The sequence below is a fragment of the Phyllobates terribilis genome, unplaced genomic scaffold (genome assembly GCF_046119375.1).
Source record: "Phyllobates terribilis strain yellow unplaced genomic scaffold, ASM4611937v1 Scaffold_29__1_contigs__length_15306474, whole genome shotgun sequence".
Taxonomy (NCBI): Eukaryota; Metazoa; Chordata; class Amphibia; order Anura; family Dendrobatidae; genus Phyllobates; species Phyllobates terribilis.
Genome location: NW_027362789.1, coordinates 13,857,419 through 13,929,507, shown reverse-complemented (window position 1 = coordinate 13,929,507; position 72,089 = coordinate 13,857,419).

The following is a 72,089-nucleotide window of genomic DNA, read 5'->3' as shown; positions in this document are numbered from 1 at the left end:
ACACAGGGAAGAAGCCTTTTTCATGTTCAGAATGTGGGAAATGTTTTAACCAGAAAGCATATCTCAATAACCACCAGAGAACCCACACAGGGGAGAAGCCCTTTTCCTGTTTAGAATGTGGGAATTTTTTAACCAGAAATCAACTTTGGTTAAGCACCACAGAACCCACATAGGGGAAAAGCCATTTTCATGTTCAGAATGTGGGAAATGTTTTAACCGGAAAGCGCATCTTGATAGCCACCAGAGAACCCACACAGGGGAGAAGCCCTTTTCTTGTTCAGAATGTGGGAAATGTTTTAATCGTAAAATGATTCTTGATAGTCACAAGAGAATTCACACAGGGGAGAAGCCTTTTTCTTGTTCAGAATGTGGGAAATGTTTTAATCGTAAAAAGAATCTTGATAGTCGCAAGAGAATTCACACAGGGGAGAAGCCTTTTTCTTGTTCAGAATGTGGGAAATGTTTTAATCGTAAAATGATTCTTGATAGTCACAAGAGAACCCACACAGGGGAGAAACCCTTTTCCTGTTCAGAATGTGGGAAATGTTTTAACCAGAAATCAGGCTTGATTAAGCACCAGAGAACCCACACAGGGGAGAAACCCTTTTCCTGTTCAGAATGTGGGAAATGTTTTAATCGTAAAATGATTCTTGATAGTCACAAGAGAACTCACACAGGGGAGAAGCCTTTTCCTGTTCAGAATGTGGGAAATGTTTTAACAAAAAATCAGCTTTGATTAAGCACCAGAGAACCCACACAGAGGAGAAGCCCTTTTCCTATTCTATTTTTTTTAATCCAATAAATTTTTATTGAGATTTTTTTCATTTTTTTTTTTTTTACAAAACAAGAAACCAGTACATACAATAATAAAATAACATACCATAGGATGACATACATGCATCTCTCCTATATATCCTTTCAGCTTGCCCATTACCGTCTGCTAACTTGCAGTTACTATATCTTACAATTAACATTCCACATTCTTGAAATCTCTTATATAACCATAATATTGTAATAAACATTATAATCCTATACACATATAGGTGTGCTATATTACCCATACCACATGTTAAGGAATTCTAATACACATTATAATGAAACATTAAACCTCACCAATACCCCCCTCCCCCATAAGTCATTGTCTCTCCAATAACCCCCTTGATGGCATTCCAGGTTTATCCAACCATAAGCCCCATATTTTCTCAAATTTATTCATTGAGTTTTGTTTTTTATATACCCCTTTTTCTAATCTGATAATATTATTTATCCTATTTTTGAGTTCACTAATTTCTGGAGGTGAGGGGTTAATCCATTTGGATGCAATATGTTTCCTAGCTTGAAATAAAATATGTGAAATCCCTATGAAAATTGGATCAAATTCCATATAATTTTCCAATATACTTAATAGGCATTTTTTGGATCTGGTTGAATATCTATTTTATATACCCTCTTTATAATAGATAAAACTCCTTTCCAGTATTTACCGTATTTTTCGGACTATAAGACGCACCTTTTTCCTCCAGAAGTTTGGAGGAAAATGGGGGGTGCGTCTTATAGTCCGAATGTTGCTGGGGGGGGTGTATATATATATATATATATATATATATATATATATATATAATACTGTGCTGGGGGGAGCAGTCGTGGCGGAGGAGTGGGGCACAGGAGGCAGCAGCCGCCTGCTGCAGCCTGCACTGTCCCCGCTGCTGAAGAAAATGAAAATTCACTGCTCCCCACGCCCATAGGCGTGGGGAGCACTGAATATTCATGCTCCTTAATAGCGGCACACAGTATATCAACAACTCAGTGTCTATTCCCCTTTTTTCTCCCTTTCCAAAGTTTTTTTCTATTTTAAGGGTCCAAATCTTATTATATGACAGCACGAGTGGGTTATAAACTTTTCCCCTGTTTTTTCTTTTTGCATTTTTTTCTCTTTTGATATAATGATTCTCAGGCTCCCTATGGAGTATTTCCGGGTAAACCATATTTACTTACACCTTTGCTTTTGATGAGGCTTGATCATCACGCTGCATTGTACTATATCATTGAATATTGTATTACATTGTGTTTATAGTAGAGATTATCCTCCACATGCTCTAATGAAATGATTTATTGTCTGTCTTTCCTGTATGATGTTTTTGAATTCTACCCTTTCCCTTATTTTTTATCCACATAATATTTCTGTACATATATTTTTTTTTTTTGTATGCATTAGAGTCTGATGAAGGTCGTGGCTGAACGACCGAAACGTCACATGTTGTGGATTGCATTTTTCATGAATCTCTAAAGGAACTTTAATTATTTGATTAATAATTATATTTCATACTACTGAATGAGTGCCGGATTCTATATTCACAGTGTATCAGCAGCGCGACTGCTGCTGCTGCTGAGCGATCGCGTGTGCCCGCTATTAAAGGGCATGAATATTCACCCCCTCTCCACGCCCATGATGGAAGGAGGTTTGCACTCAAAATCTCACGATACATGGTCCCATTCATTCTTTCATGTACACGGATCAGTCGTCCTTGTCCCTTGGCAGAGAAACAGCTCCAAAGCATGATGTTGCCACCCCCCATGCTTCACAGTAGGTATGGTGTTCTTTGGATGCAACTCAGCATTCTTTCTCCTCCAAATACGACGAGTTGTGTTTCTACCAAACAGTTCTACTTTGGTTGCATCTGACCATATGACATTCTCCCAATACTCTTCTGAATCATCCAAATGCTCTCTAGCAAAAGTCAGAGGGGCCCGGACATGTAATGGCTTAAACAGGTGGACATGTCTGGCACTGCAGGATCTGAGTCCCTGGCAGCGTAGTGTGTTACTGATGGTAGCCTGAGTAACATTGGTCCCCACTCTCTCATTCACTAGGTCCCCGCGTGTGGTTCTGGGATTTTAGCTCACCGTTCTTGAGATCATTTTGACCCCACGGGGTGAGATCTTGTGTGGAGCCCCAGATCAAGGGAGATTATCAGTGGTCTTGTATGTCTTCCATTTTCTAATTATTGCTCCCACAGTTGATTTCTTCACACCAAGCTGCTTGCCTATTGCAGATTCAGTCTTCCCAGCCTGGTGTGGGGCTACAATTTTGTTTCTGGTGTCCTTCAACAGCTCTTTGGTCTTCACCATAGTGGAGTTTGGAATGTGGCTGTTTGAGGTTGTGGACAGGTGTCTTTTATACAGATAACAAGTTCAAACAGGTGCCAGTACTACAGGTAATGAGTGGAGGACAGAGGAGATTCTTAAAGAAGAAGTTACAGGTCTGTGAGAGCCAGAAATCTTGCTTGTTTGTAATTGACCAAATACTTATTTTACACCAAAATTTGAAAAAATTTCTTTCCAAATCAGACAATGTGATTTTCAGGATTTCTTTTCTCATTTTGTCTCTCATAGTTGAGGTCTACCGATGATGTACATTACAGGCCTCTCTCATCTTTTTAAGTGGGAGAACTTGCACAATTGATGGCTGACTAAATACTTTTTTTTCCCCACTGTATATTAGTGCATTAGGAATCGCCAAAACACCAGATTCCTTGTCACTTTGTAGATATTCACATTTTATCCTAGCCGATTTCTTTTTCCATATAAGAGATCGAAACTTGCTAGGAATTTTCTGAAAATGGGAATTATGGATTCAAATAGGGGCATTATGCATAATGTATAATAGTTGGGGCATCAATATCATTTTTAATAAGTTCCCTCTTCCTACAGCTGATAATGGTAATCTGCACCAAGCATCGATTTTCTTTTTATACTTTTCCAGAAGAAGATATAGATTCAGTGCAATGTAATCCGGAGTTATTTTTGTTATATTTATACTCGGTATTAGAATTTCTCAACCGTTTGTATTTGTGTATGTTCTAATATGCTGGAATTAGGGATATCCTCAAATGGTAGAATAACCAACTTATCCCGATTAATGGGCAGTCCTGACCATTCACCAAACTCTCCAATAATGTTCAGGATAGGATCAATAGACTTCTGGATATCACCTACTGTACATATATAACGGTTTGTGTATTATACAATCACTGTATTTTATGTAGTGTGGTCTCCCGCTTCTGCAGTGCCACCATGTAAACAATTGCTTGTGAAATAAAGGTTTTTGACCAAACTCATGTTTGGTGTTTCTGATTATTCCCAAATGGTCTGCCATTCATATCCTAGTATAGCTATGTCACCATCTTATTGATACTAGACAATTGTCTGATACTTTTGATACTTTCCTTTGGTTTAATTTTTGTTTTTGTTGTGTTAACCCCTTTACCCCCAAACGTTGTTTGCACGTTAATGACCAGGCCAATTTTTGCAATTTTACAATTCTGACCACTGTCACTTTATGATGTAATAACTTTGGAACGCTTCAACGGATCCCACTGATTCTGAGATTGTTTTTTCGTGACATATTGTACTTCATGATAGTGGTAAAATTTCTTCAATGTGACTTGTGTTACTTTGTGAAAAAATCTGAAATTTGGCGAAATTTGAATTTTCATTCGGTTAAATCAGAGCGATATGTCACTCAAAATAGTTAATAAATAACATTTCTCACATATCTACTTTACATAGTTCCTAAATAACAATTCCCACATGTCTACTTTACATCAGCACAATTTTTGAACCAAATTTTTTTTTTGTTAAGAAGTTATAAGGGTTAAAAGTTGACCAGCGATTTTTCATTTTTCCAACATAATTTAAAAAATTTTTTTTAAGGGACCACATCACATTTGAAGTGACTTTAAGGAGCCTTTATGACAGAAAATACCCAGAAGTGACACCTTTCAGGTGCTTCACAGGAAGTTTTGGAATGTGGAAGAAAACAATGAACATTTAACTTTTTTTCACAAAAATGTTACTTTAGAAATTATTTTTTTTTATTTTTGCAAGAGTAACAGGAAAAAATGGACCACAAAATTTGTTGTGCAATTTTTCCTGAGCACACCGATACCCCATATGTGGGGGAAAACCACTGTTTGAGCACATGGCAGGGTCCGGAAGGGAAGGAGCACCATTTGACTTTTTGAATGTAAAATTTGCTTGAATAATTAGCGGACGGCATGTCACGTTCTGGGAGCCCCTGATGTGTCTAAACAGTGAAAAAAACCCATAAGTGACATCATTTTGGAAAAAGAACCCCTCAGGAAACTTATCTAGATGTGTGGTGAACACCTTGAACCTCCAGGTGCTTCACAGAAGTTTATAACATTGAGCCATAAAAATAACTTTCACATTTTTCCCACAAAAATGTTTTTTATCCCCCAATTTTACATTTTCATAAAGGTAACAGGAGAAATTGCACAATACCATTTGTTGTGCAATTTCTCCTGAGTAAGCTGATGCCCCATATGTGGGGAAAAACCATGGATTGAGCGCATGGCTGGGTTCGGATGGGAAGAAGCACCATTTGACTTTCTGAATGTAAAATTTGCTTGAATAATTAGCTGATGCAATGTCGTGTTTGGGGAGCCCCTGATATGCCTAAACAGTGGAAACCGCCCCATTTTGGAAACTAGACTCCTCAAGGAACTTATCTAGATGTGTGGTGAGAACCCTAAACCTCCAGGTGCTTCACAGAAGTTTATAACGTAGAGCCATGAAAATAAACAAAACTTTTTCCACAAAGATGATCTTTTAGCCCCAAATTTTTTATTTTCACAAAGGTAAAAGGAGAAAATGGACCGCGAAAACTGTTGTGCAATTTCTTCTGAGTACACCGATACCCCAAATGTGGGGCAAAAACACCGTTTGGACGCACGGCAGGTTCAGAAAGTAAGGAGCACTGTGTGACTTTATGAACGCAAAATTGTCTGGAATCGAGAGCGGATGCCATGTCGCGTTTGGAGCACTCCTGATGTACCTAAACAGCGAAAAAAAAACACAAGTGACCCCATTTTGGAAACTAGACCCCTCAAGGATTTTATCAAGGGGTATAGTGAGGTCCTCATATTGAATAAGTTGTCATTAGTCTTGACCGCAAGTGCTTGCTACTTGAATTTACATCGGGTACTCGGGTATGCACCAAGCATCCTGGGTGCCCGAGTGACACGCCCAAGTCCCTGCCCCGCATGTTTCACGGTTGTTAGACACCCAAAAAAAAAAACATGTGGGGATTGCTCATATATGGCAGGCAATCCCCACGTGTTTTTTTTGCTGTATATCAGTATGTCACCCGAGCACCTGTGATACTCGTAGCATACCCAAGCACCTGATGCAAACTCAAGTAGCGAGCACTTGCGCTTAACACTAGTCGCCATATCGTCATTTTTTTTCTTTACTTTTGAAAAAATCACAACCCTAACCTCAACACAACCCTAATCCTAACCGTAATCCTAACCCCAACCCTAACACAACCCTAACTCTACCCCGAGGGATCCATTGAGGCAGCAGATTTACTCTGGACTTTGTCTGGCCTCTGTTTAGCAGTGTCCTTTTTTTCAGAGGTTCACAAAACTGTGGCTAACTGCACTTTTATGCACATCTAATTAAAAGACAGACACCGTGGGATCACAGGCCAGACTGCGTCCACGGTGCCTCCATCTGCCTCATTACAGGGAGTCTTCCGCCGGGGGTTCTGCCTGAATCACGTATTTCAGAGATTTACACAGAAACCTTGGTGCAAGCCCTCAGCGCAAAACGCAAGATAAATGTGAGCCAAGCCTTACTTCGATCTTTGGGAGGCAGAATGAACAAATCACCAGCAGGTGAAGAATTGATTTTATTTTTTATGCCGTTCCTCATGTGGTATAAGTGATTAGACTACTTTATTCTTTGGGTCGGTGCGATTACAGTGATACCAGATTTATATTGGGTTTTTATGTTTGGCTGCTGTCACACACTAAAATACACTTATTTTTGCCAAGACTAGTTTTTGCATCGCCATATTTTGATAGCTATAATTTTTCCATATTTTGACCGACAAAGTCATGAAAGGATTTTTTTTTTGCAGGACAAGTTGACATTTTTATTGGTGCCATTTTCGGGCACGTAATATTGTTTGATCGCTTTCTATTCCAACTTTTAGGGAGGCAGAATAAACAAAAACCAACAGTTCAGGAATTGTTTTTTTTATGCTGTTCCACATGTAGGGTGACCACTAAATTTAAGTTCTTGGTGATATTGGACTTTTTTTGATATATGAATTATTTCTGTCGTTACAGAGTGTCCAAGTAAAAAATTGTTTGATTAAATGCAAAATGGATCTTAAAGCTACAGATCTGGTCTGGCAATCTAAGGCTATAGAAATTTTTTAAAAAGGTAGTACATGTGGTTTTAGTGACACCTCCACCTCAAATAAAGAAACCATACGTCAATACAAAAATCTATTATTCAAGAAAACCAAACTTTGGTGGACCAAAACTGCACTTGAGAATTATCTAGATCAAAAAATAATTCCTAGGAGTCTGAGAATCCAGCTTTTTCCCACTTTTGAACTTGAAGATGAAACCCTTGTTAGTAAATGGATCACAGTAGCAACTATATGCTCCATGATGTTCGTTAAGATCAAAGTGGACAAAAATACCTCCTTATTGGTGGAAATAGATAATGAGATTGAAAAAATAGAAAAAGTCATGCATAAAGATATGTCAACTGAGAATCTTAAAAAATGCCATAAAGATATTGAGAAGGACTTGAGAAGAAAAAATGGGTACATAATATAAGTCAAGGCAAACTGAATAAATTCACCAGACATCAGGCAGATTATGAATCCAATAAAGTATACAGATGGCAATTCAAGAAATTGAATAGAAAATCATCCTTGACGCGAAGTATATCCTCAAATTCGCATCAGAAGCAGAAAGCACATCATCCATTAGGGACCAGGATGGACCGGATGGTGCCAGTTATAGTGGTCAGAAAATGAGATATTTTGATAAGAAAAAGACATTTGTAGCCCCTACTCATGGAGGAGGTAGAAACCAAAGGAATGATAAACTTAAGGTGATTAATCTCTTGACCAATATTCTCATTGAGGCACAAATAAATGTGTTAGAAAAATGATTAACCTTTTCTCCGTCTCAACCCTTAGACCCATTTCTAGCAATCAAAGATGTTCATTTGTTCGCCAGAAAACTTATATTGACAAAACTTCATCATAAAACCAACAATGAAGAAATTTTTACCACTAAAGAAGAAACTGAGGCTTTACAGATCTTGGAATCACTAGCAGAAGAAAACACGACTATTGCAGCAGAGGTAAGTACTTTCCCCATACAACTTTTCAATAAATCCAAAATATTTTCAGCTCTAAATTTATGTCCAGCAGTAGACATTTTCATCAAACTTGTATCAGCAGAAATTAGGCAACTTAACACTAAAAAAACTTACTCAGATTTGAGCAATGCAGACAGAACAGCATTAAAAGAAATGCAAGATTGGAAAGATGTTGTATTTAAGGGGGCAGATAAAGGTGGTAACTAAGTTATCTGGCCTAATACTGTGCATGAAGAACAGGCATATAAATTGTTGCATGATACCAACTGTTATAGGAAATTACCAGCTAAACCTATGTCGGCCTTTCAGATGGAATTGATCAACGTTCTTGAGAGAGCTCACCAAGAAGAAATTATCCCTAAAAAAATGGTCGATGTGATCAAAAGAACTAAATCCCAGATTGCCAACTCTATATCTAATTCCGAAAATTCATAAGGATCCAATGGATCCCCCTGGAAGACCCATTGTAGCGGGCAATGGAGGCCTTTGTGAGGTAATTGGGCAAACCATTGATTATTTTTTAAAACCTTTGGTAACCATTTTACGCTTTACGGAGATTAGACAACATGCATCTGACTGAGAACATGATTATGGTAACAGCAGATATTGAATCTCTGTATACCTCCATTAGGCATACCGATGGGCTAACTGCAGTTGCGTGGTTTCTGAGAGGGAGTAACATTGAATCTGACATGGTGGATCTAATCTTGATTCTCCTTGATTTCATTTTAACCCATAACTGTTTCATTTTTAATAATAAAGTGTATTTACAACTACAAGGAACAGCTACGGGGGTCACATGTGCCCCTTCATACGTGAACTTATTTTTAGTGGCATGGGAGCAAGAGATTTTTTCGGACGACTTGATACCGGACATAGAAAATATACATCACTGAATGCGTTTTATTGACGATGTGTGATTTATTTGGGAAGGGTCATTGTCCTCCCTGAATGATGTAATGTCCAGACTCAACAAAAACAAATTACATTTAAAACTTTACTTTTAAAACAGGTCGAGATGTGGAGTTTCTGGACATCAAAATCCACACTGAATCAGATGGAAATTTGTCAACGGATGATTACAGAAAGAGTACTGCTACAAATTCATAACTTCATGCCAGTTCATCTCATCCTAGTTCTACCATTAGGGGAATCCCAGTAGGCCAGTTTTTACGGATTAAAAGAATTTGTTCTGAAGAGAAAGCCTTTGAGGAAAAATCAAGAGATCTACGATGTAGATTCCAGGCGAGAGGTTATAGTCGGAAAAAAATTAACCAAGGCTATTTAAGAGCTCAGAAAATCTCTAGAAACTAACTATTGTACCAAAATCAGAAAGTTAAGGATAGTGACATGGACAAAAACCAGGTACGATTGATTGCTAAATATCGTAACCAATGGTTTAAATTTGTAGTAATTATTAAAAAACATTAGCGAGTACTACAAGTTGATCTCGTTCTGAAGAATTACTTACCTGCAAATCCTACAATAACAGCACGACGTTCCAAGAACTTGAGAGACCTACTAGTACACAGCCATGATGAGGGGGATCAGAGGAATAAGAGTGAGACATGGTTGGCAACCAAAGGCTTTTTTCCTTGTGGCAGATGCAAAGCCTGTCGAATATGGTTAAAACTAAACAATTCTAAAATGCAGATGGCACTAGGGTATATGATATTCGGCACCATCTCACATGTAGTTCTAAAGGGGTAATCTTCCATGCAAAAATTTTTTTATAGGCCTCACTACGAGAGAACTTCGAACATGTATCAAAGAACATATAAGAGATATAGAAAAATCAAATATGGAAGAAGACCTTGAGAATTTAAAGACATTACCCAAACACTTCCGCATGTGTCATAACAGGGACGCCAGTTTACTACAAGTTATATGCATTGATCAGGTACATCTGGGTTCGAGAGAGGGCAATATTAAGAGGATACCGGCCAAGTAGAAAGTAAGTGGATTTTTTGATTAGGGACCTTGGCACCATCTGGGTTAAACGAAAGATTTGGTTACGGTTCATTTTTGTAAGGGTGGAGGCACTGTAACTTAATGATGTTGTTTTTAAGGTTTTTAACATGTTTTTTAATTATGATTTTAATTACATCTTTTTTCTATACAATAGGATGATAATAATTCTTACCTGTCTCCCTGTGCCTTGTCCCTTCTATTCACATCTGGTTTCTTCTTATGTATAATTAGTTAAGAGGTATAAATTTAGAGGGCCTCGTCTCTGACCATGCATGGTCTCTGAGCAGTTATCCTAAGTAGCAGTTTCCAAAGTAGTTGACGGAAATATGCCGGAAATGGGGCCAGAAGTGACCAGAAGGTACCAGTAACTATTTATTAAATGTGCTTAGTTTCTCCTTTTCATTCACACTTAAACCTTCATTATGCTTACATATGCCCTTACTGTCTTTGCACCACTAATTATTACTCTCCTTCGCAATCCCCAAACCCCAGCACCCTCTAACCAAATAATCATCTCTCCTTCCCTCTTACCTCCCCACATGACCTAATCTGCAGTCCTGCTCCTTAACTTCAGATCTATTCTACCAAAACACAAAACAACCGGACATTCTCCTTCTCCCACCTGCACTCCCTCTCTGCTTCTCCTCACTGCTCGTGACATTTCTCCCAATTCTGGACCCGCACAACTTACACCTCCCACAAATTCTCCCTTGTATCGCTTCCAACCAACTGCAAACTACCGCAACCTCTCCTACGTAAAACCCGTGCCCCTGACGCCCACCCCCATGCTCCCTCTCTCTGGAGCACTCTAAACGCCCACTATGTCTGCAACAAGCTCCATTTTGTCCACGACCTCTTTACCTCTCGTCATCTCTCCTTCCTGGATATCACAGAGACATGGTTGACACCCTCCAACACTGCCTCCCCTGCTGCGCTGTGTTACGGTGGCCTCCATTTCACCTACACTCCTCGCCCTGGTAACAGACATGGCAGAGGAGTGGGTCTTCTTCTTTCTACCAACTGCACCTTTAATCCCATCCCACCACTACCCTCCCTTATTCTCCCTTCTTTTGAAGTCCACTCTGTCCGCATCTACTCTCCCTCCAACCTCCAAGTGGCTGTCATATACCGACCTCCGGGCCCGGTCACTGCCTATATTGACCAATTCTCCACCTGACTTCTTTACTTTCTCTCTGCTGACATTCCCACAATCATCATGGGCGATTTCAACATCCCCACTGACACTCGCCAGTCAACAGCATCCAAACTCCTGTCGCTTACTTCATCCTTTGGACTTACTCAGTGGTCCTCCTCAGGCACCCACAGACGGACACACACTAGACCGCATCTTCACCCGACTCTGCTCCCTATCTAACCTCACAAACTCCCCCGTATCCCTATCTGAACACCATCTACTCACTTTCTCATCCCTGTTCATCTCACCTGTCACCCATGTCCAGAAACTAGCACACGTCCGCAGAAACCTTGCACATCTAGATACTCACACACTCCCTGACTCTATTCTACCACTGACATCCATATCTTCACTCCAGAGAACGTCACTGCTTTCTACAATGTCACTCTCGCTTCAGCTATTGACTCGGTCGCTCCTCTTGTCTACGGCAGAGTTAATAGGCAACACTGGCACAACAACCTTATTAAACAGCTTTGGCAAGCGTCCAGGGTTGCGGAGCGGCGTTGGAAGAAACACATTCACAAAATGACTTCACTTCATTCAAACAAGCAACACTCGCATTCAAATCAGCCCTCACCTCTGTTAAAAAGGCCTACTTCACAACCCTCATATCTTTCTTATCCTACAACCGCAAACAATTATTAAACACTTTCAACTCTCTCCTCCGTCATCTCTGCTGAGGAGTTTGCTACACACTTCAAAAACAAGATTGACCAAACATGGCAAGTCTTTACTGTCCGGCGACCACAGCCCCTTTGTTTCTTAGACCATTGCCCTTCCCCCATGACCTCCCTTTTTAACATCACGGAAGGAGACCTCATTCATCTCCTCTCCAAATCACACCTCACCACTTGTGCTCTCGACCCCATCCCATCCCACCTCCTCCCCAACCTCACCCTCACACTCATCCCATCCCTTACCCATCTCTTCAACCTATCACTAACTTCTGGTACCTTCTCCACTGCCTTCAAACATTCCACAATCATGCCCATCCTCAAAAAGCCATCCCTAGACCCAACTGCTTTGTCCAGCTACCGCCTGATATCGCTGCTCCCATTTGCCTCCAAAGTGCTTGAGCAACACGTTCACGCTGAACTTTCCTCTCACTTCTCATCTAACTCTCTCTTCGACAACCAACAATCTGGCTTCTGACCCCACCGTTACACCGAAACTGCCCTTACCAAAATTACTAATGACTTAAAGCTAAAGCTAACAGACAATTCACAGTTGACCACTGTCTCCTACTACAGATCCTCTCTTCCTTTGGCATCAAATACCTTGCCCTATCTTGGAACTCCTCATACATTTCTAATCTCACATTTAGCATCTCCCACTCCCACACCACCCCCTCATCCTGCCAAGGCTCTGTCCTAGGACCCCTATTCTTCTCCATCTATACCCTTGGCTTGGGATAGCTCATAAAATCTCATGGCTTCCAGTACCATCTGTACACTGATGACACCCAGATCTACCTCTCTGGCCCAGATATCACCTTTATGCTGTCCAGAATCCCAACATGTCTTTCAGCCATATCCTCCTTCTCCTCTCGCTTCTTGAAGCTCAATGTGGACAAAACTGAACTCCTCTTTCCCCCATCTCACATATCTTCCCCACCTGATCTTTCTATCACAATAAATTACATCACACTTTCCCCTGTATCGGCAGTCTGCTGCCACTTAGTAACTCTTGACTCTGCCCTGTCCTTTAAACCCCACATCAAAGCTCTCACCACCTCCAGTCGCCTCCAGCTCAAAAATATTTCCAGAATCTGTCCTTCCCTCAACCCTCAATCTACTAAACTGATTGTGCATGTCCTCATCATCTCCCGCCTCGACTACTGCAACACCATCCTCTGTGGCCTACCTGCTAACACTCTCACACCCCTCCAGTCCATCCTCAACTCTGCTGCGCGATTGGTTCATCTCTCACCTCGCTACTCCTCTGCTACCCCCCTTTGCAAATCCCTTCACTGGCTCCCAATTGCTCAGCGTATCCAGTTCAAATTACTAACACTGACCTACAAAGCCATCCATAACCTTTCTCCTCCGTACATCTCTGAACTAATCCTCCCGATATATTCCCTTATGTAATCTCCGGTCCTCCCAAGACCTCCTTCTCTCCTTCACACTTATTTGTTCCTCACATAATCGCCTCCAAGATTTCTCCCAAATATCTCCCATCCTATGGAATTCTGTGCTTCAACACATCCGATTAGCCTCCACATTTGGATCCTTCAGACGAAACCTGAAGACCTCTCTCTTCAAACAAGCTTACAGCCTGCCATGACCTTGCTTGCTGCCACCTCAACAACACCGGAGCTACTGCAACCCCGCAACTTACTGTCTCCTTCCCACTCCTGTAGAATGTAAGCCTGCAAGGGCAGGGTCCTCTTCCCTCTGTACCCGTCTATCACTGTTAGTTTATTTACTGTAAGTGATATCTGTATTTTGTATGTAACCCCTTCTTATGTACAGCACCATGGAATCAATGGCGTTATGTAAATAAATAATAATAATAATGCCTAGCACTAGGAAGTGCCTGCCTTTATGCTGTCTATCCGGCGAGCACGCCGGTATGCTGATTAGTTTAACTCATTAAAATTCCTTTAACAAACACGTGATATACAGACAACATAGAACACATATAAAAGTAAGCAGACTTTGGCTCGTTTAAAGCGCAGCTGTCAGCAGGATTGTGCAAAGTAAAGTACACACACTGTCAGGTGGGCGACATTACACTGATTGACATGATACCTTTGCTGATGAAATCCATCCAGTGGTTCTTGTGTAATCTTTATATTCATTTCTGAGATAATGATATGCTCGTGCTCTGGGGCAGGCATTTGGGGAGGGGCTTTATTTTGGTGCTCTGCTTGTGTATTCATTTGTCTGCTTTCTGATAGGTCACTGTGCATTCAGTGACCTGCCCTCTATTTTAAATAATGCAAATGCAATTGGGTATATCCAAGTCTGACATTTATATGCATCAAAATGGCACCTACACCCGCGCATGCGCAATATTGCATTTTGATTGAATTGATTAGATCTATGTTTCAACCGGGTTTTGTCCTCAACTATTTTTTCGGCTCTATTTAGCATCCAATTGCTATAACCTCTCCCGGATAGTCTATTTCTGATATTACTTCTCTTATATAGTCGGTTTCCATGCTACAATTACGTTTTGCCCGGATCATCTCCCCTACAGGTACACCTCTAGTTGTGTGTTTTGGGTGATGACTCTTTGTGTGCAGGATTGTATTACCTGCTATACTTTTTCTGAAAGTTGAGGTGATCACAGTTTTATAGGGAATGCCAACCAGATTTAAATAAAAAAATCCATGTGTGTCCATTCTTAATGGAAAGTAAACCTTAAGTTAAGTGGGTTGCAATTGAAATAATCACATTTTGTACAGCAGATACATCAGAATTCCATATGATGATCATATCATCGATGTATCTGCCGCACCACAATATAAAGTCTCTATATGGATTGTCCACGCTGTACACATACGACTCCTCATCTCAGCTCAAAACTAAGTTGGCTAAAGAGGGGGAGAATTTTGCCCCCATTGAAACTCCATTGATTTGCAGGTAATATGTTTCATTAAACCAAAAATAATTGTTTCGTATGAGCAAATGTACAACATCCAAAACAAAATTGTAAATCTGTTGAAAAATTACTGTATTTTTTCATGTGAAAAGTGAAAATTTAGAGCATAAAGAGCTATTTTGTGGGGGATCGATATATACAGCGAGAAGCTATCCAAGAAAAATTTGGACCACTCCTTCACTGTGTCTTTTACCGGCTCCTCTTCCTCTCCCCTTCCCCTTATTGTCGGGGTCCCTCAAGGATCAGTCTTAGGCCCCCTTCTTTTCCCATTATACACCTCTCCTATTGGACAACCAATCAGCAGATTCGGTTTTCAGTACCATCTCTATGCTGATGACACCCAATTATAAACCTCTTCTCCAGACATCACCCCTGCATTATTACAAAATACCAGTGATTGTCTTTCCGCTGTCTCTAACACTATGTCCTCCCTCTATCTAAAATTGAATCTGTCGAAAACTGAACTACTTGTATTTCCTCCCTCCACTAACCTACCTGTGCCCGATATTGCCATCTCCGTTTGTGGCTCCACCATTACTCCCCAGCAACAAGCCCACTGTCTTGGGGTCATACTCAATTCAGATCTTTCCTTCACTCCTGACATCAAATCAATCACTCGCTTGTGTCATCTACACCTCAAAAACATCTCTAGAATCAGAACTTTTCTTACCTTTGACTCGGCAAAAACTCTTACTGTAGCTCTTATTCATTCTCGTCTGGACTATTGCAACTCTTTACTAATCGGGCTCCCTCTTTCTAAACTTTCCCCTCTCCAATCCATCCTGAATGCAGCAGCCAGGATCATATTCCTCGCCAACCAATACACCAATGCCTCTTCCCTGTGCCAGTCATTGCACTGGTTGCCCATCCAATACCGAGTTCAATATAAACTTATCGCTCTTAACCACAAAGCTCTCCACGATTCAGCACCGCCATACATCTCCTCCCTCATCTCAGTCTACCACCCTACCCGTGCCCTCCGTTCTGCTAATGACTTAAAACTAAAATCCTCCTTAATCCGAACCTCCCACTCCTGTCTCCAAGATTTCTCACGTGCTTCACCATTTCTTTGGAATGCACTACCCATGATAATTCTATTAATTCCCAATACCCACAGCTTTAAGCGTGCCCTAAAAACCCATTTCTTTAGATTGGCCTATCGCATTAACATACTTGCCTAACTGTCCTAGTTTGGCCCATAGCTAAATTTTCTTCAAAATCATGTTCATACCATCCGTGCACTGAATAGCCTCTGTCTGTACTGTACACATACTGGCTGGCGATCAGTTCATGTAGTGTTATGTACTTACCCTACTTAGCATATTATGGCTGTATTATACAACATATGTACAGTATATATATATATATGCCTTTTTGTCATTCTAGTAGTAGGGCCATAATTAAGACATGATTTGTTGAAACGCGTAGGTCTGTAAGCTATGATAGTTGCACATTTGCTTTATTCTTTGTGGAGCAGTGTTTTATATGGCTAATAAAAGCTAAGTTTTAATATTTTTTCTACTAAACAAACTTTTACGCTGGATCATTTGCACTTTTCCCTTGTCTGAATACACTTACGTTTCGCCCTGGTACCACTTATCTGCATCTCCAGAAGTTTCCCATTTCTCTATTATACTTTTCAAATTACATTTTGAGACTTTCTCCTCCTGTTGTTGCACATATTTTTTTCCCTTCATCTGCACAGGTATCATTAATCTATCAACTATAATGGCCGTACCAGGTCCTGCAGGTCCTGTATCCCGTACACATGACGTGGGCAGTGCACGGCATGCCGTTAGTTTTTATTCTGAGTGCTCTTATATACGGTGGTAGTTTTACACAATGTTGAGCCTGTGATCTGCAGAGTGAAATGTCTGACTGCTAGAACAGAAGTATACGGCAGATTCTACAGCATGGATACTTAAAGGACGTCCTGGGGGAATATACCTCCCTCCAACACTCGTCCAGTCCCTGCCTCACACTAGAGACATTTATAATAACTCCAGGACTATGGAGCTGGTCATTTTCTCATAATCTGTGGCCATTATTAGTGATCTCGCATTGTACGGTAATATCACCCTGGAGGTTGTGATGTATTTAGTGTAATAGTGCCATCTAGAATATACAGTATATATCAGGCGATACCATGCTTTCTATAGTTAGTCGTCTTATGTGCCCTCTATAGCTATCTATTATACTTTATATTTCTTTATAATAATTTATAATAAATTACTCGATAGTTTTACAGCTTTATGATGTTTATTAATCTGCTGTAATTATAAAAGAAAGTCCAACCTTACAGTGGACACAGGTGGAAGTGTCCTCCATGATGGTGTAGGCTGAGGTGGAGCAAGTATATAGTCAGTGGGGGATCAAGATGACCAGTATTCCCCAGGGTTCCTTGTTATCAGGGAGGGACCCGGTGTATGCAATCAAAAGATCTTATCCTCTGACCGGCTGTGTGCCATCAACAGGTAATGATCCTCTTTCCGGCTGTGTGCAATCAACAGGTAATGACCATCCGGCAGTGCGACATCAACTGGTCATCACCCTCCAGCTGTGTGCCATCAACAGGTAATGACCATCCGGCAGTGCGCCATCAACAGGTAATGACCCTCTGGCTATGGCCATCAATAGGTCATCACCCTCCGGCTGTGTGCCATCAAATGTTTTTATCTTCTGTGCAGTTTTGTGCCATCAAGAGGTAATAACCCTCCAGCTGTGGGCCATCAACAGGTCATCACCCTTCGGCATTTAGGCTTCTTGTCTTCTGTAAGATGCGATTCTTGAGTCTCCTGATGTTAAAAAATATTTAAAAAATCACCGATTAAACTAATAATCTATCTTGTACATAAGCATCACAATTTATAATCTATCTAGTGCATAAGTATGACAATTTAGCTCACAGAACATACACTATGCTAAAACATTAGACCCTACAAGCAGAAATTTGCTAAACTAACATAAATATAACTGACAAATCAGTAGAAAAATCGCTACCAATGGCACAGCTCTCTTCACATCAACCTGTAACCATAGTAGATAAGAAATAGAGGACAATGCTCATAGTCTGTTATCAACAATTCGGCATGGGGCATCCCACCAGAGACATTATAATATCTAGTAGATTATAGATGGCAATAGAATTTACCAACAAGCACATAGTACGCCAAACTCAAGTACATAGTATGCCAAACCTGGACACGTTTTCCTAAAATAGGTTCATCAGAAGCACATACTAGACAGTGATACTTAGCAAAGCGTTCATAGATATATGCGCCATATGATAAGGTGCTAAAGTGCAAGTGTGTGACAAAATATCCATTCGATTTCAGGTGCAATGCTGCATTGTATGTAGTAAGATGGTGCCCATCAGACAGCATGTATAGGACTAACCTGTGATGAAAACACGAGCAATGGGAAAGTTCAAGCAGTTGCCTTCTCAATCTTCCTCGCCTCTAAGACATCTAAGGAAACATCTTCTCCTCTTGATTTTGGGTGGAAGTGTTGTAGGCATTTCAGGCTCTGGCATTCTAGGTTCTGACATACTAGGTTCTGACATGGTAGGTTCTGGTGTTCTAGGTTCTGGTGCTCTTGGCTCTGGAATTCTGGGTTGTTGGCTTCTCTGAAAAATCAGTAACCTCTCTTTATGCTCCGTGGAACTTCGAGCTCTTCTTCCTATATTGTTGTGAGGGATCGTTCTGACCCAGACAATATCACTGAACGCCACTTTATAGTTGCAACTAGGAACCTTTTTCGCATCCTGCGGTGCAGGAGCCATGGATGGAGTAGAACATTTGCCATTGGGCAGGACAGGTGTTCTCCTGGAGTCTTGCTCCTGAATCTGAGGGATGCAAATCGGCTCCTTACAAGCACTTTGTTCCTTCAGAATGGTTTTGTTCTCAGGAGTTTTCTGATTGTTTCACCAGGTTCAGACATTGCCCACTTGCTCAGGACAAGACTTAAGGCCAAATACTCTAGTATTGTCAGTAGTGTCATCACCGCAACAAAAACTGCGTCACGGAAGAGCCAAAGAGGAAGATTGATGGAAGCTTGATAGGTGCTTCTCCTGAGATCCACGGGTAGTGGGTCATCCTATAATAAAGAAAAAAAACATAATAAAGTCCTGTATATTTATACCCAATCCAGTTAAACAGAGAGCCCTTGTTATTATACAGTGATGGATACATTATCAAGCAACTTTCAGAAATATCCCATTGAGAAGATAAGGAAGAAGTTTGGGATTCACCTCCAGGGTCCATGGAATATTATTTACAGTTGGACTTTCATATGACGGACGGTCACGTGTCCAGTATGAGAAGTCCTGCAAGAGGCGATATTCTCATTAGCTGATCCTTGTGACCTCCATATTGATGAGAACATACTCGCCCTCAGTGTACTGTAATGTGGGGGGTAGAGCAACGTAAAGCACAGAAATGATAGGATGATACTCATCATCTCCAGAGGTCTCTCAGCACCAAGGTATGGTCAATGAGATACAAGCTGCAGATGGGCCGAGGCTTCTAATATACCCAGGGGTGACATCACAAAGCCCTCTGTGACATCATTGCACAGTTCTATCCATCATGTCACTGATACTTTGGACCTAACTAAGTGTCTAAAAGAGAACCCTTCCACATGATTTCCAATCACGGAGCAGCTTCAGTTTTTCAAGAAAAGTTTAAAAAATATAATCTGTGCTGTGATTGGTCACAATGGCACATGAAGCAGAACGTCTTTAGATCTTTTAAAGGGAAAGTGTCAGCAATTTTTTTACAATTGTAAAATTGTAAAGTATTTATATTTATATATAAATACACATATATATTTAAAAAGGTTTTAATGGTATAAAATCTGAAAAAATATTTTAACTGTTTTGATGTTTTCATCTTGTAAACACTAGGGGGAGCAGCTGCTGACATTTCCATGAAAACAATACAGCTAGCTCGCATTACGACTGCAGTAAAAGTGGGCGGGATCTGCTCACATGGGTGTGATGTCACTCCTCCCCTTCTGGGCGTTTGCAAAAAGGTAAATGAGACTGTAGTTTAGGATCACAGTGCGGAGCGATCACTGGTGACTGCAAAGTGATATATAAGGGACAACACCAAAGTCATTAATCACTACAAGGACAAGGCAGGAATGTGGGAGTCAGAGGGGTCACCCCACACTTATATCCCCTCTGACTGTCACTTCCTAAGCTCCTTTCCCTGCCATAACCTCTTATTCCCGCAGGTAAATTCTTACAGGACCCCCCTCCCCATCACCTTCCCCTGCCGCAGCTGATTCTAAACGTCCTCCATATGTAATAATAGACAGGTACTCACCGGCAGCCTATGGTAATTCACAGGGTAGAACAGGGTACAGCACAGAAACAATATGGCAATCCTCATTGTCTCCAGGGGGTATCTCAGCACCAAGATATGGCCAATGAGGTATGAGCTCCAGGTGGATGGAGCCCCCTTATATACCCCAAGGGTGACATCACAACGCCCTCTGTGACATCATCACCCACAACATTCCGTCACATGACATCACCCAGCACCAGCATCATGTGACCCAGCATAAATAGAAAGTCCTTGTTGCCTATAGCAACTATTCAAAACAAAGTTTAAACTTTTCCAACAGCTAAAGGCGGCTCTGTGATGGCAGTTTCTTCTTGTGGACGGTTGTGATAAATCTGCAGAACATCTACATAACGCGACATGTAGAAAATCCTGTCTTTTCCCCTCTGTTCTTCCTCTGGTGCTACAGAGACGGATAGAAGGAGCTTTTCCAGACCTTACAGTGCACAATATGGGACCTAATCACTGATATCCCAGATCTCCTCAGTACAAGCATACCGCCAACCTATGAGGACTAGAAAGAGGGCGAAACCATGCGGCACGCGTAGTCTGACCACGCCCCTATCCACACCCCAAGCTACGCCCATTTACCATGTCTTTCTCCCCCGGCAGGAAGAGTTATCAGAGGGGCGGTGGCAGTGAGGGACATTCAGCAGAAACTCGGGACTGCAGGGCATAGACCTAAATCCGGGACTGTCTGCTGTATCCAGGACGGCTGGGACTAGAGATGAGAGGATCGACTCATGGGACTCAGGTCCAGCATCCAGGTCAGTGGTAATTGGTGGCTGGACGGGAGGCCCTGTCGCGGCTTTAGATTAGCCCGGGCTGCTGCAATATCATCTGTGCGTCCTGCTCTTCTCTAGTTGGGACCTGTGGATTATTTTTTGTTCCCTCATTCACAGTCGGACCCTTCAGAACTTTCTCATCTCTGTGTAGTTTCACTATATGACATCTGGCTTTTTTGTGTCTGTAAGGCCGTATTCACACGTAGCATAAATACTGTGCACCAATCTACACAATAACAATCTCCTCTGGTTATTGCATCTTTGGTGCACTATTTTAGGCTTTTTCCCCCTTATTTGATGCATTTTGGTGCAGATGTGAAACCGCGTTTTTAATTGTTTTTTACAGTACAGAAAAGCTTTGATTCTGCACTTAAAAAAGTATCTGCAGTTTCTTACAGACGTTTTTTTATGCTCCACATAGAAGTCTCTAGAGGAAAAAATTCACCAAAACCGCACAGGGTGGGGGCAGGGTGAGGGACACTGAGGGCAGAATGGAGGCATGGGGGGGTCGAATGGGAAACATGGAGGCAGAATGGGAGACATTGGGGGCAGAATGGAGCCACATTGGGGGAGAATGGAGTCATATTGGAGGCAGAATGGAAACACATAGAGGGCAGAATGGAGACATGGGGGGCAGAATAGAGATAGGGGGCAGAATAGAGACAGGGGGGCAGAATGGAGATGGGGCAGAATAGAGACCGGGGGGCAGAATGGAGATAGGGGGCAGAATGGAGACAGGGGGCAGAATGGAGATAGGGGGCAGAATGGAGACGGGGCAGAATAGAGACCGGGGGGCAGAATGGGACAGTATGGAGACATTGGGGGCAGAATAGAAACCAGAGGGCAGTATGGATGGAGACAAGGGTGGCAGAATAGAAACATGGGGGCAGAATGAAGACAAGGGGGACAGAATGGAGACATGGAGGGAAGAATAGAAACATGGGGGGCAGAATGGAGACGGGGGCAGAATAGAAACCAGGGGGTAGTATGGAGACAAGGGGGGCAGAATGGAGACAGGGGGACAGAATGGAGTCACATTGGGGGAGAATGGAGTCATATTGGAGGCAGAATGGAAACACATTGAGGGCAGAATGGAGACATGGGGGGCAGAATGGAGATGGGGCAGAATGGAGACATGGGAGAAGAATGGAGACAGGGGGGCAGAATGGAGATGGGGCAGAATAGAGACCGGGGGGCAGAATGGAGATAGGGGGCAGAATGGAGACAAGGGGCAGAATGGAGACAGGGGGGCAGAATGGAAACGGGGCAGAATAGAGACCTGGGGGCAGAATGGAGATAGGGGGCAGAATGGAGACATGGGGACAGTATGGAGACATTGGGGGCAGAATAGAAACCAAAGGGCAGTATGGATGGAGACAAGGGTGGCAGAATAGAAACATGGGGGAAGAATGGAGACAGGGGGGCAGAATGGAGACGGGGCAGAATAGAGACCGGGGGGCAGAATGGAGATAGGGGGCAGAATGGAGATAGGGGGCAGAATGGAGATAGGGGGCAGAATGGAGACGGGGCAGAATAGAGACCGGGGGGCAGAATGGAGATAGGGGGCAGAATGGAGACATGGGGACAGTATGGAGACATTGGGGGCAGAATAGAAACCAGAGGGCAGTATAGATGGAGACAAGGGTGGCAGAATAGAAACATGGGGGCAGAATGGAGACAAGGGGGACAGAATGGAGACATGGAGGGAAGTATAGAAACATGGCGGGCAGAATGGAGACATTGGGGGCAGAATAGAAACCAGGGGGTAGTATGGAGACAAGGGGGCAGAATGGAGACAGGGGGGCAGAATGGAGACAGGGAGGGCAGAATGGAGACAAGGGGGGCAGAATGGAGACATTGGGGCAGAATAGAAACATTGGGGCAGAATGGAGGCAAGGGGGGCAGAATGGAGAAAGGGGAGCAGAATGGAGACATTGGATGCATAATAGAAACATGGTGGCAGAATGGAGACGGGGCAGAATGGAGAGACATTGGGGGCAGAATGGAGACGGGGCAGAATTGAGACGGGGCAGAATGGAGACATTGGAGGCAGAATGGAGAGACATTGGGGCAGAATGGAGACATGGGGCAAAATAGACACATGGAGGCAGAATGGAGACGTGGGCAGAATGGAGAGACATTGGCAGAATGGAAAGAAATGGGGGCAGAATGGAGAGACATTGGGGCAGAATGGAAAGACATTGGGGCAGAATGGAGAGACATTGGGGGCAGGATGGAGAGACATTGGGGGCAGAATGGAGAGACATTGGGGGCAGAATGGAGACATGGGGCAAAATAGACACATGGAGGCAGAATGGAGACGTGGGCAGAATGAAGAGACATTGGCAGAATGGAAAGAAATGGGGGCAGAATGGAGAGACATTGGGGCAGAATGGAAAGACATTGAGGCAGAATGGAGAGACATTGGGGGCAGGATGGAGAGACATTGGGGGCAGGATGTAGAGACATTGGGGGCAGGATGGAGACAAATGGAAACATGGGGGCAGGATGGAGACATTGGGGGCAGGATTGAGACAATGGGGCAGGATGAAGACAATGGGAGTAGGATGTGGGGCATTATTACTGTAGGGGCTAATTAAAGGATATTATTACTGCTGTAATGTATTTTATTTTTGAGGATACTGTTTTCTGTGGGGAGTTCATGTTACTGTGCAGGGCGGCACTATGTCACTTTTTTTCTTCATCTGGTGTAGTGTAGAAGTTGGGGAAATATTGGGGAATGTGCTCTGTAAGCTGCTCTAGATAACTGTGTTATGTTATGCAGAGACGAGTCCTGGCGAGAAGAAGTGATGGCGGTCTGCGATGGATGAAGAGGAAAAGTGGAGATGAAGGACTTCAACTAGAGACATCACCAGTGAGTCAGTGTGTTATCTGTACACTGACACTATACACTGTATACTATACACAGAGCTCCTGTGAATAATGGCACTATTAGTAATGGTAATATTAGTATTCTGTTTTTGTATTAATGCTCAGTATGGTAGTATTCGGTCACTATGTGGTGGTAATATGTGATCTGGTCATGGTTTGGCGGTATTTGTCCCTTGTCCACTACAGGATATTGGCCCCTCATGCCGTCCACATGGAGTTTGTTTCCGTCCTCTTGAGACTGTGCTGCGAGATATAGCAAACCTTCTTGTGACGGCACGTATAGATGCCGTCCTGGCAGAGCCAGACCACCTGTACAACCTGAATGGGCCTCCTCATGTTACCCACAATTACCGAGACACAACAGAAATGGAAAACTAGAGAAGTCAGGGAGGAGGAAGAGAGAGGAATTGTCTGTAGCAATGTCATGCTCCAGGATTTGATCCCTTCAGTTTGTGTTCTGTGGTCGGCTTCTCTTTCTGCCGAGCCACAGGACACACACCTTTTTACTTGGTGTTTGGGTTCTGCTTTTCTGGCTGCAACCTGCTTAGCTTGACACATTTGTATTTTTATTTGGATGCCTATCACATTTTGGGTGCAGCTTTATAGTCTGCGTTTCCTGCTGATGATAGATTCATTTGGATATTCTGACATTCTGTTGATATTTGGTGCTAGGGTTTTTCGCTTTGCTGTTTATTTGCTATACTTTGCACTTTTCTTCTTTTTATCATTTGAAAATAGGCAGTATATTTGTTAACAGTACTTGCTGTATTCTTTGTTTGGTATTTTGTTTCTTACTTTAATTGCTTTGGGATTATTCCTTTGTTCAGCACACTTCTCTTCTTTTAGATAATTCACACTCTGCTTTGCCCTCTGGTTCTTTAGGAGGAACGTGAAGCAACTTGTCTGCCTTTTAGGCAGTTTAGGCCATAGTTGCTATCTCCTAGTCTGTGGTTAGGTCTATCTCTTCACCCGCAGGTACCGCTGGGGACTGTGTAGTCAAAGTATCTAGTCTGTACAGGAGCAAGCAGGGTCAGTTGTAGTTTTTAGTGTTTAACCTATTTTCCCAAGTAAGTTGCTACACAAGCATAGATAAACTAGGAGTTGTTAGGAGCATTCAGGGTGAGCCACTATTGATAGGGGGCGCCATTGCGTTATCTTAGGGTGCCAACCTCCACCATCATGTAGGGACAGACCAGGGTCAGAGTAGTGCTTCTACCAGTCTGAATTGGGATCTACCAGGTTCAGGTATTTGTTCCCCTTGTTTGTACGCTACCAATGTACATGGGCTTGTGCAGTCATAATAGGCCACTATCTGCACCATTCCCTCTTTCGGGGTGTCTCGCTGTTCCTCTCCCGGCTCCTGTTGTCACTTTCATCTGCACCAGAAGAGGTGACATTGATTCACAATCACTTCTGCCCCTAACTAGACAGATCGATGTCCCTGACATTTAAGTGACTCATGGTTATACAGTAAAAGTGTGTGAAGATGTCGGACACCGTCCCAGAAGACTTTTACAGTTTGTGTCATTATAACATGTATAATGGTTGAGCAATGTTTAATGCTGAATTTAATGTAATATCTCCCATCAGAGCTGTAGTAGATTGGACAACTGGGTAAGGAAGACTTAACAGTCAGCTGGCCCTACAGATGGGAGGAGTGTTTGGAAGTAAGAAGAGAGTTTCTTCCTGCTTAGAGAAGTCAGCACTGGAATGAGTAGTGAGGTGACGCCAAATACAGAGAGTGTGACAGATGAGGCCGCATAGTGAGGAGTGTGAGACTGGAAGGAAGCAGAACAGAGATAGCAAGATTCTGTAACTGGATCCAGTGGCAGAGTAATATGGCCAGAGCAGCCTGTACCCTGTGTGGTGAAGTGGACTATAGACAGAAAGAGGTCAGCTGCACTGGATACGACCAGGAGCTTAAGGAGGTAGAGCTGTGGGTTAGCGGGTAATCCTGAGACAGCACAGGCAAAGTAACATAGTAACATAGTTTTTAAGGTTGAAGGAAGACTAAGTCCATCTAGTTCAACCCATAGCCTAACATGTTGATCCAGAGGAAGGCAAAAAAAAACCATGTGGCAAACACTAAGCTCCACATTGGGGAAAAAAATTCCTTCCCGACTCCATACGACAATCAGACTAGTTCCCTGGATCAACGCCCTATCATGGAATCTAGTATATATAACCTGTAATATTATACTTTTCAAGAAAGGAATCCATGCCTTTCTTAAATTTTATTAGTGAATCACTCATTACAACATCATGCGGCAGAGAGCTCCATAGTCTCACTGCTCTTACAGTAAAGAATCCCCGTCTGTGATTATGATTAAACCTTCTTTCCTCCAGACGTAGAAGATGTCCCCTTGTCCCCGTCTCTGGCCTCAGAGTGAAAAGATCAGTAGACAGGTCTTCGTACTGTCCCCTCATATACTTGTCATAGTAATAAGATCACCCCTAAGCCTTCATTTTTCCACAGTAAATAACCCCAAGTGTAATAACCTGTCTTGGTATTGCAGACCCCCAGTCCTCTAATAAGCTTTGTCGCTCTTCTCTGCACCCTCTCTAGTTCAGCTATGTCTTTCTTATACGCCGGAGACCAGAACTGAACACAGTATTCTAAGTGTGGTTGCACTAGTGACTTGTATAGAGGTAAAATTATGTTCTCCTCATGAGCATCTATGCTTCTTTTAATGCATCCCATTATTTTATTTGCCTTTGCAGCAGCTGCCTGACACTGGCCACTAAACGTGAGCTTGTCGTCCACCAATACACCCAGGTCTTTTTCAGTTACAGTTTTGCCCAGTGTTTTAGAATTAAGCATATAATTATACATTTTATTTCCTCTGCCCAAGTGCATTACCTTACATTTATCCCCATTAAAGTTCATTTGCCATTTATCAGCCCAAGCTTCTAGTTTACATAGATTCTCCTGTAATATAAAATTGTCCTCCTCTGTATTGATTACCCTGCAGAGTTTAGTGTCATCTGCAAATGTTGAAATATTACTCTGTATGCCCCCTACAAGGTCATTAATAAATATGTTAAAAAGAAGGGGGCCCAATACTGACCCCTGTGGTACCCCACTGTTAACTGAGACCCAGTCTGAGTGTTTTCCATTAATAACCATCCTTTGTTTCCTATCACTGAGCCAATTCTTAACCCACATACATATATTTCCCCCTATCCCCATTGTTCTCATTTTATGTATCAACCTTTTGTGTGGAATCGTATCAAAAGCTTTTGAAAAGTCCATATACACAACATCCACTACATTTCCTTGGTCCAGTCCGGAACTTGCCTCCTCATAAAAGCTGATCAGATTAGTTTGACAGAAACGGTCCCTCGTAAACCCATGTTGATATTGGGTCATGAGGTTATTCTTCTTCAGATACTCTAGTATAGCATCTCTTAGGAAACCCTCCAGGATTTTACCCACAGTAGAGGTTAAGCTTACTGGCCTATAATTTCCAAGTTCAGTTTTTGTCCCCTTTTTGAATATTGGCACCACATTTGCTATACGCCAGTCCTATGGTACAGACCCTGTTATTATGAAATCTTTAAAGATTAAAAATAATGGTCTATCTATGACGTTACTTAATTCCTGCAGTACTCGCGGGTGTATCCCATTCGGGCCCGGGGATTTGTCAACTTTAGTGATTTTTAGAAGCCGCCGTACTTCCTGCTGGGTTAAGCAAGTGACATTTAATGGAGAATTTTTGTTATCACTGATCATGTTTTCTGTCATGCGATTTTCTTGTGTAAATACGGTTGAAAAAAAATCATTTAGCATATTGGCTTTTTCCTCATCCTCATCCACCATTTCCCTCAGACTATTTTTAAGGGGGCCAACACTATCATTTTTTAGTTTTTTACTATTTATGTAGCTAAAGAATATTTTGGGGTTATTTTTACTTTCTCTGGCAATGATTCTCTCTGCCTCAATCTTTGCTGCCTTGATTTGGTTTTTACTGAATTTATTTAATTTTCTATATTTATTTAATGCCTCATCACTACCTACTTGCTTTAGTTCTCTAAATGCTTTGTTTTTGTCACATATTGCGCCCCTTACAGCTCTATTTAGCCATAGTGGTTTCCTCCGATTTCTAGCATGTTTATTCCCATAGGGTATATACAGTCATATGAAAAAGTTTGGGCACCCCTATTAATCTTAAGCTTATTGTTTTATATAAATTGGTGTTTTTGCACCAGCTATTTCAGCTTGATATATGTAATAACTGTTGGACACAGTAATGGTTCTGCCTTGAAATGAGGTTTATTGTACTAACAGAAAATGTGCAATCTGCATTCAAACAAAATTTGACAGGTGCATAAGTATGGGCACCTCACCAGAAAAGTGACATTAATATTTAGTAGATCCTCCTTTTGTAAAAATAACAGCCTCTAGTCGCTTCCTGTAGCTTTTAATGAGTTCCTGGATTAAGGTATTTTTGACCATTCCTCTTTACAAAACAATTCCAGTTCAGATAAGTTTGATGGTCGCCGAGCATGGACAGCCCTCTTCAAATGATCCCACAGATGTTCAATGATATTCAGGTCTGGGGACTGGGATGGCCATTCCAGAACATTGACATTGTTCCTCTGCATGAATGCCTGAGTAGATTTGGAGCGGTGTTTTGGATCATTGTCTTGCTGAAAGATCCATCCCCTGCGTAACTTCAACTTTATCACCGGTTCTTGAACATTATCGTCAAGAATCTGCTGATACTGAGTGGAATCCATGCGTCCCTCAACTTTAACAAGATTCCCGGTGCCGGCATTGGCCACACAGCCCCAAAGCATGATGGAACCTCCACCAAATTTTACTGTGGGTAGCAAGTGTTTTTCTTGGAATGCTGTGGTTTTTTGCCGCCATGCATAACACCTTTTTGTATGACCAAACAACTCAATCTTGGTTTCATCAGTCCACAGGACCTTCTTCCAAAAAGAAATTGGCTTCTCCAAATGTGCTTTTGCATACCTCAGCCGACTCTGTTTGTGGCGTGCTTGCAGAAACGGCTTCTTTTGCATCACTCTCCCATACAGCTTCTCCTTGTGCAAAGTGCGTTGTATAGTTGACCGATGCACAGTGACACCATCTGCAGCAAGTTGATGCTGCAGCTCTCTGGAGGTGGTCTGAGGATTGTCCTTGACTGATCTCACCATTCTTCTTCTCTGCCTTTCTGATGTTTTTCTTGGCCTGCCACTTCTGGCCTTAACAAGAACTGTCCCTGTGTTCTTCCATTTCCTTACTATGTTCCTCACAGTGGAAACTGACAGGTTAAATCTCTGAGACAGCTTTTTGTATCCTTCCCCTGAACAACTATGTTGAATAGCCTTTGTTTTCAGATCATTTGACAGTTGTTTTGAGGAGCCCATGATGCCACTCTTCAGAGGAGATTCAAACAGGAGAACAACTTGCAAGTGGCCACTTTAAGTAGCTTTTCTCATGATTGCATACACCTGGCTATGAAGTTCAAAGCTCAATGAGGTTACAAAACCCCAAAAAGTGCTTTAGTAAGTCAGTAAAAAGTAGGTAGGAGTATTTAAAACAAGAAAATGATAAGGGTGCCCATACTTATGCACCTGGCAAATTTTGTTTGAATGCAGATTGCACATTTTCTGTTAGTACAATAAACCTCATTTCAAGGCAGAATCATTACTGTGTCCAACAGTTATTACATATATCAAACTGAAATAGCTGTTGCAAAAACACCAATTTTTATAAAACATTAAGCTTAAGATTAATAGGGGTGCCCAAACTTTTTCATATGACTGTATTATGCACAGGTCCTATTCAGGATGCTAATAAATGTCTCCCATTTGCTTTGTGTAGCTTTATGTCTCAGGATATCGTCCCAGTTTATTGCACTAAGATCATCTCTCAACCGTTGGAAATTTGCCTTCCTGAAGTTTAGTGTCCTTGTAACCCCTCTACTACACATCTTATTAAAGGTTACATGAAAATGTATTATTTTGTGATCACTATTACCCAATTGACCCCCAACTCGTATATTTGATATGCGGTCTGGCCTGTTGGTTAATATTAGGTCTTGCAGTGCCCCCCTTCTTGTTGGGTCCTGAACCAGTTGTGAAAGGTAATTGTCTCTCATAGTTGTCAAAAACCTATTACCTTTGCTTGAACTACAGGTTTCTGTCCCCCAATGTATTTCAGGGTAGTTGAAGTCCCCCATAATAATGACTTCTCCTTGAGTCGCTGCTTCATCTATTTGCTTTACGAGGATATTCTCCGCTGCTTCCATTATTTTTGGAGACTTATAACAAACCCCTATCAGTAATTTATTATTTTTTCCCCCTCCCCTTATCTCCACCCACAGGGACTCTACATTTCCATTAGATTCACATATATCCTCCCGCAAGATGGGTTTTAAGGATGATTTTACATATAAACACCCCCCCCCCCCTCGATTGTTTGTACTGTTATTTCTGAACAGACTATAGCCCTGTAAATTAACTGCCCAGTCATGGTTCTCATCCAGCCACGTCTCAGATATCCCCACCATGTCATAATTATTTTCCAACAAAATTAATTCTAATTCCTCCATTTTGTTGGTGAGGCTTCTGGCATTAGTTACATGCATTTTAATGTACCTCTATTCCTTCTTACTTTATTGACTGTTCTAACCCCACCCCCAATTTCTTTATTAGTGCCCAGGTCACTATCTGCACTATCTTCCCCACCTATAAAATGAATACCCTTCCCCCAATCCCTAGTTTAAACACTCCTCCAACCTTCTAGCCATTTTCTCCCCCAGCACCCATTGAGGTGCAGCCGGTCCCTAGCGTAGAGTCTGTAGCCAACTGAGAAGTCAGCCCAGTTCTCCAGGAACCCAAATCCCTTCTTCCTACACCAGTTCTTGAGCCACTTATTTATCTTCCTAATCTCCGGTTGCCTCTCTGGCGTGGCACGTGGTACCGGTAGTATTTCAGAGAATACCACCTTGGAGGTCCTTGCTTTCAGCTTGCAGCCTAATTCCCTGAAATCATCTTCAAGGACCTTCCACCTACCTCTAACTTTGTCATTTGTTCCAATGTGCACCATGACTGCTGGGTCCTCACCAGCCCCTCCCAGTAATCTGTCAACCCGATCAGCGATGTGCCGGACTCGAGCGCCAGGTAGGCAGCACACTGTTCGACGATCCCTGTCTTTGTGACAGATTGTCCTATCTGTTTCCCTAATAATTGAGTCCCCCACTACCAGCACCTGCCTGGCCTGCCCTGCTCTCCTATTTTCCTTCTTACTGGAGCTGACACTCCTCTGGCTTTCAGGGGACATGTCTTGCTGCAGCAGTGCTACCCCTGTACAGTCACCCCCCTCATATGCCAACTTTGCAAACTTATTGGGGTGTGCCAGATCAGGACTAGCCTCCCTGGTACTCTTCCCTCTACCCCCCCTCACTGTCCTGCAGCTCCCTACTACCACCCTCCCCCACATCTACCCCAGTGAGCAGCTGCTCAGTGAGCAGCAGACTCCTTTCCATATTGTCAATGGACAGTACGACTGAAGAGAAGGTAACGTGTAGGCTACACCTGGGAGTCATAGTGAGTAAATTCTGGACTTTCCAGGCTGGGGCAAGGGAATTACTGGAAGAGCAGTGGTCAGTGAAGGGCAGAAAAAAAGGAATGGAGTTTTCAGGCCCAGCAACTGTACTGCTTTAAAGTCATTTACAAGTGAAGCACCACCACCAGGATATAAAATGATTCTGCCTCTATGTAAAACAGACGAAGATGTGAGTAATAAGTGTTGTGGCTGCTATCTCTTGTACAGGCGTTACACCAGTTTTATCAGTGTGAGGAGCTGGCCACGGACTAAAGACTATTGGATCAATGGACGTAGAGCAGAGTGCACGTCTCTAAGGGATACAGACTTTTTCCAACACGGAGCACTGGTTATGTCAGTCTTATTGTTGTGTTTTATTGGAAATTTGCTTGCTCATGAGATTGAGGTGCACGGGTCTCTCCTGGAGAACGTTCAGCATCGGGAATCACTGTTTACATTCAGTAATAGTAAGCAGTAAAAGACATGCAAGCTGGATCTTATGTATCCATAAGGCCAGACACAAAATTGGTAATCATGTAAATCAATCATTCCATTACTCTTGTTAGTCTCTCAGAGGCCTCAATTGAGTCATTGTTTCATATGAGATTGTACGTTCACTCTTGTGGTATGTTCATTTGTAAATGCCTGCTGAGTATATATTGCATCAGCCCACTGCAGTTTACGAATTACACAATTTAGGACAAATATGCTGGTTAGTTGAACAGTGAAGTATCACCTCCCCCCAACTTCTCCAATCCTGTGGAGGAATGTCCTAAATGGGAACTGTGGGTATAAAGTCTCTGACTCCCACTCCAGAGGGTCTCTTCAGTAACAGTCCAAAACACCATGGCTCCATCTGGTGGAATACAAGTCTGCTCCTCTGCCCAACACTGAACCCACAAATAAGTTTGGAGAACCCCAGTTGAGACTGTACTATATGTTGCTGGAGTTAGATAGATGTTCTACGGTCATGGTATTCATCGTCTGTATGTGATGAACTATGTATGTGAGGACTGTAGTTGCTGACTGGATACATGTGCGATGGACGTGATATCTGTTGTCTGGACTAGCATGAACTGTAACCAGGGCCGGACTGGAGCAATGGGACATCGGACAACTCTTCGGTGGGCCCAGATCTTTGGCGTGTCCCCGAGCAGGACATAGAGTGGGCCCACTGGTTTCAACTGAATGTACATCTGAGGACACACATTCAATTGAAATGTATTGGTGTTCCATGGGGGAAACAAAAGGGAGGTCCTGTTACTGTGCAGGGCTGCACTACATCGCCTTTTTTCTTCATCTGGCGTAGTGTATAAGTCAGGGAATAAGTGGAGACCGTGCCACCTGACGAAGGCTGGTTCGAAATGCGCGTCAGGGGCGGACGCACTAATAGTTAGAGCTCCTGCATCATTGGTGTCCAAAGTATTTCATAATGCTTCTTGTTTGGTGCATTAGCATAGTTCTAGTGGGATAATTTGTCACATATACCTTGATAACGCTATTTATTGGTATAACGGCAGGATTTCTTTTTTATGACATAGTATTCCTTTATATCTGTTATGATAGTACATATGATAATGTATATGATATTTGATATATACTATTATTAATGTTCCTATATTGCGTGCCCCTTTTTTCCACAGTTTGTCTTCACACGTGGATGTGTGTCCTATTCCTCCCTGCCCTGTTCATGTATATTTTTATCCATCAATAAATTTTCTACTTTTGAACATTGAAACAAAAGAGAAAAAAAAGTCAGCTCAACTTACTCAGACATCAGGTGCACGGAACAGCCGGCAGTGCCCCGGGAGATTAGCAGGAAAAAACAAGGAGTGATCCGGCATCCAAAAGTCTTCTTTATAATCAATAATCCTATATTAGAAAACTATTTTAAAAATCATATCCAGAGAAGTCACAGCCCCCACAGGAGGAGGTGATGTACAGACGAGTTTCAGACCTTATGGTCCTTAATCGTTGTATGATGTGACTTTTCTGCATATGATTTTTAAAATAGTTTTCCAATATAGGATTATTGATTTTAAAGAAGACTTTTGGATGCTGGATCACTCCTTGTTTTTTCCTACTTTTGTACATTACCCTGGACTATTGCTCGTCATTTTTTGTCTCCGTATATATGTATTTCATGACGAGTTGTCCACCTGAGTCCTTCAATACCTGCATGTGTATTATGCCATTATATAACCTTTGATTTTTTTATACTGGGTTTAACATGCTACTATTTCCTATGAGTTATTACTAAGAACTAACAGGCTGGTAATTGCTAACTACCTGCCTGTTTTAGCCGGTGGCGACTCAGATCGCTCCTGAACTGCTCCTAACAGCAATTCTGGTGTTTCACGTCAACAGGACAGCTCTTCCTTTTCCTACCTGCTCTGTCATGGAGGCATGACTGCCAACTTCATGCTGATTGACAGCCGGCTCCCTGCTGTTAGGCAGCGGGGAGCCAGCTGTCAGTCAGCATGACACCAGCAGTCATGCCCCATCAACAGAGCAGAGCGGGAGCTGGAGAATCACCAGCAGGAGCGGGCTGTGACCACTGTTAGCAGGCAAAGATCGGCCTGTAAGTTCTTAGGTCCACGGTAAAAAAAAAAAAATAGTCCCAGACAACCCCTTTAAATATTAAGGAGCAGGAATTCTCCGAATGATTCTATAATCAAAAGAACATAAAATTCTCTCCTGCCCAGTCAGTCTGCCCGGTCTGTTACACCATGATTACCAAAACTTCAACTCATTTCCCTGCCCATTTATTATTACCACATACCTGGCTCTGCTTGACCCGTTTCCAGGTCATTGTGTTGTCTGACTACACTTACGTTTCTCCCTGGTACCACATATCTGCATCTCCAGAAGTTTCACATTTCTCTATTATACTCTTCAAATTACATTTTGAAACTTTCTCCTCCTGTTGTTGCACAAATTTTTTTCCCTTCATCTGCACAGGTATCATTAATCTATCAACTATAATGGCCGTACCAGGTCCTGCAGGTCCTGTATCCCGTACACATGACGTGGGCAGTGCACGGCATGCCGCTAGTTTTTATTCTGAGTGCTCTTATATACGGTGGTAGTTTTACACAATGTTGAGCCTGTGATTTGCAGAGTGAAATGTCTGACTGCTAGAACAGAAGTATACGGCAGATTCTACAGCATGGATACATAAAGGACGTCCTGGGGGAATATACCTCCCTCCAACACTCGTCCAGTCCCTGCCTCACACTAGAGACATTTATAATAACTCCAGGACTATGGAGCTGGTCATTTTCTCATAATCTGTGGCCATTATTAGTGATCTCGCATTGTACGGTAATATCACCCTGGAGGTTGTGATGTATTTAGTGTAATAGCGCCATCTAGAATATACAGTATATATCAGGCGATACTATGCTTTCTATAGTTAGTCATCTTATGTGCCCTCTATAGATATATATTATACTTTATATTTATTAATAATAAAATTACTCGACACTTTTTCAGCTTTATGATATTTATTAATCTGCTGTAATTATGAAAGAAAGTCCAACCTTACAGTGGACACAGGTGGAAGTGTCCTCCATGATGGTATAGGGTGAGGTGGAGCAAGTATATAGTCAGTGGGGGTTCAGAATGATCAGTATTCACTAGGGTCCCTTGTAATCAGGGAGGAACCTGGATGTGTCCCATCAAAAGTTATTGACCCACTGTCCAGCTGTGTACCATCAACAGGTAATGAACCTCTGGCTGTGGGCCATCAATAGGTCATCACTCTCCAGCATTTAGCCACCCAGAAATCTGAACTTCAAGTTTATCGTCATCTGTAGGATGTGAACCACAGAAGGTTACGATGCTGATGACATCAGGAGGTATCCCTCAAATCTGTGATGGATCGGGAATAGGTGAGATGCAAGCGATGGAAACTACAGGCAGATGTTTTCTCAATCTTTTTTGCCTCTTAGACATCTACAGAAAAATCTTCTCCTCTCGATTCGGTGTTGCAGTATTGTGGGCTTTCTAGGCTCCAGCATTCAAGGTTCTGAATCTCTAGGCTCTGGTATTCTTGGTACTGGTGTGCTCAACTCTGGCGTTCTCGGCTCTGAAATTCTAGGTTATTGGTTATTGGTTTCATTCAAAGATCAGAAACCTCTTTTTGCTCTGTAGAACTTCGAGCTCTTCTTCTGCTGTAATATGGTACAGTATGGACCCAGACAATATCACTGAAACCCTCTTTATAGTTGCGTCTAGGAACTTTATTCGCATCCTTCGGTGCAGGAGCCATGGATGGACCAGAACATTTGCCATTTGGCAGAACAATTATTCTCCTGGAAACTTGCTCCTGAATCTGAGGGATACAAATTTTTTCCTTACAAGTACTTTGTTCTTCCAGAATGTTTTTGTTCTTAGGAGTGGGTTTTATAGTTGTTTCACCAGGTTTAGACTTTGCCTTCTTGCTCAGGACAAGCCTTAAAGTGCACATGTGAGCAGGACTGTGCTTAGTAAACTACATACACTGACCGGTGGGCGCCATTACACTGAGTAAAATGATACCTTTGTTGATGAAATCCGTCCAGAGGTTCTTTTGTAATCTTTATTTTCAGTTCTGCCATAATGATATGCTCTTGCTCTGGGGTGGGACTTTAGGGAGGGGCTGTAAGTGGTGCTCTCATTATGTATTCCTATCTCTGGCCTCTGACAGGTCACTGTGCTTCTGCTTCTATTTTAAATATTGCCTTTGTAATTTCTCTGACAATTTGAAATTTACATCCCCCAAAATGGCCGCCGGGGCCCGCGCATGCGCAGTAGCATCTTTCGGTTGCTGGGTGCCATATTGCTGCAGGCAAGTTTCTTTTTCCTTTAGCAAAATGGTGACTGCGCGTGTGCAGTAGCATCTTTCGGCAACCGAAAGATGCTACTGCGCATGCGCGGGCCTTTGCGGCCATTTTGGGGATGTAAATTTCAAATTGGCAGAGAAATTACAAAGGCAATATTTAAAATATTAGGCCGGCGACTGAAAGCACAGTGACCTGTCAGAGATAGGCATACATAATGAGAGCACCAGCTACAGCACCTCCCTAAAGTCCCGCCCCAGAGCACGAGTATCTCATTATGGCAAAACTGAAACTAAAGATTATAAAAGAACCTCTGGACGGATTTCATCAACAAAGCTATCATTTTACTCAGTGTAATGGCGCCCACCGGTCAGTGTATGTGGTTTACTAAGCACAATCCTGCTGACAGGTGCGCTTTAAAGCCAAGTTCTCTAGTATTGTCACAAGTGTCATCAGCGCAACAAAAACTGTGGCACGGAAGATCCAAAGAGGAAGCTTGATGGAATCTTCAGAGGAATTTTTCCAGGGAACCACACGTAGTGGGTCATCCTGTAATAAAAAAAAAAACATTTAGAAATTCTCTTATACATAATCTAATCAACCAGAAAGCCCTTGTTATTATACAGTCATGGATAAAATATAAAGCAGCTTCATGAATATCCCATAGAGAAGATCAGGGAGAAGTTTGGGATTTACCTTGAGGGTCCATGGAATATTGTTTATGGTTGGACTTTCATATGATGGACGGTGATGTATCCAGTATGAAAAGCCCTGCAAAAGGCGATAACATTAGCTGAACCTTTGTGACCCCATATGGATGAGACCATACTCAACGTCAGTGTACTGTGAAGTAGGGAGTAAAGCAACGTAAAGCTCAGAAATGGATAGTATAATACTCATCATCTTCAGAGGTCTCGCAGCAACAATTGAAAAAATGTAAAGCACTAAAGTTTTAATTTAAAAAAAAAAATCTTTTAATGGTAAAAAAATATAAAAATTGGAAAAGTTTTGATATTTTCAACTTTTAAACACTAGGGGGAGCAGCTGCAGACATTTCCCATGAATCTAGTGTAGTGTTAGATTGCATTAAGACTGCAGTAAAAGTGGGCGGGATGTGCTCACATGGTGGGATGTCTCCTCCCCTCTTTTTCTGGTCCTTTGCAAAAAGATAAGTGAGAATGTAGTTTAGGGTCACAGTGCGGAGACATTCTGTTGGCTGCTGCAAAGTGATACCAAGAGGTAAACAGTGTCACCAAGGACGGATAGCAGCGGGGGCGTTGTTAGGGTCTTAAAAGATCAGGTCCCAAACACCAAGGCATGTCCACCCTCTCCTCAATATAGATAGATACAGGAGAATACAGCCGCCCCTGTAAGTGCTGCAAACATTGAATATATGACATTTGAACCGCATTGCTGCTATATAGAATTTACTTATAAAAATTACAGTATTTAGCACATAAATTGGCAAATTCAGGAGAGCCCACTAGCCGTGACAAGGTGACCTTTCTTTGATGGGATCCTAATCCTAATATTTGTCAGTCATGCCTCTCCCGGGCTATAAGCGTAAAAATTTAAAGGGCAGGTAGGATCCAGCATTAATTAAAAGCCTTAGGCACCTTCATAAATTCATATAAAACCATTACCGGAAAAACACCATCTATAATATAACACTGCAAGCGTGTCTCTGTCTGAAGCCTCGATAGACTGAGCATGCGCGACACGCAGTCTGGCTCCAGACAGAATCACCCATCCAGCCGTTACAGGTAAGAGGAGTGTATGGCGCCGGAGATCGCGGTATGCGTAGGCACAACGCATACCGCGATCTCCGACGCCATACTTTCATACTTACCTGACCGGGAGAAGCGTTGCCGCAGCGCCTCTCTTCGCCGGAGACCGGGGCAGGAGTGGGGCGCCGGATCGGCGCATGCACATAGCGCTATCTTGCGCCATTTTACTGAAGACACATTTGCAGTGTGTCTTCAGCAAAATGGCGCCGGACAGCGCGGTGCTCGTTCACCACACTCCTCCCCCGGCCTCCGGCAGAACAGGACGCAGCAGCGCTGGAGCACAGAGAAGAAAGGTGAGTATAACTGTTTATTTTTTTGTATGTGTGTACAGTGTGAAAGGGATGAGGGGGCCACACATACCAGAATTGTGGGGTGAGGGGACCATGCATACCAGGATTGTGGGGTGAGGGGATCAAGCATACCAGGATGAGAGGTACCACGCATTCCAGGATTGGGGGGTGAGGGGACCATGCATACCAGGATTGGGGGGTGAGGGGTACCACACATAACAGGATTGGGGGGTGAGGGGTACCACACATGCCAGGATTGGGGGGTGAGGGGACCATGCATACCAGGATTGGGAGATGAGGGGACCATGCATACCAGGGTTAAGGGGTGAGGGGACCATGCATACTAGGATTGGGGGGTGAGGGGACCATGCATACCAGGATTGGGGGGTGAGGGGACCATGCATACCAGAATTGGGGGGTGAGGGGACCATGCATACCAGGATTGGGGTGTGAGGGGTGCCATGTATAACAGAATAGGGATTTGAGGGGTGCCATGCATAATAGAATAGGGATGAGGGGTACCATACATACCAGGATAGGAATGCGGGGTACCATGCATACCAGGATGAGGGGTACCATACATACCATGATAGGGATGAGGGGTACCATGTATGCCAGGATTGGGGATGAGGGGTACTATATATACCAGGATTGGGGATGAGGGGCCCATGCATACCAAGATTGGGATGAGGAGTGCCATGCATACCAGGATGGGGATGAGGGATGCCATGCATACCAGGATGAGGGTGAGTGGCCCATGCATACCAGGATCTGGGATACCATACATACCAGGATAGGGATGAGGGATGGGGTACCACACATACCAGGATTGGGGGTGAGGGGTGCCATGCATACCAAGATTGGGGGTGAGGGGTGCCATGCATACCAGGATTGGGGGTGAGGGGTGCCATGCATACCAGGATTGGGGGTGAGGGGTGCCTTGCATACCAGGATTGGGGGTGAGAGGTGCCATGCATAACAGGATGGGATGGTGGGGACAGGATGGGGGCAGCACAAATACCAGGAGGGGGGCAGCACATACCAGCATGGGAGACCATATACCAATAAAAATGCTTGCCACCCGGGCGTAGAACGGGTTGAATAGCTAGTAGATTATAATGGGCACGTGTGGTATCCATGAAAAAAACGGATGCCACACGTAACGCAGACACGTACATGTGAAGGGGGCCTTAGGCTGATCAGAGGAGTGCACAGTCAGAAAAGGAGGCTGTCACAACCTCCAAAAGTAAACTATAAAAAAAACTTGACCAGCCCCTCCGAACAGAATAAAGCAAGTGTGATCAGGTGCAAGCTGCCTTAAGCTACAAGACTGCAGTCACTTTATGTGACTGCAGACTTGTGAATCCTCACATTGCACGCCCTGCTCGCTGTGAGGATTTTCAGGTGTCGGGTGTGTGACCACAAGCATGTGATATGCATACTTCTACTTCTGGCCACATTCTGACTAGACTGTGTTCGGCTGCACTCAATTCACATCGGGCACCGACACCTGAGAATCCTCACAGCGCGCACAGAGAAATTGCAGACTTGTAGCCTAAAGCTGGACAACCCCTTTAAGGTTGTTTTTCTTTTTCTTAAAACAAACCCTGTCCCCTGTAAAATTTTCAAGAAGGTTGGAAATTCTCTTTAAAGGAATTTTCCTTTAAATGTATGTTATTTACATACTTGCAGTCATGTGCGGACGAGACTCATCTTGCTCCACTCAATATAAGAGAATTGAAAGAATCTGGATGAGACTAGTCGGCATGTGACTGCAAGTATGTAAATTGCATACATGAGGTCAAGTGACCGCCCTCCCGCATTAAAATACAGGAAAATCGAGACAGTGTGCGCAAATCGTGACAGTGTGATAATTCAGCTGTCTGCAGTCAGAGTAACTGCAGACTTTTCTCTTGTGACCAGAAAACAACTATAAGAGAGTAAAGGATATTTCCGGGCATATGGGATTGATGACCTCTCTACATATACAGGATAGGTCATGAAAAGCAGATAGGTGGGGTCTGACAGCTGGTGCCCCCATCGGTCAGCTGTTACAAGCTCCGGAGCAAGCGCAGCTCTATCCAGAGTGTAGTGGCCTCTGCCAGTCGCTGCTGGTACTGTAGTCACTACTATTCAAATGAACAGGAGCTGAGCTGCAGAACCAGCAGCAGCCGCTCAGTAATGCCGCCTGAGCAACCTGCTGCTCTTGGGGGCGCCAGGTGTCGGACCCCCACTGATCTGCTATTGATGACCTATCCTGTAGATGTAGATAGGTCATCAATACTGTATGCCCGGACATCCCTTTATATCTTATAGGGTTTTCTGCTTGCAAAAGAAAAGTCTGCAGTCTCTCTCTGTGACAGCTGAATTATGACGCAGTGCGATATGGCAATACTGTATGCCCAGACATCCCTTTATATTTTGTCAAACTCAAATACCCGGAGGGCCAAAATGAAAAGCTTGGACAAAGTTGCAAGACAACCGTGATATTTATTTAAAAAATGTCTAGAATTGAGGAAGTTTTCCCTTATCAAATATAACATTGAATAGTCCTCCATACAGTATAATAGCCCCGCATAGTCCTTCATACAGTATAATGGCCCCGCATAGTCCTCCATGCAGAATAATGGCCCACATAGTCATCAATACAGTATAATGGCCCCACATAGTCCTCCATACAGTATAATGTGTCCCACATAGACCTCCATGCAGAATAATGGCCCCACATAGTACTCCATACAGTATAATGGGTCCCACATAGTCCTCCATGCAGAATAATGGCCCCACATAGTCCTCCATGCATAACAATGGCCCCACATAGTCCTCCATGCAGAATAATGGCCCCACATAGTCCTCCATACAATATAATGGGTCCAACATAGTCCTCCATGCAGAATAATGGCCCCACATAGTCCTCCATGCAGAATAATGGCCCCACATAGTCCTCCATACAGTATAATGGCCCCACATAGTCCTCCATACAGAATAATGGCCTCACATAGTCCTCCATACTGAATAATGGGCCCCACATAGTGTTCCACACAGTATAGTGGGCCCCACATAGTGCTCCATACAGTATAATGGGCCCCACATAGTGCTCCATACAGTATACTGGCCCCACATAGTGCTCCTTCAGTATAATGGCCCCACATAATCCTCCATACAGTATAATGGGCCCCACACAGTGCTCCATACAGTATAATTGGCCCCACACAGTGCTCCATGCAGTATAATGTGGCGCCCCTGAGGGTTCAGTCGCCACAGGGGTACTGCTCCTCAGACCGAGGTGTGTTATCTCCTCTCCAAGATAAGGATGGAGTACTACACAGGACCCCTGCCAAGGACTCAACACTACACCACTCCAGTTCAGGACGGGGATCTAAAGCCCTGGGTCTGAATGGAGGCGTTGGGGGGAACCAAAGTAAGGGGGAACCAAGTAGTGAGTGAGGGTGGAGGAAGCACTTTATAACACACCTTAATAGAATCATATATAAACAGAGGCCATCTTTAGTACCGGGTCTTTGGTCGCAGTTCCCTGGAGTGGTTAGTCAGTACAAGCTGCAGCTGTTCTAGGATTCTGTGATTCCCGGTCTCAGGCCTCGAGACTGGGGATTGGGGCAGAGTTGAGTTATAGCCAGCTCTGTTACTGGTCTTAGTCCACACAAGAAGGCAAAAGAGGGGAGCAGAGGAGATAGGCTCCAAAGGATCTCAGAGGGTGCGGACGGAGCGGAGTCGCCACCTGCATGCCTCATTCTGGCTTAGTCAGAGAGACCCTGCCGCAAGAGGGGGTACCGGTCCCCGATTATCTGACCTTGCACTTCACGTCTCTTTTATTAAATATATAATTAAGAGAGAATACACCACATAATATAGCAGAAACAGTGCACAACATACATATCAAAAATATCTTAAAATACCATCATGCTCAATGGACACAGAGGTCCACATATAGGGCACCCACCAGGACTATAATATAGACTCTAATGCACCTGATTAACAGATCTCTAATATATGTGTCCAAATAGTGTATCATTAGTGGTCAGCTAATATTGCCTAACTGTATATTGACATAACCATGTAAATAACCATATAGTATGGTAATAGAATCTACCTGGACAGAGGGCTATCAGCGGGGGTGCTCCAATGTGGACCACGCGTCCACCCCGACGCGCGTTTCGGCGTTACCTTCTTCAGGGGGCGTGGTTGCAAACCGGGGGTGTGTCCTTATAAACCTATCGCTAGCCAATAGAAAGGTGTGGGCGGACATCTAATGACGCGCCCAGCGTCTCTGCTGCCTCGGCAACCCGCGATGCCGGCGTCATGCGAAGGACCTCCCAACAGTCACGTGGGCCCACGTGACCCGCAGGTCCTAGCATGAAGACGCCGGGTAGCGTGAGCCGACCTCAGCAGCAGAGAACGCCTGCACGTACCTGTCCAAGAACCGCACCTATATAATTAGGATTAAGTAAGGTATTCTTTAACCCAGCTAGAGGTCCTTCTTAAGATTGCCCTCAACTACCTCAGGGACTGCAAATAAGGGTGCATGTAGTGAAATGTCCAATTATAAATCTACAACTACCCACATCAATCCAGTGGTAGGGCATAATACAAAAATCTCCCATAAAGAAAGAATGCAAATATGCATAGCGACATATATCAATATATGGACAATTTCACACATACCACGAACCTCACCATATGCGTCAAGTTACACCTGACACTACTAAATCATCACTGCACAAAGTACCTATCAAACATACATGATCATAATAGTCATAATAGCATTAAATGATACAAGACATATGATCACAGTAATGTTGTGCAAGTAAATTACAATGACACTGATTGTCCAATAGGCAGGACCAATAACCACACATATGGAAGGCCCAACCACATATATCACAACATACAATCTCCTAAGAGATGAAAGCAATACAAAATACAATACTTATTTAGACAAAGTTCACAATGTGAGCAAGGAGGTTTATAGACTTTGGCGATTGCTGTGCAACGATATCACGAATCCTTCATCTCCTCCACAAACACTCATCCATAATGGAACGGATATAATACGGACACAACCCTCCAAAAAGAAAGTTCGCAGACCATTTTACGATGGAAGAAACTGTGAATAATAAAATAAAATAAATAAAAACTTAAAAACACAGATGACATGTACTAGGTAGAGCGGATATCAAAGAAACGGAGCAAAACTGAGACTCTCATTCAGTCCATGCGGGTGTACAGTGCCCAGTGAGATGAAGGATTCGTGATATCGTTGCACAGCAATCGCCAAAGTCTATAAACCTCCTTGCTCACATTGTGAACTTTGTCTAAATAAGTATTGTATTTTGTATTGCTTTCATCTCTTAGGAGATTGTATGTTGTGATATATGTGGTTGGGCCTTCCATATGTGTGGTTATTGGTCCTGCCTATTGGACAATCAGTGTCATTGTAATTTACTTGCACAACATTACTGTGATCATATGTCTTGTATCATTTAATGCTATTATGACTATTATGATCATGTATGTTTGATAGGTACTTTGTGCAGTGATGATTTAGTAGTGTCAGGTGTAACTTGACGCATATGGTGAGGTTCGTGGTATGTGTGAAATTGTCCATATATTGATATATGTCGCTATGCATATTTGCATTCTTTCTTTATGGGAGATTTTTGTATTATGCCCTACCACTGGATTGATGTGGGTAGTTGTAGATTTATAATTGGACATTTCACTACATGCACCCTTATTTGCAGTCCCTGAGGTAGTTGAGGGCAATCTTAAGAAGGACCTCTAGCTGGGTTAAAGAATACCTTACTTAATCCTAATTATATAGGTGCGGTTCTTGGACAGGTACGTGCAGGCGTTCTCTGCTGCTGAGGTCGGCTCGCGCTACCCGGCGTCTTCATGCTAGGACCTGCGGGTCACGTGGGCCCACGTGACTGTTGGGAGGTCCTTCGCATGACGCCGGCATCGCGGGTTGCCGAGGCAGCAGAGACGCTGGGCGCGTCATTAGATGTCCGCCCACACCTTTCTATTGGCTAGCGATAGGTTTATAAGGACACACCCCCGGTTTGCAACCACGCCCCCTGAAGAAGGTAACGCCGAAACGCGCGTCGGGGTGGACGCGTGGTCCACATTGGAGCACCCCCGCTGATAGCCCTCTGTCCAGGTAGATTCTATTACCATACTATATGGTTATTTACATGGTTATGTCAATATACAGTTAGGCAATATTAGCTGACCACTAATGATACACTATTTGGACACATATATTAGAGATCTGTTAATCAGGTGCATTAGAGTCTATATTATAGTCCTGGTGGGTGCCCTATATGTGGACCTCTGTGTCCATTGAGCATGATGGTATTTTAAGATATTTTTGATATGTATGTTGTGCACTGTTTCTGCTATATTATGTGGTGTATTCTCTCTTAATTATATATTTAATAAAAGAGACGTGAAGTGCAAGGTCAGATAATCGGGGACCGGTACCCCCTCTTGCGGCAGGGTCTCTCTGACTAAGCCAGAATGAGGCATGCAGGTGGCGACTCCGCTCCGTCCGCACCCTCTGAGATCCTTTGGAGCCTATCTCCTCTGCTCCCCTCTTTTGCCTTCTTGTGTGGACTAAGACCAGTAACAGAGCTGGCTATAACTCAACTCTGCCCCAATCCCCAGTCTCGAGGCCTGAGACCGGGAATCAAAGAATCCTAGAACAGCTGCAGCTTGTACTGACTAACCACTCCAGGGAACTGCGACCAAAGACCCGGTACTAAAGATGGCCTCTGTTTATATATGATTCTATTAAGGTGTGTTATAAAGTGCTTCCTCCACCCTCACTCACTACTTGGTTCCCCCTTACTTTGGTTCCCCCCAACGCCTCCATTCAGACCCAGGGCTTTAGATCCCCGTCCTGAACTGGAGTGGTGTAGTGTTGAGTCCTTGGCAGGGGTCCTGTGTAGTACTCCATCCTTATCTTGGAGAGGAGATAACACACCTCGGTCTGAGGAGCAGTACCCCTGTGGCGACTGAACCCTCAGGGGCGCCACATTATACTGCATGGAGCACTGTGTGGGGCCAATTATACTGTATGGAGCACTGTGTGGGGCCCATTATACTGTATGGAGGATTATGTGGGGCCATTATACTGAAGGAGCACTATGTGGGGCCAGTATACTGTATGGAGCACTATGTGGGGCCCATTATACTGTATGGAGCACTATGTGGGGCCCACTATACTGTGTGGAACACTATGTGGGGCCCATTATTCAGTATGGAGGACTATGTGAGGCCATTATTCTGTATGGAGGACTATGTGGGGCCATTATACTGTATGGAGGACTATGTGGGGCCATTATTCTGCATGGAGGACTATGTTGGACCCATTATATTGTATGGAGGACTATGTGGGGCCATTATTCTGCATGGAGGACTATGTGGGGCCATTGTTATGCATGGAGGACTATGTGGGGCCATTATTCTGCATGGAGGACTATGTGGGACCCATTATACTGTATGGAGTACTATGTGGGGCCATTATTCTGCATGGAGGTCTATGTGGGACACATTATACTGTATGGAGGACTATGTGGGGCCATTATACTGTATTGATGACTATGTGGGCCATTATTCTGCATGGAGGACTATGCGGGGCCATTATACTGTATGAAGGACTATGCGGGGCTATTATACTGTATGGAGGACTATTCAATGTTATATTTGATAAGGGAAAACTTCCTCAATTCTAGACATTTTTTAAATAAATATCACGGTTGTCTTGCAACTTTGTCCAAGCTTTTCATTTTGGCCCTCCGGGTATTTGAGTTTGACAAAATATAAAGGGATGTCTGGGCATACAGTATTGCCATATCGCACTGCGTCATAATTCAGCTGTCACAGAGAGAGACTGCAGACTTTTCTTTTGCAAGCAGAAAACCCTATAAGATATAAAGGGATGTCCGGGCATACAGTATTGATGACCTATCTACATCTACAGGATAGGTCATCAATAGCAGATCAGTGGGGGTCCGACACCTGGCGCCCCCAAGAGCAGCAGGTTGCTCAGGCGGCATTACTGAGCGGCTGCTGCTGGTTCTGCAGCTCAGCTCCTGTTCATTTGAATAGTAGTGACTACAGTACCAGCAGCGACTGGCAGAGGCCACTACACTCTGGATAGAGCTGCGCTTGCTCCGGAGCTTGTAACAGCTGACCGATGGGGGCACCAGCTGTCAGACCCCACCTATCTGCTTTTCATGACCTATCCTGTATATGTAGAGAGGTCATCAATCCCATATGCCCGGAAATATCCTTTACTCTCTTATAGTTGTTTTCTGGTCACAAGAGAAAAGTCTGCAGTTACTCTGACTGCAGACAGCTGAATTATCACACTGTCACGATTTGCGCACACTGTCTCGATTTTCCTGTATTTTAATGCGGGAGGGCGGTCACTTGACCTCATGTATGCAATTTACATACTTGCAGTCACATGCCGACTAGTCTCATCCAGATTCTTTCAATTCTCTTATATTGAGTGGAGCAAGATGAGTCTCGTCCGCACATGACTGCAAGTATGTAAATAACATACATTTAAAGGAAAATTCCTTTAAAGAGAAATTCCAACCTTCTTGAAAATTTTACAGGGGACAGGGTTTGTTTTAAGAAAAAGAAAAACAACCTTAAAGGGGTTGTCCAGCTTTAGGCTACAAGCCTGCAATTTCTCTGTGCGCGCTGTGAGGATTCTCAGGTGTCGGTGCCCGATGTGAATTGAGTGCAGCCGAACACAGTCTAGTCAGAATGTGGCCAGAAGTAGAAGTATGCGTATCACATGCTTGTGGTCACACACCCGACACCTGAAAATCCTCACAGCGAGCAGGGCGTGCAGTGTGAGGATTCACAAGTCTGCAGTCACATAAAGTGACTGCAGTCTTGTAGCTTAAGGCAGCTTGCACCTGTTCACACTTGCTTTATTCTGTTCGGAGGAGCTGGTCAAGTTTTTTTTATAGTTCACTTTTGGAGGTTGTGACAGCCTCCTTTTCTGACTGTGCACTCCTCTGATCAGCCTAAGGCCCCCTTCACATGGACGTGTCTGCGTTACGTGTGGCATCCGTTTTTCTCATGGATACCACACGTGCCCATTACAACCTACTAGCTATTCAACCCGTTCTACGCCCGGGTGGCAAGCATTTTTATTGGTATATGGTCTCCCATGCTGGTATGTGCTGCCCCCCTCCTGGTATTTGTGCTGCCCCCATCCTGTCCCCACCATCCCATCCTGGTATGTATGGCACCTCTCACCCCCAATCATGGTATACAAGGCACCCCTCACCCCCAATCTTGCTATGCATGGCATCCCTCACCCCCAATCCTGGTATGCATGGCACCCCTCACCCCCAATCCTGGTATGCATGGCACCCCTCACCCCCAATCCTGGTATGCATGGCACCCCTCACCCCCAATCCTGGTATGTGTGGTACCCCATCCCTCATCCCTATCCTGGTATGTATGGTATCCCAGATCCTGGTATGCATGGGCCGCTCACCCTCATCCTGGTATGCATGGCACCCCTCATCCCTATCCTGGTATGCATGGGTCCCTCATCCCCAATCCTGGCATACATGGTACCCCTCATCCCTATCATGGTATGTATGGTACCCCTCATCCTGGTATGCATGGCACCCCGCATTCCTATCCTGGTATGTATGGTACCCCTCATCCCTATTCTGGTATGCATGGCACCCCTCACATCCCTATTCTGTTATACATGGCACCCCTCACACCCCAATCCTGGTATGCATGGTCCCCTCACCCCCCAATCCTGGTATGCATGGTCCCCTCACCCCCCAATCCTGGTATGCATGGTCCCCTCACCCCCCAATCCTGGTATGCATGGTCCCCTCACCCCCCAATCCTGGTATGCACGGTCCCCTCACCCCCCAATCCTAGTATGCATGGTCCCCTCACCCCTTAACCCTGGTATGCATGGTCCCCCCACCCCCTAATCCTGGTATGCATGGTCCCCTCACCCCCAGTCCTGATATGCATGGTCTCCTCACCCCCCAATAATGGTATGTGTGGTGCCCCTCATCCTCGTATGCATGGTCCCCTCACCCCCCAATCCTGGTATGCATGGTCCCCTCACCCCCCAATCCTGGCATGTGTGGTACCCCTCACCCTCCAATACTGTTATGTGTGGTACCCCTCACCCCCCAATCCTGGTATGCATGGTCCCCTCACCCCCCAATCCTGGTATGCGTGGTACCCCTCATCCTGGTATGCTTGATCCCCTCACCCCACAATCCTGGTATGCATGGTCCCCTCACCCCACAATTCTGGTATGTGTGGCCCCCTCATCCCTTTCACACTGTACACACATGCAAAAAAATAAACAGTTATACTCACCTTTCTTCTCTGTGCTCCAGCGCTGCTGCGTCCTGTTCTGCCGGAGGCCGGGGGATGAGTGTGGCAACGGAGCAAATGTGTCTTCAGTAAAATGGCGCAAGATAGCGCTATGTGCGTGCGCCGATCCGGCGCCCCACTCCTGCCCCGGTCTCCGGCGAAGAGAGGCGCTGCGGCAACGCTCCTCCCGGTCAGGTAAGTATGTAAGTATGGCGTCGGAGATCGCGGTATGCGTTCAGTGCCTACGCATACCGCGATCTCCGGCGCCATACACTCCTCTTACCTGTAACGGCTGGATGGGTGATTCTGTCTGGAGCCAGACTGCGCGTCGCGCATGCGCAGTCTATCGAGGCTTCAGACAGAGACACGCTTGCAGTGTTATATTATAGATGGTGTTTTTCCGGTAACGGTTTTATATGAATTTATGAAGGTGCCTAAGGCTTTTAATTAATGCTGGATCCTACCTGCCCTTTACATTTTTACACTTATAGCCCGGGAGAGGCATGACTGATAAATATTAGGATTAGGATCCCATCAAAGAAAGTCACCTTGTCACGGCTAATGGGCTCTCCTGAATTTGCCAATTTATGTGCTAAATACTGTAATTTTTATAAGTAAATTCTATATAGCAGTAATGCGGTTCAAATGTCATATATTCAATGTTTGCAGCACTTACAGGGGCGGCTGTATTCTCCTGTATCTATCTATACTGAGGAGAGGGTGGACATGCCTTGGTGTTTGGGACCTGATCTTTTAAGACCCTAACAACGCCCCCGCTGCTATCCGTCCTTGGTGACACTGTTTACCTCTTGGTATCACTTTGCAGCAGCCAACAGAATGTCTCCGCACTGTGACCCTAAACTACATTCTCACTTATCTTTTTGCAAAGGACCAGAAAAAGAGGGGAGGAGACATCACACCATGTGAGCACATCCCGCCCACTTTTACTGCAGTCTTAATGCAATCTAACTCTACACTAGATTCATGGGAAATGTCTGCAGCTGCTCCCCCTAGTGTTTAAAAGTTGAAAATATCAAAACTTTTACAATTTTTATATTTTATTACCATTAAAAGATTTTTTTTTTTAAATTAAAACTTTAGTGCTTTACATTTTTTCAATTCTTGCTGCGAGACCTCTGAAGATGATGAGTATTATACTATCCATTTCTGAGCTTTACGTTGCTTTACTCCCTTCTTCACAGTACACTGACGTTGAGTATGGTCTCATCCATATGGGGTCACAAAGGTTCAGCTAATGTTATCGCCTTTTGCAGGGCTTTTCATACTGGATACATCACCGTCCATCATATGAAAGTCCAACCATAAACAATATTCCATGGACCCTCAAGGTAAATCCCAAACTTCTCCCTGATCTTCTCTATGGGATATTCATGAAGCTGCTTTATATTTTATCCATGACTGTATAATAACAAGGGCTCTCTGGTTGATTAGATTATGTATAAGAGAATTTCTAAATGTTTTTTATTTATTACAGGATGACCCACTACGTGTGGTTCCCTGGAAAAATTCCTCTGAAGATTCCATCAATCTTCCTCTTTGGATCTTCCGTGCCACAGTTTTTGTTGCGCTGATGACACTTGTGACAATACTAGAGAACTTGGCTTTAAAGCGCACCTGTCAGCAGGATTGTGCTTAGTAAACCACATACACTGACCGGTGGGCGCCATTACACTGAGTAAAATGATAGCTTTGTTGATGAAATCCGTCCAGAGGTTCTTTTATAATCTTTAGCTTCAGTTTTGCCATAATGAGATACTCGTGCTCTGGGGCGGGACTTTAGGGAGGTGCTGTAGCTGGTGCTCTCATTATGTATGCCTATCTCTGACAGGTCACTGTGCTTTCAGTCGCCGGCCTAATATTTTAAATATTGCCTTTGTAATTTCTCTGCCAATTTGAAATTTACATCCCCAAAATGGCCGCAAAGGCCCGCGCATGCGCAGTAGCATCTTTCGGTTGCCGAAAGATGCTACTGCACACGCGCGGTCGCCATTTTGCTAAAGGGAAAAGAAACTTGCCTGCAGCAATATGGCACCCAGCAACCGAAAGATGCTACTGCGCATGCGCAGGCCCCGGCGGCCATTTTGGGGGATGTAAATTTCAAATTGACTGAGAAATTACAAAGGCAATATTTAAAATAGAAGCAGAAGCACAGTGACCTGTCAGAGGCCAGAGATAGGAATACATAATGAGGGCACCACTTACAGCCCCTCCCTAAAGTCCCACCCCAGAGCAAGAGCATATCATTATGGCAGAACTGAAAATAAAGATTACAAAAGAACCTCTGGACGGATTTCATCAACAAAGGTATCATTTTACTCAGTGTAATGGCGCCCACCGGTCAGTGTATGTAGTTACTAAGCAGTCCTGCTCACATGTGCGCTTTAAGGCTTGTCCTGAGCAAGAAGGCAAAGTCTAAACCTGGCGAAACAACTATAAAACCCACTCCTAAGAACAAAAACATTCTGGAAGAACAAAGTACTTGTAAGGAACCAATTTGTATCCCTCAGATTCAGGAGCAAGTTTCCAGGAGAATAACTGTTCTGCCAAATGGCAAATGTTCTGGTCCATCCTTGGCTCCTGCACCATAGGATGTGAATAAAGTTCCTAGACGCAACTATAAAGAGGGTTTCAGTGATATTGTCTGGGTCCATACTGTACCATATTACAGCAGAAGAAGAGCTCGAAGTTCTACAGAGCAAAAAGAGGTTTCTCATCTTTGAATGAAACCAATAACCTAGAATTTCAGAGCCGAGAACGCCAGAGTTGAGCACACCAGTACCAAGAATACCAGAGCCTAGAGATTCAGAACCTTGAATGCTGGAGCCTAGAAAGCCCACAATACTGCAACACAGAATCGAGAGGAGAAGATTTTTCTGTAGATGTCTAAGAGGCAAAAAAGATTGAGAAAACATCTGCCTGTAGTTTCCATCGCTTGCATCTCACCTATTCCCGATCCATCACAGATTTGAGGGATACCTCCTGATGTCATCAGCATCGTAACCATCTGTGGTTCACATCCTACAGATGACGATAAACTTGAAGTTCAGATTTCTGGGTGGCTAAATGCTGGAGGGTGATGACCTATTGATGGCCCACAGCCAGAGGTTCATTACGTGTTGATGGTACACAGCTGGACAGTGGGTCAATAACTTTTGATGGGACACATCCAGGTTCCTCCCTGATTACAAGGGACCCTAGTGAATACTGATCATTCTGAACCCCCACTGACTATATACTTGCTCCACCTCACCCTATACCATCATGGAGGACACTTCCACCTGTGTCCACTGTAAGGTTGGACTTTCTTTTATAATTACAGCAGATTAATAAATATCATAAAGTTGAAAAAGTGTCGAGTAATTTTATTATTAATAAATATAAAGTATAATATATATCTATAGAGGGCACATAAGATGACTAACAATAGAAAGCATGGTATCGCCTGATATATACTGTATATTCTAGATGGCGCTATTACACTAAATACATCACAACCTCCAGGGTGATATTACCGTACAATGCGAGATCACTAATAATGGCCACAGATTATGAGAAAATGACCAGCTCCATAGTCCTGGAGTTATTATAAATGTCTCTAGTGTGAGGCAGGGACTGGACGAGTGTTGGAGGGAGGTATATTCCCCCAGGACGTCCTTTATGTATCCATGCTGTAGAATCTGCCGTATACTTCTGTTCTAGCAGTCAGACATTTCACTCTGCAAATCACAGGCTCAACATTGTGTAAAACTACCACCGTATATAAGAGCACTCAGAATAAAAACTAGCGGCATGCCGTGCACTGCCCACGTCATGTGTACGGGATACAGGACCTGCAGGACCTGGTGCGGCCATTATAGTTGATAGATTAATGATACCTGTGCAGATGAAGGGAAAAAAATATGTGCAACAACAGGAGGAGAAAGTCTCAAAATGTAATTTGAAGAGTATGAGATGCAGATATGTGGTACCAGGGAGAAACGTAAGTGTAGTCAGACAACACAATGACCTGGAAACGGGTCAAGCAGAGCCGGGTATGTGGTAATAATAAATGGGCAGGGAAATGAGTCGAAGTTTTGGTAATCATGGTGTAACAGACCGGGCAGACTGACTGGGCAGGAGAGAATTTTATGTTCTTTTGATTATAGAATCATTCGGAGAATTCCTGCTCCTTAATATTTAAAGGGGTTTTCCGGGACTATTTTTTTTTTTTACCGTGGACCTAAGAACTTACAGGCCGATCTTTGCCTGTTAACAGTGGTCACAGCCCGCTCCTGCTGGTGATTCTCCAGCTCCCGCTCTGCTCTGTTGATGGGGCATGACTGCTGGTGTCATGCTGACTGACAGCTGGCTCCCCGCTGCCTAACAGCAGGGAGCCGGCTGCCAATCAGCATGAAGTTGGCAGTCAAGCCTCCATGACAGAGCAGATAGGAAAAGGAAGAGCTGTCCTGTTGACGTGAAACACCAGAATTGCTGTTAGGAGCAGTTCAGGAGTGATCTGAGTCGCCACCGGCTAAAACAGGCAGGTAGTTAGCAATTACCTGCCTGTTAGTTCTTAGTAATAACTCATAGGAAATAGTAGCATGTTAAACCCAGTATAAAAAAATCAAAGGTTATATAATGGCATAATACACATGCAGGTATTGAAGGACTCAGGTGGACAACTCGTCATGAAATACATATATACGGAGACAAAAAATGACGAGCAATAGTCCAGGGTAATGTACAAAAGTAGGAAAAAACAAGGAGTGATCCAGCATCCAAAAGTCTTCTTTAAAATCAATAATCCTATATTGGAAAACTATTTTAAAAATCTTATGCAGAAAAGTCACATCATACAATGATTAAGGACCATAAGTTCTGAAACTCTTCTGTACATCACCTCCTCCTGTGGGGGCTGTGACTTCTCTGCATATGATTTTAAAAATAGTTTTCTAATATAGGATTATTGATTTTAAAGAAGACTTTTGGATGCCGGATCACTCCTTGTTTTTTCCTGCTAATCTCCCGGGGCACTGCCGGCTGTTCCACGCACCTGATGTCTGAGTAAGTTGAGCTGACTTTTTTTTCCTCTTTTGTTTCAATGTTCAAAAGTAGAAAATTTATTGATGGATAAAAATATACATGAACAGGGCAGGGGGAATAGGACACACATCCACGTGTGAAGACAAACTGTGGAAAAAAGGGGCACGCAATATAGGAACATTAATAATAGTATATATCAAATATCATATACATTATCATATGTACTATCATAACAGATATAAAGGAATACTATGTCATAAAAAAGAAATCCTGCAGTTATACCAATAAATAGCGTTATCAAGGTATATGTGACAAATTATCCCACTAGAACTATGCTAATGCACCAAACAAGAAGCATTATGAAATACTTTGGACACCAATGATGCAGGAGCTCTAACTATTAGTGCGTCTGCCCCTGACGCGCATTTCGAACCAGCCTTCGTCAGGTGGCACGGTCTCCACTTATTCCCTGACTTATACACTACGCCAGATGAAGAAAAAAGGCGATGTAGTGCAGCCCTGCACAGTAACAGGACCTCCCTTTTGTTTCCCCCATGGAACACCAATACATTTCAATTGAATGTGTGTCCTCGGATGTGCATTCAGTTGAAACCAGTGGGCCCACTCTATGTCCTGCTCGGGGACACGCCAAAGATCTGGGCCCACCGAAGAGTAGTCCGATGTCCCATTGCTCCAGTCCGGCCCTGGTTACAGTTCATGCTAGTCCAGACAACAGATATCACGTCCATCGCACATGTATCCAGTCAGCAACTACAGTCCTCACATACATAGTTCATCACATACAGACGATGGATACGATGACCGTAGAACATCTATCTAACTCCAGCAACATATAGTACAGTCTCAACTGGGGTACTCCAAACTTATTTGTGGGTTCAGTGTTGGGCAGAGGAGCAAACCTGTATTCCACCAGATGGAGTCATGGTGTTTTGGACTGTTACTGAAGAGACCCTCTGGAGTGGGAGTCAGAGACTTTATACCCACAGTTCCCATTCAGGACATTCCTCCACAGGATTGGAGAAGTTGGGGGGAGGTGATACTTCACTGTTCAACTAACCAGCATATTTGTCCTAAATTGTGTAATTAGTAAACTGCAGTGGGCTGATGCAATATATACTCAGCAGGCATTTACAAATGAACATACCACAAGAGTGAACGTACAGTCTCATATGAAACAATGACTCAATTGAGGCCTCTGAGAGACTAACAAGAGTAATGGAATTGTAGCACCCCGAGGACTCGGCTGCTACAGGGGTATTGCACTTCGATCCAGAGGTGTGGTATTCCACTCCCGGGTAAGGATGGAGTGTGGGACTGAGCTCAGCTGCTGCATGCACTACACTCATCCCATTTCCGGGGGACAGAACAACGGTACTCCCACCAGATAGATGTGCAGGTACGACAGCGTCTGTCCCTGGCTGGAGTGGGAGGGGGGGGAGGAACATCCCAGTAGTGTAGGGGCAGATAGGGGAGGGACTCTGGGCATAGAGGTAGGAGCCCATTGGGTGCTAGTCACCTGGGCTCACACATAGAGGGAGTATATATGGTGGGCACCATCTAGAGACAGGGAGAGCTGAGAGAGTGAGAGGGAGAGTTCAGCCAGAAGGGCTGACAGGGAGCTGTGGCTCCGGCTGGGCCCAGCTCCAGGGCCAGGCCTGCAGTGGAGAGGAGGAGGAAGAGAGGCCCAGAGATGCAGGACAAGAGGGAACCCTGAGATCCCACAAGCTAACGGGTGAAGGGTTGGCAGATCAGGGTACCGGATCCCAAACTGGTGGAGGCTAATGATCCTCAGCCAGGAACCGGAGGTCGTGGTCAAGTTTTGGCGCGACCCTCACCACATCCACCAGGAAGGCACACCACGAATAGGGTCAGGAAAGCCAGAGAAGGTTTTACCACCAAGAGGCCCGAGGGAGCCGGACAAAGGTGGATCCCTGGTGGGAACGGCCAGTAGGAAGGAAGAGAGGGGAGCTCAGGACCACGCTCTGGACTGCCTGGGAGTTGGCCGAGTCCCACACCTGGTGGACGCAGCACGGCTCGGGTGGTCACTCAAGGCCAGAGTGACCGGAACAACACCTGTGAGTAAAAACCCTGAAACTGCATCGCATGTCTCTGAGCTTCCTTGCTGCACCATCACAACCACCATCTTCCACATCTGCTGCCCTGAGGCCATACCCCTCCCGTTGGGGGTTATACCACCATTGCTGCACACATACCACCGGCCTCAGCGGACTGTTCTGCAGCGGCGGACTTGCGACCGCAAATCAACGGGTGGCGTAGTCGACACTTAAACAACATCTACGAAGACTGCCACACACTTAGTTTGACCACCTTGGGCACGGACCGGGTCACCGCCACAAGGACTACTACCCCTATCCAGATCCGGCTCCGGGTGTCCCTTGAACATGGCCCAGGGGGCGCGTCAGAATGATTGATTTACCTGATTACCAATTTTGTGTCTGGCCTTATGGATACATAAGATCCAGCTTGCATGTCTTTCTCTGCTTACTATTACTGAATGGAAACAGTGATTCCCGATGCTGAACGCTCTCCAGGAGAGACCCGTGCACCTCAATCTCATGAGCAAGCAAATCTCCAATAAAACACAACAATAAGACCGACATAACCAGTGCTCCGTGCTGGAAAAAGTCTGTATCCCTTAGAGACGTGCACTCTGCTCTACGTCCATTGGTCCAATAGTCTTTAGTCCGTGGCCAGCTCCTCACACTGATAAAACTGGTGTAACGCCTGTACAAGAGATAGCAGCCACAACACTTATTACTCACATCTTCATCTGTTTTACATAGATGCAGAATCATTTTATATCCTGGTGGTGGTGCTTCACTTGTAAATGACTTTAAAGCAGTACAGTTGCTGGGCCTGAAAACTCCATTCCTTTTTTTCTGCCCTTCACTGACCACTGCTCTTCCAGTAATTCCCTTGCCCCAGCCTGGAAAGTCCAGTATTTACTCACTATGACTCCCAGGTGTAGCCTACACGTTACCTTCTCTTCAGTCGTACTGTCTATTGACAATATGGAAAGGAGTCTGCTGCTCACTGAGCAGCTGCTCACTGGGGTAGATGTGGGGGAGGGTGGTAGTAGGGAGCTGCAGGACAGTGAGGGGGGGTAGAGGGAAGAGTACCAGAGAGGCTAGTCCTGATCTGGCACACCCCAATAAGTTTGCAAAGTTGGCATATGAGGGGGGTGACGGTACAGGGGTAGCACTGCTGCAGCAAGACATGTCCCCTGAAAGACAGAGGAATGTCAGCTCCAGTAAGGAGGGAAATAGGAGAGCAGGGCAGGCCAGGCATGTGCTGGTAGTGGGGGACTCAATTATTAGGGAAACAGATAGGGCAATCTGTCACAAAGACAGGGATCGTCGAACAGTGTGCTGCCTACCTGGCGCTCGAGTCCGGCACATCGCTGATCGGGTTGACAGATTACTGGGAGGGGCTGGTGAGGACCCAGCGGTCATGGTGCACATTGGAACAAATGACAAAGTTAGAGGTAGGTGGAAGGTCCTTGAAAATGATTTCAGGGAATTAGGCTGCAAGCTGAAAGCAAGGACCTCGAAGGTGGTATTCTCTGAAATACTACCGGTACCACGTGCCACGCCAGAGAGGCAACCGGAGATTAGGAAGATAAATAAGTGGCTCAAGAACTGGTGTAGGAAGAAGGGATTTGGGTTCCTGGAGAACTGGGCAGACTTCTCAATTGGCTACAGACTCTACGCTAGGGACCGGCTGCACCTCAATGGGTGCTGGGGGAGAAAATGGCTAGAAGGTTGGAGGAGTGTTTAAACTAGGGATTGGGGGGAGGGTATTCATTTTATAGGTGGGGAAGATAGTGCAGATAGTGACCTGGGCACAAATAAAGAAATTGGGGGTGGGGTTAGAAGAGTCAATAAAATAAGAAGGAATAGAGGTACAGAGAGATACATAAAATGCATGTACACTAATGCCAGAAGCCTCACCAACAAAATGGAGGACTTAGAATTAATTTTGTTGGAAAATAATTATGACATGGTGGGGATATCTGAGACGTGGCTGGACGAGAACCATGACTGGGCAGTTAATTTACAGGGCTACAGTCTGTTCAGAAACAACCGTACAAACAATCGAAGGGGGGGGGGGGGTGTTTATATGTAAAATCATCCTTAAAACCCATCTTGCGGGAGGATATATGTGAATCTAATGGAAATGTAGAGTCCCTGTGGGTGGAGATAAGGGGAGGGGGAAAAAGTAATAAATTACTGATACGGGTTTGTTATAAGTCTCCAAAAATAATGGAAGCAGCGGAGAATATCCTCGTTAAGCAAATAGATGAAGCAGCGACTCAAGGAGAAGTCATTATTATGGGGGACTTCAACTACCCTGAAATACATTGGGGGAGAGAAACCTGTAGTTCAAGCAAAGTTAATAGGTTTTTGACAACTATGAGAGACAATTACCTTTCACAACTGGTTCAGGACCCAACAAGAAGGGGGGCACTGCAAGACCTAATATTAACCAACAGGCCAGACCGCATATCAAATATACGAGTTGGGGGTCACTTGGGTAATAGTGATCACAAAATAATAAATTTTCATGTAACCTTTAATAAGATGTGTAGTAGAGAGGTTTCAAGGGCACTAAACTTCAGGAAGGCAAATTTCCAACGGTTGAGAGATGATCTTAGTGCAATAAACTGGGACGATATCCTGAGACATAAAGCTACACAAAGCAAATGGGAGACATTTATTAGCATCCTGAATAGGACCTGTGCACAATATATACCCTATGGGAATAAACATGTTAGAAATAGGAGGAAACCACTATGGCTAAATAGAGCTGTAAGGGGCGCAATATGTGACAAAAAGAAAGCATTTAGAGAACTAAAGCAAGTAGGTATTGATGAGGCATTAAATAAATATAGAAAATTAAATCAATTCTGTAAAAACCAAATCAAGGCAGCAAAGATTGAGGCAGAGAGAATCATTGCCAGAGAAAGTAAAAATAACCCCAAAATATTCTTTAGCTACATAAATAGTAAAAAACTAAAAAATGATAGTGTTGTCCCCCTTAAAAATAGTCTGGGGGAAATGGTGGATGAGGATGAGGAAAAAGCCAATATGCTAAATGATTTTTTTTCAACCGTATTTACACAAGAAAATCGCATGACAGAAAACATGATCAGTGATAACAAAAATTCTCCATTAAATGTCACTTGCTTAACCCAGAAGGAAGTACGGCGGCGTCTAAAAATCACTAAAGTTGACAAATCCCCGGGCCCGAATGGGATACACCCGCGAGTACTGCAGGAATTAAGTAACGTCATAGATAGACCATTATTTTTAATCTTTAAAGATTCCATAATAACAGGGTCTGTACCATAGGACTAGCGTATAGCAAATGTGGTGCCAATATTCAAAAAGGGGACAAAACTGAACTTGGAAATTATAGGCCTGTAAGCTTAACCTCTACTGTGGGTAAAATCCTGAAGGGTTTCCTAAGAGATGCTATACTAGAGTATCTGAAGAAGAATAACCTCATGACTAGTGTTGAGCATTCCGATACTGAAATATCGGGTATCGGCCGATATTCGCGGTATCGGAATTCCGATACTTAATTCCGATACTTTTACAATATCGAATACCGGAATCGGAAGTTCCCATAATGCCTGCGCTCTGCAGTGTCTCTGAAGTATGACAAGCTGGATGGCAGCGCTCAGCTGAGATCCAGCCTGTCATCAGAATGCCATCCCAGCGTGGGAGAATTCTCCTGATCATTTAAAAGCCGGCGGGTGGTAAAAAGCCGCCGGCTTTTAAACAATCACACAGCCCCATACTGCTTCCCCGCAGCCTACCACCCCGATCCTCCGCTCCCCTCGCCACTTCCCATCCCGATCGTAAGTTAGGACCGGGCGGGGAGCGCAGCACCAAGGAGCGGGGAGCGAAGGACCCGGGCGGGGAAGCCGGCAGTGAAAAGACTTCACCGCCGGCTTTCCCGTTCTGTGCTGCGCTCTCCCGCCGGTTATTTCAAATGAACAGCTGAGGTATCAGGTGATGCCGATCAGCTGTTCATTTGAAGTCGCCGCAGTGCCCTCAGAGGGTTCACGTGAGTTCATGCTTGACTGCATTGCATGAACTCACATGAACTTTCCCACGGCCGCACAGGTCAGCCTCACCTCCCAGACGATCAGCCCGTCATGATTGGTGTGTGTGGGTGTCTGTGCGCGGTGTCTGCGAGTGTGTGCGGGGTGTCTGTGCGATGTCTGCGAGTGTGTGCGGTGTCTGTGCGATGTCTGCGGGTGTGTGCGTGCAGGCAGACATAGGCCGATGTGACACTACTACTCCCATCGGCCTATGTCTGTCCCCCGTCCACTCGTGCCAGCAGGATCAGCTCGATGGGAGCAGTAGTTCCTATCAGCCTGATCCTGCTATATAAATTGCCCTACTGTGTCCCCAATAAATTTTAAATACATGTCATTGGTGGCCAGTGGTTACCTAAAATAAATTAGTTTATACATTACCTGTCCCCGCCGATCGCCACCTAAAATAAAGTAAAAAATAAAAAACTACACTTATACTCACCTAGACACCTAATTCCCCGAAGCCATCGATCTCCTGTAATAAAATATAAAATAATAAACCACAACCTTATCCTTACCCCTCCGTAGTAGTCCACGAGTGTCCCACGATGATCTCCAGTTTAGAGCAGCCACATAGAATGTGACCGCTCTGAACCGCTGCCGCCGCTAGAATGATGGGGCCGTAAAGCAGCCCCGTCATTGCATAAGCGGGTTCGCCGGAGTTCAGGCAGTGCTGCTCCGGTTAGCTCCTTTCCGGCCCTGCTGTATCGTGAGAAATTCCCACGGTACAGCAGTGACGTAAAGGAGGTCTCCGGAGCTGCGCTGCCTGAATGCACTCCGGTGACCTCAGTCAGTGGCTCCTGCTGCCGGGAGCGGACGTGTTCCCTGCAGTGTGAGCTTACAGCAGCCATGCACAGCTGTCACCATCTCCAGATGTGACAGCTGTGCATGGGAGATCAGCGCAGGAACGTGGACAGGTAACTATTTTTTTTTAGTAAACTAAGAATTAAATAAAATTGTGTGTTTTATTTCAAATAAATTATTTTTTTCTGGGTGTAGTATGTTTTTTCTTTTTAACACTTTGTAGGTTAGTAATGGGGGTGTCTTATAGACGCCCATCATTACTAACCTGGGCTGCATGGCAGCTGGCGCTGACATGAACCCCACCACTATTACCCCCTGCCACCGCACCAGGGCAGCGTGGAAGAGCGAGGCTAAGTGCCAGAGTTGGCGCATCCTATGGATGCGCCATTTCTCTGGCGGCTGACGGCTGGTGTTTCTAGCCTGGGAGGGGGCCAATATTCATGGCACCCTTCCTGGGCTATTAATATCAGCCCCCAGCTGTCCGCCTAGCCTTTGCTAGCTATTAAATAGGGGGTACCCTACGTCATTTTTTTGGGGGGTGGGTCCCCCATTTTAATAGCTATTAAAGGCTAGGTATTCAGCTGGGGGCTGATATTAGTAGTCTGGGAAGCTCCGTGGGTATTACCCACTTCCCAGGCTTCAAACATCTGCCCCAGCCGTCTGCTTAACCTCCGCTAGAGCCTAAAATTATGGGGGACCCCACGCCAATTTTTTTTAAATAAATCCTTTATTTTAACACTAAATGACATTTGAGGAGTTAATAAAGATGCAGTCCCTAAATTATTATTTATTTTTTAATTAATTTTTCCCAAAAATTTTGACGTGGGCTTTGCCATATTTTTGTATGCCAGCCAGGTACAGCATCCAGCTTCTATGAACGCGCCATTTTCCGGGGTGGCTGCGGACTGCAATTTGCAACGGGGGGGGGGGGGGGGGCAGAAAGCTTGGGCCTCCCTGAGCTGCAGATTCCAGCCCCCAGCTGCCTAGTTGTACCTGGCTGGACACACAAATAGGGAGAAGCCCCACGTATTTTTTTTTAAGATTATTTCATGAAATTCATGAAATAATAAAGAAAAAAAGGGCTTCCCTATATTGTTGTGTCCGGCCAGGTACAAATAGGCAGCTGGTGGTTGGGCGCAGCCCGTTCCTGCCTGCCGTACCTGGCTGGACACACATATAGTGCGAAGCCCCACGTCAATTTTTTTTTAATTATTTCAGGAAATTCATGAAATAATTTAAAGAAAATTGATGTGGGGCTTCTCCCTATATTTGTGTCCAGCCAGGTACAGCAGGCAGGAACGGGCTGCGCCCAACCACCAGCTGCCTATTTGTACCTGGCCGGACACAACAATATAGGGAAGCCCTTTTTTTAAAAAATTATTTCATGAAATAATTTAAAAAAAATTGACGTGGAGCTTCGCACTATATTTGTGTCCAGCCAGGTACAGCAGGCAGGAACGGGCTGCCCCCAACCACCAGCTGCCTATTTGTACCTGGCCGGACACAACAATATAGGGAAGCCCTTTTTTTCTTAATTATTTCATGAATTTCATGAAATAATTAAAAAAAATACGTGGGGCTTCGCCCTATTTTTGTGGCCAGCCAGGTACAACTAGGCAGATGGGGGCTGGAATCCGCAGCGCAGGGAGGCCCAAGCTTTCTGGGCCCCACCCGCTGCAAATTGCAGTCCGCAGCCACCCCGGAAAATGGCGCGTTCATAGACGCGCCATCTTCTGGCGCTGTACCCAACTCATCCAGGGCCCTGGTGCGGTGGCTCACTGGGTAATAAAGGGGTTAAGGCCAGCTTGGCATTATCAGCTGGCCCTAAACCCGAAATTCATGGGGTCACGCCAATATTAGACATGACCACCATGAATTTCTAGTAAAGTATTTAAAAAAAACACAACACCCAGAAAAAAGTCCTTTAATTGAAATAAACACACAATTCTTTATTGTTCTAAATTAAACTCTACTTACCGTCACGCCCATTCCAGCTGAAGCCAACGATCTCCTGCAATAAAAGAAAAATAATAAACCAACCTCATCCTTACCTTTCCATGGTTCCCACGACCGCTTCAGCTCTGCTACTTCGAGATGACAGGCTGGACCGCAGCAGAACGCTGCCATCCAGCCTGTCATCCCGCAGACACTGAGAAGCGCAGGCATGCTTGCGCTCCTCAGTGTCTCTCTGTGACGGCATAAAGATGAGCCGAGGTCATGTCCAATGAACTCGGCTCAGGAGACAGGAGACTGCGTGCAAGGGTTAATGAGAGTAAATCCTCTGCCATGTCAGCTCCGAGTCTTGAGAGGGTCTGTACTGACATTGGAGAGCCGATGGAGATTGGGGCGATGGCACCCCGCTCTCAGGAAAAAGACCGCAGGTCTTCTGAAGGTTTGTGCTTTTATTGCGGGAAATCTGAGCATTTTATTAAGAACTGTGTACTTCGTATGAACAAAGTAAAAAAAAAAGGTCAGTTACGCCCGTATAGCCTGTTTAAATACTAAGGGGGTATTTCTTTCTGCTACTACTGCTGCTCAGGAAGAATTAATTGAATTTTGGGTATTTGTGGATTGTGGTTCTACTCTGAATGTGATTGATGGGGGATTCTTGGAAAAACTTAAATTAAAACCCAAACCTTTGTCATCCTCTATTGCTGTGGTTTCTGTCAATGGCTCCCCCTTGAAGAGTGTTACTCACAAGGTCTGTGAATTTCCCCTCACTATTAATGGTATTCACCAAGAAAATTTGGATTTGGTAGTATTAAATAATTTGCCTTCTCCAGTAGTTTTGGGGTTACCCTGGTTAAAATTGCACAATCCTGTACTGGATTGGTCTACCAATGAAATTAAGTCCTGTAGCCCTAAGTGTTATGACAAGTGTTGTAACGGACGTATTGCTGCGGTGGAAAAAGGGGAATTACCTGTACTTATTCAGGATTTTTGGAGAGTTTTTTCTGAGGAGGAGTCACAAATTTTGCCTCCCCATAGAGACTATGATTGTACCATTGAATTTGTCCCTGGAGCGACTCTTCCTAAAAGTCATTTATTTAATCTTATTCCTGAGAGAAAGGCTTTGGAGGAATACATACAGACAAGCTTGGCCGCCGGTCACATTAGGCCTTCCAAGTCTCCTGTGGCTGTTGGATTTTTTTTTGCTAAAAAAAAGGACGGCGGTTTACGTCCTTGTCTGGATTTTCGTGAGATTAATAAAATTACTGTACGCAATCCTTACCCACTGCCATTGATTCCTGATTTGTTTAACCAGTTGGTGGGGGCCAAGTGGTTCTCTAAAATTGATCTCCGGGGGGCATACAATTTGTTGCGCATGAAGGAGGGCGATGAATGGAAGACTGCTTTTAACACTCCTGTGGGTCATTTTGAGAATCTGGTTATGCCTTTTGGTCTTACCAATGCTCCAGCATTTTTTCAGAATTTTATTAATAACATCCTTAGACCTTTGATCGGCAAAAATGTGGTTGTGTATTTGGATGACATTTTGATTTATTCACCGGATCTGGAGTCTCATTGGCGGAGCGTACGTGAGGTATTACAGTTATTAATTGACAATTCGCTTTTTGCTAAGCTGGAGAAATGTGAGTTCGCTGTACAGAGAATTCGTTTTTTGGGCTACATTATCTCCAGCGAGGGTTTTGAGATGGACCCGGTGAAAGTTCAAGCTGTGCAGGAATGGCCTAGGCCTATTGGTTTGAAATCGATACAGAGGTTTTTGGGTTTCGCCAATTATTACAGAAAATTCATTAAAAATTTTTCTATTAATGTCAAACCACTGACCGATCTCACCAGGAAAGGTGCTAATGCGGTTCAGTGGACTACTGAGGCCATTGAAGCTTTTGTGTTTCTAAAGGAGAGGTTCAGCTCTGCTCCCATCCTTATGCAGCCTGATGTGACTAAGCCGTTTTTGGTTGAGGTTGATGCTTCTTCGGTGGGGGTCGGTGCGGTATTGTCTCAGAAAAACAAGGATGGAGTACATCCCTGTGCTTTTTTTTCAAAAAAATTTTCTGAGACTGAACTTAATTACGATATTGGTAATCAGGAATTGCTGGCTATTAAACTCGCATTTGAACACTGGCGTCATCTCTTGGAAGGTGCTGAATTTCCCATTCAGGTTTTCACTGATCATAAAAATCTGATCTATCTTGATGCTGCCAAGCGCTTGAATGCCCGTCAGGCTAGGTGGGCACTTTTTTTCTCGCGGTTTAATTTTTCCGTTACTTACATCTCGGGTACCAAGAATGTTAAAGCTGATGCTTTGTCTCGCAGCTTTTCTCCCATGGTCGGTGCTGAGGAGGAGGGGAGCATTTTACAAGAAGGTGCTGTGATTGCTGCATTGGACTCCGTTTTGGAAGATGATATTCTTAAAGCACAGGAGAATGCCCCATCTAACACTCCCCATGGGAGGTTGTTTGTGCCTAGGACCTTTAGGAGAGATTTGTTTGTTGAGTGTCATGAGTCTCGGTTGGCAGGTCATCCAGGAATTTCTGAGACCAAGAGACTTGTGGGTCGCAGTTTTTGGTGGCCTGGATGGCAAAAGGAAGTCATTAAGTGGGTGCGTCAATGTACGGTGTGTGCTAGATCTAAGTCTTCACATACTCCTGCAGCGGGGTTGCTTTGCCCTCTGGAGGTTCCTAGTGCACCTTGGACACATCTGGCTATGGACTTTATTACTGACCTTCCCCCCCTCTGAGGGTTTCACAGTCATCTGGGTGGTCGTGGACCATTTTAGCAAGATGTGTCACTTGGTTCCTTTCATCAAACTGCCCTGCGCTAAGACACTCGCTAAGGCCTTTGTCAAGGAAATTGTCAGACTACATGGCGTTCCTACTGACATTGTTTCGGATAGGGGACCTCAGTTTGTGGCTCGTTTTTGGCGTGCTTTTTGTGACAGGTTGGGAGTTCATTTGTCGTTTTCATCCGGATATCATCCTGAGTCTAATGACCAGACAGAAAGGAAGAATCAGGATGTTGAGCAGTTCTTGCGTTGTTTTGTGGCAGACAATCAGGAGGGGTGGTTTGAGTTTCTGCCACTTGCTGAGTTTGCTCTTAACAACCATACATCCTCTTCTGCTGGTTGTTCGCCTTTTTTTTGTTGCTCTGGGAGACATCCGTCTTTTGGGTCATTCTCCAAATTGGTATCGGCTGTGCCTGAGGAGGAGAGTTTTTCCAGTGATTTGGAGAGAGTTTGGATGGATGTGCGTGGTAATCTTCAGGAGGCTAACAAAAAATCTAAGAGGTACTTTGATAGGAAACGGCAAGAAGTTTTGTTTGCTATTGGTGACATGGTTTGGTTGTCCTCTAAGAATCTGCGGTTGAGGATTCCTTCTAAAAAATTGGGTCCCAAGTTTGTTGGGCCCTTTAAGGTGCTTCAGGTAGTTAACCAATCTGCTGTTAGGTTGGAGGTTCCTACCTCTTGGAATATTAATCCGGTGTTTCATGTTTCTCTGTTGAAAAGAGCTTATGTGTCGGATGGAGACGCCTCTGCCACTGTTCCTCCGGTGGTGGAGGACGGGGAATATGAAATTTCCCGCATCCTAAATTCTAGACGGTATAGAGGGAGTTTGCAGTATCTCATCGCTTGGAAGGGTTTCGGACCCGAGGATAACTCATGGGTGAGGGAGGATGATGTTTCTGCTTCCAGACTTGTCAGAGCGTTTCACAAGAGATTTCCTGATAAGCCTGGGCCTAGGGGATCCGGAGTATCCTCATAGAAGAGGGGGTACTGTTAGAACTCTCCTGTTAGGTTTTTTCTATCTTGCTGGTCACATGACCTTTTTTGCCTATTTAATCCTGCTCCGCCCTCCTGGCCTTGCTGGACTTCATTGTAATTTCTACTCTTTAGCTAGCCTGGTGCTTGTTACCTTTCTCAGTCTGTTTTGCTAGGTCTTCGGACCTTTATGTTCTATGTTGTGTGTTTGTCTTTTACTGCTACAATTTCTGCTAGGAGGTGTCCAACTTTATCCCAGTCCCTAGTTCTTGTACGGATCCCTCCCTTGCATCTATAGGTCTTCGTACAGACTAGCCGAGGACTTTAGCGGGTCTGATCGCAGGATCAGGTTCCCCGTTACATCGTAGGGATCTAGCTTAGTTCTATTGTAGGGACAGATCTCCTTTCTTTCCTTAGTGCTTGTAGCAGATCATAACACCGACTCTTATAAAAATGAACAAGGGCTGGATTGTGCCAGACTTCTCAACACCACCGAATGATAGGAGCGTAACATAAACTCAAATCCAGTGTCTTTTTTTGGGAGATGTAATCCCATGCACCTTTTCACACCCACACATGGGTACACGCTTCCTGATTTTGGATATTTGCTCTTGTCCTCCTCCTTCTCCTCATCCTCCACCACCATATCACCAGGGTGACCATGGTCCGTGATGCAACACACACATAATTTTTTTAAAGGTTGTTTGTCATGCCCTTAAAAATTTTTTTTATACAGTATGTTCATGTATACCCCCCCCCCAGGGGTAAATGTTTGTCAGCCCATACACTTAGTGCATGGGCATTACAAGTATAGGAGACCCGCTCCTTTCTAATGGGAACATTTTTTTATGAGGCCCTCCTCCACGTCTTTTCCAAGGTGCATTGAAGTGCCTCCAACTTTTGGCAGCCCTTGCATTCATTGCATGGGCCAACACAATGGGAGACCCGCTTCCTAATAATGGGAACATTTTTTCATGAGGCCCTCTATGTCTCTTCAAAGGGGCATTGGAGTGCCTCCAAATTTTTGGCAATCCTTGCATTCACTGCATAGGCCAACACTATGGGAGACCCACTTCCTAATAATGGGAACATTTTTTTCAGGAGGTCCTCCTCCACGTCTCTTCCAAGGGGCATTGGAGTGCCTCTAAGTTTTTGGCAACCCTTGCATTCACTGCATAGGCAAACACAATGGGAGACCCACTTCCCAATGATGGGAACATTGTTTTCAGGAGGCCCTCTGACCTCCAAGTCTCTTCCAAGGGGCATTGGAGTGCCTCCAAATTTTTGGCAACCCTTGCATTCACTGCATAGACCAACACAATGGGAGACCCACTTCCTAATAATGGGAACATTTTTTCATGAGGCACTCTACGTCACTTCCAAGGTGCATTGTAGTGCCCCCAATTTTTTTTTCAGCTCTTGCATTCACTGCATAGGCCAACACTATGGGAGACCCACTTTCTAATAATGGGAACATTGTTTCCATGAGGCCCTCTATGTCTCTTCCAAGGGGCATTGGAGTGCCCCTAAATTTTAGGCAACCCTTGCATTCACTGCATAGGCAAACACAATGGGAGACCCACTTCCTAATAATGGGAACATTTTTTTCAGGAGGCCCTCTACGTCTTTTCCAAGGGGCTTTGGAGTGCCTCCCAATTTTTTTTTTCAGCTCTTGCATTCACTGCATAGGCCAACACTATGGGAGACCCACTTCCTACTAATGGGAACATTTTGTCATGAGGCCGTCTATGTCTCTTCCAAGGGGCATTGGAGTGCCTCCAAATTTTTGGCAACCCTTGCATTCACTGCATAGGTAAACACAATGGGAGACCCACTTCCTAATAATGGGAACTTTTTTTCTGGAGGACCTCTACGCCTCTTCCAAGGGGCATTGGAGTAGGTCCAAATTTTTGGCAGCCCTAGCATTCAAGGCTTAGGCAAACAGTATAGGAGACCCACTTCCTAATAAAGGAAAAATTGTTTTCAGAAGGCCCTCCTCTAAATCTCTTCAAGGGGTATTGGGGTGCGTCCAAATTTTCAAAGGGGTACTGGGGTGCGTCCAAATTTTGGACAGCCCTGCCACTCACTGCATACGCAATAACAGTATAGGAGACCCATTCTTTAGTAATGGGAACATTAAAGCATAGCCGGCTGATGGCTCTCTAAGAATAGTGAGGGCCGACTGCTGGCCCTTTAAGAATAGTAAAGGCCGTCTGATGGCTCTATAAAAATAGGCTTTGTGACTTTCAGAGTCCCTCCTTCATAAATGTAACAGGATGTGTCTGATGATGTCTGACACACCACATGGCCAGAAAAGGTTGTAAAATGTTAAAATGACATCTCGCAGTGAATGCATTTGTCACGGTTGAAAGCAATGCAAAAGTGCAAAAATGCTTCAAAAACGCTACGTGTGAACATAGCCCAAGGTGTGGAGGCGTATTTTTGCCTTTGGTTATTTATTTTGCCTTATATACAAGTCATTACCCTGGAAAGGATGTTCCTTAACATATTTCCCAGGAAAATACATTTTGGTTTCGTTTTTGTATGATTTAATGTGAGTCCGTAAAAGTGGCGTAATACCTCTGACAACATTGTTCACAGCAGTGACCTGGGAGTCAGAAATGCTTCCCCATCCTGTTCCCATGTCATTTGAGCACTGTTGCCATCGATTCGGGCAATTTTTAGGCCTCTGCAGACCGCCGGGGGGAGCAGCCTAAAAAATGCTCGCGTTTCCTATAGACCTAGAGTACAGACCAAAAGTTTGGACACACCTTCTCATTTAAAGATTTTTCTGTATTTTCATGACTATGAAAATTGTACATTCACACTGAAGGCATCAAAACTATGAATTAACACATGTGGAATTATATACTTAACAAAAAAGTGTGAAATAACTGAAAATATGTCTTATATTCTAGGTTCTTCAAAGTAGCCACCTTTTGCTTTGATGACTGCTTTGCACACTCTTGATGAGCTTCAAGAGGTAGTCACCGGAAATGGTCTTCCAACAATCTTGAAGGAGTTCCCAGAGATGCTTAGCACTTGTTGGCCCTTTTGCCTTCACTCTACGGTCCAGCTCACCCCAAACCATCTCGATTGGGTTCAGGTCTGGTGACTGTGGAGGCCAGGTCATCTGGCATAGCACCCCATCACTCTCCTTCTTGGTCAAATAGCCCTTACACAGCCTGGAGGTATGTTTGGGGTCATTGTCCTGTTGAAAAATAAATGATGGTCCAACTAAACGCAAACCAGATGGAATAGCATGCTGCTGCAAGATGCTGTGGTAGCCATGCTGGTTCAGTATGCCTTCAATTTTGAATAAATCCCCAACAGTGTCACCAGAAAAGCACCCCCACACCATCATACCTCCTCCTTTATGCTTCACGGTGGGAACCAGGCATGTAGAGTCCATCCGTTCACCTTTTCTGCGTCGCACAAAGACACGGTGGTTGGAACCAAAGATCTCAAATTTGGACTCATCAGACCAAAGCACAGATTTCCACTGGTCTAATGTCCATTCCTTGTGTTCTTTAGCCCAAACAAGTCTCTTCTGCTTGTTGCCTGTCCTTAGCAGTGGTTTCCTAGCAGCTATTTTACCATGAAGGCCTGTTGCACAAAGTCTCCTCTTAACAGTTGTTGAACGGATATGTCTGCTGCTAGAACTCTGTGTGGCATTGACCTGGTCTCTAATATGAGCTGCTGTTAACCTGCGATTTCTAAGGCTGGTGACGCGGATAAACTTATCCTCAGAAGCAGAGGTGACTCTTGGTTTTCCTTTCCCGGGGCGGTCCTCATGTGAGCCAGTTTCTTTGTAGCGCTTGATGGTTTTTGCAACTCCACTTGGGGACACTTTCAAAGTTATCCCAATTTTTCGCACTGACTGACCTTCATTTCTTAAAGTAATAATGGCCACTCGTTTTTCTTTACTTAGAATTTGTATTATGGCAAGAAAAAAGCAGCTAACAGTCTATTTAGTAGGACTATCAGCTGTGTATCCACCTGACTTCTGCACAACACAACTGATGGTCCCAACCCGATTTATAAAGCAAGAAATCCCACTTATTAAACCTGACAGGGCTCACCTGTGAAGTGAAAACCATTTCCGGTGACTACCTCTTGAAGCTCATCAAGAGAATGCCAAGAGTGTGCAAAGCATTCATCAAAGCAAAAGGTGGCTACTTTGAAGTACCTAGAATATCAGACATATTTTCAGTTGTTTCACACTTTTTTGTTAAGTATATAATTCCACATGTGTTAATTCATAGTTTTGATGCCTTCAGTGTGAATGTACAATTTTCATAGTCATGAAAATACAGAAAAATCTTTAAATGAGAAGGTGTGTCCAAAGTTTTGGTCTGTACTGTACGTTGGGCTCGTTGCTCGAGTCAAGCACCCGAGTATTCCAATTTGCTCGACCCGAGCATCGAGCGCCCGGGCATTTTAGTGCTCGTCCATCACTATTCCTAAAGAAAAGGAGACTCGATTAACTCTTGGTAGTCTGGAGTTGGATAATCAAGGGGTGCATTTGTTGGCAACCTGCAGTTCCCGCTTTGTCCTGACAGCAGAGGTGGTGCTAGGGAGCAAAACCGAGAAAATTTCTGTGTTTGTTGACAGTGGAGCCGGAGTCAGCATGCTTGATGCTGAGTTTGTGAAAACTCACGGTATTGCTTGCTGTACTTTAGCTAAACCTATTTCCATCTTCGTCATCGACTCGGTGCCACTTGCACAGAAAGCATTTACTCAGATTGTACATAATGTAAAACTGAGGATGGAGTCAGTTCATTGTGAAATAATCCCTTGCTATTTCCTGAACAATCTTCCCACACCTATTGTTTTGGGTATTCCTTGGCTTGTTAAACATAATCCATTGGTGGATTGACAAACCAGGGAGAATATTGAATGGGGAGATGACTGCCATGATAATATGCTCATTGAAGGCCGCAAAGGCATTTGACTCCATTTTGTGTGAATTTTTATGGGCAGTACTTGAAAAATTGGGTATGGGATCCATTTTTACCGCATGGATAAAATTGCTATAGGGAAACCAGTGGCTAGATTAAGGATAAATGGACAACTTACATCAGTCTTCAAACTTGGCAGGGGTACTAGACAGAGTTGCCTCTTCTCCTCTTTGCACTGGCTATTGAACTTCTTGCAGCAATTATTAGGAGACATTCGGCAGAGTGGGTTTCCGTAGAGGTGTAATGGAAGAGAAGGTGGCCCTTTATGCTGACGACACTTTTCTGTTTTTGACGCTTTACTAATTATTGAGAGATTTGAGGAATAATTGGAACTAATCAGTCTTACTCACACTAGATAATAATGATAATACACCTTTCTATGTTAGCTCTGGCCTGCAAGTAGCTTCTGAATTTAAAAATCTAGGTATCAATATAATAGCACAAATGTAAGACTATGACAGATTACATCTCACTCCAATTCTTGTGAAATTTAAGCATAAAAGGGAAACTTGGTCCAAATTACCTGTGCCTCAGCTAATATATG